Source organism: Salmo salar, chromosome 15, assembly GCF_965601325.2.
Source record: "Salmo salar chromosome 15, fSalSal1, whole genome shotgun sequence".
Classification (NCBI taxonomy): domain Eukaryota; kingdom Metazoa; phylum Chordata; class Actinopteri; order Salmoniformes; family Salmonidae; genus Salmo; species Salmo salar.
Window position 1 is genome coordinate 29,446,113 of NC_138305.1, and position 72,089 is coordinate 29,518,201.

General features: G+C 42.5%; 1 protein-coding gene across 1 annotated transcript; it reads left to right on the forward strand.

Annotated features, from left to right (window-relative positions):
- Nucleotides 1–20,451: 20,451 nt before the first annotated feature.
- LOC106571118 (protein LBH) lies at nt 20,452–30,540 on the forward strand. Its single transcript, XM_082961644.1, has 4 exons — nt 20,452–20,767; nt 27,640–27,739; nt 29,265–29,433; nt 29,745–30,540. Exons 2-4 carry the CDS (start codon nt 27,653–27,655, stop codon nt 29,798–29,800), a joined length of 312 nt encoding a protein of 103 aa, XP_082817770.1. The 5' UTR covers nt 20,452–20,767; nt 27,640–27,652; the 3' UTR covers nt 29,801–30,540.
- Nucleotides 30,541–72,089: the final 41,549 nt, after the last annotated feature.

Genomic DNA, 72,089 nt, shown 5'->3' on the forward strand with positions numbered 1-72,089 from the left:
TCAATGGACGCTGATGAAGAGTTCATCAAAAGTGCATTAAAGTGGCTTGGAATCACTAAGACATTTCAAAAGTAGTCAAATAATTACTAGGAAAACCTGTTGTCATCATTGTGATGTCACCAGATTGACTTTAGATGCAGTATAACTTTAGCTAGCGAGCTAAGATTGAGGGTACAAAACCACATTTTATCTAGCTAAAGTTTGCATTGCTAGCTATTTTTGATGAACTTTGCTAGTTAATGACAACATTGCCATGTCTTAAGTAAATTTGACGACATCATAATGCAGGCAAAGTTGTTTCCTACTAGTTACTAGCCTACTTTAGCAATGTCATCATATGTCCAGGCCACTATAGTGTAATTTAGAGGAAACAGTCATTAGCCCTGATTCACAATGGTTGTGCACCAATATGGCGGAGGTGTCTTAAGAACGTTCATAACAATGACATGACACGACCGAGTGACGGAGGTGCAACTGTTATGTAATAGGTAGTATAGTGGCGTAGTGTTTATTTTCTTCTCCATCTGAACCAACAATAATCCACCTGGACTGGCCAACCACGAGGTCACAAGAGACAGCACTGGCCCTGGACCAAGGTAAGGTTGCTGTCTCCCTGGACCAAGGTAAGGTTGTTGTCTCCCTGGACCAAGGTAAGGTTGCTGTCTCCCTGGACCAAGGTAAGGTTGCTGTCTCCCTGGACCAAGGTAAGGTTGTTGTCTCCCTGGACCAAGGTAAGGTTGCTGTCTCCCTGGACCAAGGTAAGGTTGTTGTCTCCCTGGACCAAGGTAAGGTTGCTGTCTCCCTGGACCAAGGTAAGGTTGCTGTCTCCCTGGACCAAGGTAAGGTTGCTGTCTCCCTGGACCAAGGTAAGGTTGTTGTCTCCCTGGACCAAGGTAAGGTTGTTGTCTCCTTGGACCAAGGTAAGGTTGCTTTCTCCCTGGGCACATGTGCGTCCAACACAGTCCTCAAATGCTGATTTTTCACATTAATAGACACCACAGGAGGTTGGTGGCACCTTAATTTGGGAGGACGGGCTCGTGGTAATCGCTGGACTTGGAGTCAGTGGAAGAGTATCAAATACATCAAGCACATGGTTTGATGCCATTCCATTTGCTCCGTTACAGCCACTGTTATGAGCCGTCCTCCCCTCAGCAGCACACGTCAAATCAGTTTCCAGACCAGGTAGCTAGGCCTTAGACCCCTAGACATAATGAGTCAGGTTACAGACCAGGTAGCTAGGCCTTAGACCCCTAGACATAAGGAGTCAGGTTACAGACCAGGTAGCTAGGCCTTAGACCCCTAGACATAATGAGTCAGGTTACAGACCAGGTAGCTAGGCCTTAGACCCCTAGACATAATGAGTCAGGTTACAGACCAGGTAGCTAGGCCTTAGACCCCTAGACATAATGAGTCAGGTTACAGACCAGGTAGCTAGGCCTTAGACCCCTAGACATAATGAGTCAGGTTACAGACCAGGTAGGTAGGCCTTAGACCCCTAGACATAATGAGTCAGGTTACAGACCAGGTAGCTAGGCCTTAGACCCCTAGACATAATGAGTCAGGTTACAGACCAGGTAGCTAGGCCTTAGACCCCTAGACATAATGAGTCAGGTTACAGACCAGGTAGCTAGGCCTTAGACCCCTAGACATAATGAGTCAGGTTACAGACCAGGTAGCAAAATCAGTAGGCTAGTTATTGGTTTCGCAACACCATAATGTAGGAAAAATAAACTCTAACAAAGAACATTGTTTTGATCAGGGTTGGCATGGGGGCCGGGGCGGTTCTGGGGGGGGGGGGGGGGGGGGCAGTTGTGGACCCCCTTGTGTCCCCCCTAAATGTGGAGTATGAAATCATATTTACGTAACAAATTTTTGCTATCGTTCTTTTTTTACATCCGTTATTAGACAGTGGCAACGTTGGAACACTAATGATTATGAACATGCCTGCTAATGCCTGCAATGCAGTGAAGAAAAACGATATGACAACAATAACGTCTAATGTAACTGGCCCCTCTAACAGTACAACTGGCCCCAGCTTGGCCCCCCCAGTTGAAATGGTCTAGAACCGCCACTGCATGGGGGGACAGAACTACTGTAGATACTTTTGTGAGAGCTGGGAAATGTGGAGCTTCAACGAAATGTCAAGGGGAGAGTCTTAATTGGATTTCCTCGATTCCTTGCGTACTCTCATCCATCCTCTCCTCCCCTCTTTTTGAAAAAGGTCAAAGGTAGTCAAGGAGAGGAGGCTAGGAGAGGAAACGTGGGAACAATTGCGGTTGTATGAAATGACTCTTCTGTCCTAGCGCATCATCGTGACGCTTAGAGAGGTGGCATCCCAAAATATATGTGTAAAGTGGTAAAAAGATATGTAGCTAGCTGTGCTTCACATGTTATTGCTAAAAGGATAAGTAGTGTATTGTTTTGTAATGTGTGCATGTTTTTCTACAGCGAGAAAACAACAGCTGTGTGGCGTACTTCAAAACTCTTCTGCTGTAGGATACACCTGAGCATCCTCCGCTAGAGGAAGCCATCGAGGCGAGAAGGAAACTCCTCCATTCACCTATTAATGAATTTACACTCTCCTACAGCGACCACATATCGGTTTCTGGGTCACGGAGGCGTGGAGGAGGGAGGAGTCGGAGAGGACAGACTTTTGCCCAATTGAGAATCTCCCAATGACTAATGACATGTATTTGACACCATGAGTTTGGTAGCTTTGAGCCGTCAGACATTATTATTTGAAACAACAATTGAACTGACATTGTCTGCATTTTACTGACTACAGTCAGGAACATTATAATTGGTGAAATAGTTTGTCAGAGGTCCGTGAAGTTGCCAATTATTATATCTTTCCATTTCTAAATCCTGAGAGATTGAGGGAGTTAAAAGTAACCTATATTTAGTATGTTCTTGGAGAATGTACAAAAGAGTGAAAACTTTGGATTGAATTTGAATAAACACCTTCAAAGAGCGAGAGAGAGAGAGAGAGAGAGAGAGAGAGAGAGAGCGAGCAATAGATAACAGATAACAAAGAAAGGAAAGTTGTGGATAAAGACATAACTTACTTTGCGCTGGAAGGATGTCAGTATTGCAACATAACCGTGCTTACCTATAATTGCTCTTGACATTTAAGACTACAAATATACTTATAACCATTACAGCAAGTAACTGTAAAAATATACCTAGAAGCATTACAGCAAGTAAATGTAAAATGTATTAATAGGTATATATAGAGGTAACTGCCAAAATAAAGGAAATAACAACATAAATCAAATCAAAGTTTATTGGTTGCGTACACAAATTCACAGATGTTATAGCAGGTGCAGCGAAAGGCTTAAGTTTCTAGCTCCAACAGTGCAGTAATATCTAGCAATACAGACACAATACAAAAGTTTAAAAATAAACAAATAAATTAAGATAAACAAGCAAAAATATCAGAACGAGCAATGAGAGACCGGAATGTAAATACAGTATATATGTATATCAAATCAAATCAAATGTATTTATAAAGCCCTTCTTACATCAGCTGATATCTCAAAGTGTTGTACAGAAACCCAGCCTAAAACCCCAAACAGCAAGCAATGCAGGTGTAGAAGCACGGTGGCTAGGAAAAACTCCCTAGAAAGGCCAGAACCTAGGAAGAAACCTAGATAGGAACCAGGCTATGAGGGGTGGCCAGTCCTCTTCTGTCTGTGCCGGGTGGAGATTATAACAGAACATGGCCAAGATGTTCATATACAGGTACATGGTTATTATACAGGTACATGGAGATTACATGGAGATTATAACAGAACATGGCCAAGATGTTCATATACAGGTACATGGTATACAGTATGGACAGGATGATTAGAAAATATGTGTACAGTAATAGTTATATAGGATGAGCCATGACTATAATACAGTACATACAGTACAGTATGAAGTGCCTTAACAGGGCCACGAGCCACCAGAACAGCTTCAATGCGCATTGGCATAGAGATTCTACAAGTGTCTGGAACTCTATTGGAGGGATGCGACATCATTTTTCCTCAAGAAATTCCATCATGTTTTGTTGTTGTGTTTTGTCGACGGTGTTTGAAAACGCTATCTCGGGCACCGCTCCAGAATGTCCCATAAGTGTACAACTGGGTTGAGATCTGGTGACTTTTGGCTTGCGCTACAGATGTCTATATTGGTCCGCTACTACAGGACTAGTCCATTTTTTCCGATTTTTCAGCTTCCTGTGGCTATGCATTTAGCATTAGAAAAAGAGAACAGTCAGGTTGCCTCGTTTCCAGGTAATTTCATTTGAAAAGTATAGAATTACGTGTTTGGACTAGTGCAAAGTGTCCACCAGTAAGGAAATAAAACATCAAGGATAGCCTATGAGTCCCTGTAACAAAGCATACGGTATGGCAAAGAGGCCATAATGATTAGAACAATGGGAAAAATCTGGCAAAGAGGTCATAATGATTAAAACAATGGGAAAAATCTGGCAAAGAGGTCATAATGATTAAAACAATGGGAAAATTCTGAAACAAAAAGCAGTAATGCTGTAGTTACGTTGTATTTGAGTTATTCCATGATGATATGTGTTTTGTTGTTACACAAATAACTATAAGGAACTATTTATGTAATTGCAAAAAAAAACCTCAACGCCATTACTATGCAATAATGCAATAACTGAAGTACTACGTAACAACACATCGTTAATACAATATAATTACAGCATTACTACGCAGACAAAATGAATTGAATGTTCTTTTTTAAATAAAAATGTTTGCTCAAAGTGACTCTTGTGCTCAGTGTTTAAACATTTACAGGGAGGTGGTGTGTATGTCTGGATACCGGTATCCTTTGAGTCACTGAGACGCTGGAAAAATCTGGAGCTGGAGGGTGCCTCATCATTTTTGCTGGAGCTCTGGAGGCAGATCGATCACCTAGGTTACCGTCCCAAATACCACCCTATTCCCTTTATAGTGCACTGCTTTTGACCTGGGCCCATACGGCTCCCTATTCCCTTTTTATAGTGCACTGCTTGACCAGGGCCCATAGGGCTCCCTATTCCCTTTATAGTGCACTGCTTTTGACCTGGGCCCATAGGGCTCCCTATTCCCTTTATAGTGCACTGCTTTTGACCAGGGCCCATAGAGAATAGGGTGCCATTTGAGACGTAACCTTAAAGTGGCCTTATGAAGAATGGAAATGTCTTTTCTCTCCGGTTTCACTTGGTGACATCACAGCCAGGCCTCAGCCAATGAGGCGTTGCGGTGACCTGGCGTGTGCGTCTGGGGACTGAACTTTGACCCCCTCGTCCTGGTTTCCATTGGGAGTGCTGCTGCTGTGAAAGATGAGCACTGGGGTTTTGTTGCATGTGCCAGTGTGCTTTCTGTGAGTGTGTCCACGCACGCACGCACTCATTCATGAGCATGAGTGTGTGTAAGTGTGTGTAAGTATAGTATTGAGTGAAAACCTGTCAAAGAATACATTTCATATTCCCTATTATTTGCCTTGTCTAGTGTTTGTCAGACATATTATGGTGATGGGAATATTGAAGCAGGGATGTCACCAGGGGGCAGTGTGGTCTACCTCAGTGTGTTTGTCAATTTAATTCCAATGCCACTGTAACATGATCAATAATCCCTTAAAGGCTCCATTGTTCAATAATGCACTGACATAGATAAATCAGCAACTTCCCTAGGCCTCCAAACCACATAAAGGATGCAGGTAGGTGATTAGGCAACAAGTTTCCACTTTGAAGATGATACGCTGGTATTCTATTGGGCGTAGTCTATTTGTAATCAAGGCTGCGGGATCTATCTACAGAACAAGACGTGTCATCAAGTCACCATGTCAGTGTGTTATTGTGATAGGGAAAATATATTCTAGAATCTAGGGCAGTTAGGTGGCTAAACGGTGTTCAAATTCTACTCAGAATGTTTTTTTTTTACACTAATCAATGTTTAAATGAATGTACCCATTGTGTGTCAATAAAGAATAACAATTCCCATTTGCTGAGGGAAAAATGTCATGGTACTTCAAATAAACTGGAGTCCTTCATTCCACCACTCAGAAATAAAAGATTAGATTTGTTCTTAAAGAGGTACAAATGTTTGTCGTTACAGGTACATAATTCTACCCTTGCAGTTCGTACCTTAAAGGAGCCAATAGGGGACAAGATAGTACAGGTACAAGAGCATACATTTGGAAAAAGGTACACATTTTCCTGTTTAGGGTACCACAACAGTGACAAAGCTGTTGGTTCCTTTTAAGTGTCAAACATTTTCCTCTAAAAAGGTTATTGGGTGTTATTTAACACTGTAGGGTTTAAAGCCTTATTTCATATTTCCCATGGTGCCTTTCAAGTTAATTTTAGAGTTACCAGTACTACCTGTGACTGTTTTCTAGTGACAGAGAGATGGTTGGTGCATTCAATGGTGAGTGAATAAGTTTGTATTTCATCATTAAAATTACTCTTTATGACAACATATTACATATAAGGCCATACTTTGACAGCCTAGTTTTACCCCCAATACAGTGGTCTGAAACTGCTGGTTTGCAGGCCACATAGGATAAGTCTCATTATGCTGGCTTGCAACGTGATTAGAATACAGCTAGAATTAGGCTATCCAAAAATGTGAACTTTCGATCACCTGCAACCGGCATTTAGAAATGACGACCAAAGAAAATGTATTAACCATGTAAACCAGAATAACACTTAGTAACAGGTGTATGTTAAGAATTAATTTTTGCGTAGCATAAGTTCAAACAATTAATGTGCAGGCAAAAAGGCAGAAAAGCTATTCTAAAAATCTACCTGCAATAAAGCATGCTGGGAAATATAATGGGTGTGATTTGAATGGGATGATTGTACCCGTTATATTCAAAATATTGGCTACCATTGTACTAGATTATCCACACATGTACCCTAAAAGGTAGCATGCAATACCATGTGAGATTATAAGTGTACCTCTGAAGGTAGACCTATTTTCTGTGTGTTTTTAATATTTTTGTAACCCCGGGAACAATACTGTTCAAACTAAAACATTAGTGTTCAAGGGTTCTTCAGGACGCATGATGGTTCTATATGGAACTATGACTCAAAGAACCCTTAGAGTTCACAAAAGGGTTCTTTGCTTTATTTGTGATAATTAAAATGTGAGGCAGTTCATAAAAATATTTTGGGGTGTGGTTTTTTGTGCAACCTTCAGTGCAAGAGTCTTTCCAGTTTATGTTTTGCCACTACATATATGACTATGGCCAGTGCCAGTGTCTTGTGAAAGACCCACGTATGGCCCAGTCAATTGTTCTCAATTCATGTGGGCTTCAGACGGTGTAACAGGTAACATGATTAAACTACGATGAACAGAAACAACGTTAAATGTAAAACAGAGGTACACAGCCAAAATAAATACTCCAAACACTACAGTGTTACACAATTAGCAAAAACAGCAAGTGCACTTCTTTGCACATCAAACAATAAATCTACATAACAATACAAATGAAATACATTGGCTGCCACACCACATTCATTTAATACTCAGTCAATAACGCATTTTGTGATCCGTGCTGTTCGGTTGAAAAATTACACATTTTTGTGGAGGGCATACATCCCACATCTTGGAATCTTCCTCCTACACACTGCTGCAACACAATCATAAACGTTGCACCCAAAACAGCAGTGGATTCGCCACAAAAGCTCAGAGTATAACTGATAGATCCTACCATGACTGTCGGGTAAAGACAAAACTCAAAGGACTGACAGTGGTGACTGTTTCACCACCGCACCAAACGGTGGGCATCACAAACACCAGCATTCTTCAACTTAAATTTCTCCACCTCCACATTAACCCAGAAATCACTCCTTTCAATGGTGCCCTACTCCTAAGAGCAAAGCAAGAAACAGATCTTGACCCAAGTTGCGTGACATGGAGCACCGACTCCCTCTGGTCAGAAGAAACAAATATCACAAGGCCACTACAGGTTACCTTCACTGATTCAACTGCACCCAACTCCTTTCCCCACCCACCGTGAAACCACAAACGATCCACCAAAAAGCAAGCATTCACTTTCTCCAAAAATGTCACACCTACTGGACCAAACATATTGTAATGAAACAGGCAAGGAGTAGGTCTCGAACCCTCAACCTTCTAGCCCGAAGTCCATCGCGCTAGCGACTGTGCCCCAAAAGCATGTTCAAGCGGCAGAGTCAATATCGGCGCTTATAAAACCAGGGTCATTAAAGTATCTTTCTCATAAGCATGTCCACCAACGCATGGCTTGAGCTCTTAACATCTCACAACACCTACCCCTTTCATTTCACTTCCAGGACTCAAACTGGTAGCCGTCTCACTGTTCTAACTTGACATCAACATTCCTTGACATACCCTCTACCTTATTGCAGGCTTCAACAGATTCAAACCTATCCTTTGCCTCCCTCAGTCTTCTCCACCTCCACTCTTTTCCCTCCAATCCTCCTCCCTTAACCAATTACCCAACTCCTTGTGAAAATATTTATTTCCCCAAGCCAAAATCTCTTTTTAGCCTCCTAGAGAAAAATGCTACTCCCTCCACTCCAAGCTCAAGCCCCAAAAAGCACTAATAATTGCAGGTGTGGCATTTAAAGGGGTAGCCTTACCTCCTTCAGCTGGACGTGATTGTTTTTAACGAGCTTTGATGGAGGTGTGTGGCGACCAATGAAGGGAAGGCTCCCCTCCAGGTAGGAGGGGAATGGGAGGGGTTTTGTACACCCTATCTGGTACTATTTACAACCATTTTTTCCATGTGTACCCTAAACGTACCCCCGGGAAAAATGCTGTACCCCTAACCGTATCCTTTTTTTCTGAGAGTGAAGTGTGAGGCCAGTAAAAGGGATATGAAAACAGTTTGATTGTCGTATTAGCTTATCAATAAAATGCACACATGCTTGTGCCGATTAAATCTGTATTCAGTCTGTTCAGGTGAATGACAGAAGTTCTGCATGCTTCATGCTTTTTTGCATAATTAAGCCATGAATTCTGTGGGAGTCCCTGCAACCTTCAATCCCAAGTCAAGCACGAACAACCACAATAATTGTCTGATCACGATTCTGTGATTGCTGGCAAATTACCAACATAACAGTTGCATCTTAGCCCGAGTCAGAACTACATAATAGTGTGGCTTCCAATATAGGCAGAAATAAATTACTTCTTTCTTCACGGAAGTTTCTCAATCTTACATATGAATGAACCGAAAGGTAATGTTTAAACCAATTAAATATAATCTTTCATTGCTTTTAAAAGTGGGACACACTTGTATAGGGAGCCTAGCAGATAATGCATTGTGCTTTGTAGAACATGGCGCTTGTAACGCCAGGATAGTGGGTTCGATTCCCTGGACCACTCGTATGTAAAATGTATGCACGCATGACTATGAGTCGCTTTGGATAAAAGCATCTGCTAAATGGTATATACAGTGCTTTCAGAAAATATTCATATACAATTGACTTAATCTACATTTTGTTATGTTAAAGCCTGAATTCACCCATCTACAGACAATACCCCATAAAAAATGAAAACATGTTTTTAGAAAATGTAATACAGAAATATATCATTTACACAAGTATTCACACCACTGAGTCAATACATGTTAGAATCACATCTGTCAGTGATTACAGCTGTGAGTCTTTCTGGGTAAGTCTCTAAGAGCTTTGCACACCTGGATTGTACAATATTTGTATATTAATATTTTTTTAATTCTTCAAGCTCTGTCAAAGTTGGTTGTTGATCCTTGCTAGACAGCCATTTTCAAGTCTTGCAATAGATTTTCAAGCAGATTTATGTCAAAACTGTAACTAGGCCACTCAGGAACATTCCATGTCATCTTGGTAAGTAAAAATGTCTAAAAAGATATTCCACTTTGACATTATTCAGAAAGTAGTCAGACCCCTTGACTTTTTCCACATTTTGTTACATTACAGCCTTATTCTAAAATTGATTATATATGAAAAAAAATCCTATTAAATCTACACAAAATACCCCATAATGACAAAGCGAAAACAGGTTTATAGAATGTTTTGCAAAATCTAAAATATATATTTAAAAAATATCCTATTTACGTAAGTATTTAGACCTTTTGCTATGAGACTTGAAATTGAGCTCAGGTGCCTCCTGTTTCCACTGATCATCCTTGAGGTGTTGATTGGAGTCCACCTGTGGCCAATTCAATTGATTGGACATGATTTGGAAAGGCACACACCTGTCTATATAAGGTCCCACAGTTGACAATGCATGTCAGAGCGAAAACCAAGCCATGAGGTCGAAGGAAGAGTTCCGAGATAGGCTTGTGTCGAGGCATGGATCTCAGGAAGGGTACCCAAAAAATTCTGCCGCATTGAAGGTCCCCAAGAACACAAGATGGCGTAGCAGTGCAGATGTGTTTGTCCTTGTCCCATGTAAATGTTGTCTTTTTTTGTATATATTTCAATCTCTTTTTCCATTTTTAAATGAAATATACCTTCCGGCATCCCGCCTCACCCGATGTGATACGGATCTGCGGTATTTTAGGCTAGACCCGCCATCAGAAGCTAGCCATCAGATGCTAACCAGCTAATTAACTACTAGCTATTTAGTCATTGTTAGCCACTGCTAGTGGCTTTTACCTCTATCTCAGACACCAGTCGCTTTTACCCTGGATAATACCTGCCAGTCTGCACAGCGCGATATCAACCCTGAGCATATCAGACTGCTTTTCTCCACCATTGCTCCAGATTAGTCCATTACTGGACCATTACTCCAGATTATCACAGCTAGCTGGCTGCTACCGAGTGGCCCAGCCCCGAAGCTAGCCTTTGAGTCAGGCCCATCTCCCGGCCTGCTCAGTGGAACCTATGATCACGCGGCTACACAGCTGATGCCTCGCGGACTCTTCACTAGCACGACTAGAAGCCACTACATTGCCGGATTCCTGCCGTGAGCTCTGGACCTTTGCAACTAGCTAGCTGCTACCGAGGGGCTATAGTGGCAAACACCCTTGTCCCAAAGCTTGCACCAGTTAGCCTCGAGCCAGGCGCATCTCCCGGCTAGCAAACAAAATTACTCCAGCTACAATACCTCTTTTGCCAATTGGCCTGGACCCGTTGTCAACATGGAGTCCCGCCGATCCATCACGACTAGTCTGCCAAAGTAATTCCGTACGATGTGACCTCAACCGGCCTTTGTCGGACTTCGGTGAAGACGCTTCTGCTAGCCCCGGCCTGCTAACTTTATGAACTGTTTGGATGAGTTGGTGTTTTTGTACTATGAAGTACCTGGAATGAGATTAGAACCTCGACAAGGGGACCAAACTGAACGATAATTTATAGCGAATCCTATCTGGCTGTGGATACTCCTCTCTCAAGTAAAAGTCTTTGTGAACAGTTCCTAAATATCTATGGTTTGTCATGTCAAAGGTGGGTGGATCTTTGCTATAAAAGATCTCAGTAGCCATTGTGTTGACACTCAACGGTTCATTAGAATCAAATCAAATCAAATGTATTTATATAGCCCTTCGTACATCAGCTGATATCTCAAAGTGCTGTACAGAAACCCAGCCTAAAACCCCAAACAGCAAGCAATGCATGTGAAAGAAGCACGGTGGCTAGGAAAAACTCCCTAGGAAAAACTCCCTAGAAAGGCCAAAAACCTAGGAAGAAACCTAGAGAGGAACCAGGCTATGAGGGGTGGCCAGTCCTCTTCTGGCTGTGCAGAGTGGATATTATAACAGAACATGGTCAAGATGTTAAAATGTTCATAAATGACCAGCATGGTCAAATAATAATAATCATAGTAGTTGTCGAGGGTGCAACAAGCACGTCCGGTGAACAGGTCAGGGTTCCATAGCCGCAGGCAGAACAGTTGAAACTGGAGCAGCAGCACGGCCAGGTGGACTGGGGACAGCAAGGAGTCATCATACCAGGTAGTCCTGAGGCATGGTCCTAGGGCTCAGGTCCTCTGAGAGAAAGACAGAAAGAGAGAAAGAGAGAATTAGAGAGAGCATATTTAAATTCACACAGGACACCGGATAAGACAAGAGAAATACTCCAGATGTAACAGACTGACCCTAGCCCCCCGACACATAAACTACTGCAGCATAAATACTGGAGGCTGAGACAGGAGAGATCAGAAGACACTGTGGCCCCATCCGATGATACCCCCGGACAGGGCCAAACAGGCAGGATATAACCCCACCCACTTTGCCAAAGCACAGCCCCCACACCACTAGAGGGATGTCTCCAATCACCAACTTACCGTCCTAAGACAAGGCCAAGTATAGCCCACAACGATCTCCGCCATGGCACAACCCAAGGGGGGCGCCAACCCAGACAGGAAGACCACGTCAGTGACTCAACCCACTCAAGTGACGCACCCCTCCCATGGACGGCATGGAAGAACACCAGTAAGCCAGTGACTCAGCCCCTGTAATAGGGTTAGAGGCAGAGAATCCCAGTGGAAAGAGGGGAACCGGCAAGGCAGAGACAGCAAGGGCGGTTCGTTGCTCCAGCCTTTCCGTTCACCTTCACACTCCTGGGCCAGACTATACTTAATCATAGGACCTACTGAAGAGATAAGTCTTCAGTAAAGACTTAAAGGTTGAGACTGAGTCTGCGTCTCTCACATTGGTAGGCAGACCATTCCATAAAAATGGAGCTCTATAGGAGAAAGCCCTACCTCCAGCCGTTTGCTTAGAAATTCTAGGGACAATTAGGAGGCCTGCTTCTTGTGAACGTAGCGTACGTGTAGGTATGTATGGCAGGACCAAATCGGAAAGATAGGTAGGAGCAAGCCCATGTAATGCTTTGTAGGTTAGCAGTAAATCCTTGAAATCAGCCCTTGACTTAACAGGAAGCCAGTGTAGGGAGGCTAGCACTGGAGTAATATGATCACATTTTTTGGTTCTAGTCAGGATTCTAGCAGCCGTATTTAGCACTAACTGAAGTTTGTTTAGTGCTTTATCCGGGTAGCCGGAAAGTAGAGCATTGCAGTAGTCCAGCCTAGAAGTAACAAAAGCATGGATTAATTTTTCTGCGTCATTTTTGGACAGAAATTTTGGACAGAAATGGTGAATCGTTGAAAGTCAAGTGCTAATGCAAAGCTCTTATAATTAAAGATGTAGTTTAAGTATAACTCTGACTTGTTCGTGAAGTTTGTCTCTCCTCATTTGGTAATACAGAAATTAGCAACCACACTAGCATCACTACTCTGGATGGTTCTGACTTAGAATATGTGGACAATTACAAATACCTAGGTGTCTGGCTAGACTGTAAACTCTCCTTCCAGACTCATATTAAGTATCTCCAATCCAAAATTATATCTAGAATCGGCTTCCTATATCGCAACAAAGCATCCTTCACTCATGCTGCCAAACATACGCTCGAACTGACTATCCTACAGATCCTCGACTTTGGCGATGTCATTTACAAATAGCCTCCAACACTCTACTTAGACTGCATCCAGTTTGCTATCACAGTGCCGTCCGTTTTGTCACCAAAGCCCCATATACCACCCACCACCGCAACCTATATGCTCTCGTCGGCTGGCCCTTGCTACATATTCGTCGCCAGACCCACTGGCTCCAGGTCATCCATAAGTCTTTGCTAGGTAAAGCTTCACCTTATCTCAGCTCACTGGTCACCATAACAACACCCACCAGTAGCACACGCTCCAGCAGGTATATCTCACTGGTCATCCCCAAAGCCAACACCTCCTTTGGCCGCCTTTCCTTCCAGTTCTCTGCTACCAATGACTGGAACGAATTGCAAAAATTGCTGAAGTTGGAGACTTATTTCTCCCTCATTAACTTTAAGCATCAGCTGAGCAGCTTACCGATCGCTGCAGCTGTACATAGCCCATCTGTAAATAGCCCATCCAACTACCTACCTCATCCCCATATTGTTTTTATTTACTTTTTTGCTCTTTTGCACACCAGTATTTCTACTTGCACATCATCATCTGCACATCTATCACTCCAGTGTTCATTTGCTAAATTGTAATTACTTCACTACTATGGCTTATTTATTGCCTTACCTGCTTACTACATCTGTACACACTGTATATAGATTTTTCTATTGTGTTATTGACTGTACTTTTGTTTATCCCATGTGTAACTCTGTGTTGTTTATTGTTGTTCTGCTTTGCTTTATCTTGGCCAGGTCACAGTTGTAAATGAGAACTTGTTCTCAACTGGCCTACCTGGTTAAATAAAGGTGAAATAAAAAAAAATAAAAAAAACAACATTCTTTTATATGTTTATTTAGCCTTGAATTAACTAGGCAAGTCAGTTAAGAACAAAATCTTATTTACAATGACGACTTACACCGGCCAAACCCGGACGACGCTGGGCCAATTGTGCGCCGCCCTATGGGACCCAATCATGGCCAGTTGTGATACAGCCTGAATTTGAACCAGGGTGTCTGTGGTGATGCCTCAAGCACTGAGATGCAGTGTCTTAGACCGTGGCGCTACTCAGGAAGTTTGGAACCACCAAGACTCTTCCGAGAGCTGGCAGCCCGGCCAAACTGAGCAATCGGGGGAGAAGGGCATTGGTAAGCGAGGAGACCAAGAACCAAATGATCAGCTCCAGAGCTCTGGGCAGATGGGAGAACCTTACAGAAGGACACAACCATCTCTGCAACACTCCACCAATCAGGCCTTTATGGTAGAGTGGCCAGAAAGAAGCCACTTCTCAGTAAAAGGCACACGACAGCCCGTTTGGAGTTTGCCAAAAGGCACCTAAAGACTCTCAGACCATGACAAACAAGATTCTTTGGTCTGATGAAACCGAGATTGAACAATTTTTTCCAAACGCCAAGCGTCACATCTGGAGGAAACCTGGCACCATCCCTACGGTGAAGCATGGTGGTGGCAGCATCATGCTGTGGGGATGTTTTTCAGCGACAGCTCAGGATCGAGACAAAGATGAATGGAGTAAAGTACAGAGAGATCCTTGATGAAAACCTGCTCCAGAGTGCTCAGGACCTCAGACTGGGGCGAAGGTTCACCTTCCAACAGGACCCTAAGCACACAGCCAAGACAATGCAGGAGAGGCTTCCGGACAAGTCTGAGTGGCCCAGCCAGAGCCCGGACTTGAATCCGATCGAACATCTCTGGAGAGACTTGAAAATAGCTGTGCAGCGACACTTCCCATCCAACCTGACAGAGCTTGAGAGGATCTGCAGAGAAGGATGGGAGAAACTCCCCAAATACAGGTGTGCCAAGCTTGTAGCATCATACCCAAGAAAACTCGAGGCTGTAATCACTGCCAAAGGTGCTTCAACAAAGTACTGAGTAAAGGGTCTGAATACTTATGTAAATGTGGTATTTCTTTTTTTTTCTAAAACCAGTTTTTGCTTTGTTCTTATGGGGTATTCTGTGTGGATTGATGAGGGGGAAAAACTGTTTAATACATTTTTGAATAAGACTGTAATGTGACAAAATGTGGAAAAAGTTAAGAGGTCTGAATACTTTCTGAATGCACAGCATATCAAATAACCTGACAATGATCCAAATTATATGGGTAGACAAATAATGTAAGTGTGTTATGCAGCAAAACACATCTATCCCTTTTATAGGATGAAAACCAGTAATATGATGCACTGTTGATCCATCCTGTTCTGATCTAATGAGATGGATGTAGGATTTTCTACAGCCTACAATCGAGGCCTTTCGCAGTCATGAAGGACGAAGCTAGGCCCCTCTTGGTTCTCATTGGCGAAGAATGAACTCAAGTGCCCAACATGTTATAACTCAGAGGTTGTAAATAAACCCTTTTTAAGGTGATGTAACTTATCATTATTATAGGGCTGTGAAACCCATAGCCTAATGGCTTCAGACTGAGCATTTCTCACTGGAAAATGCTGCTGACATTGAACATAGCTTAGGGTTAGGGTATTTCATTAATTTCAGACTCTCCTATACCGCTATTTCCAACATCTTATACCCCATAGGTTGTAAATGAAGATATAACTAGTATCATTATTATAGGGCTATGAAACCCATAGTCAAATGGCTTCAGACTGAGTATTTCTCACCATTTATTTACGGAGAGCAATTTCTGTTTTTTATAAAAGGTAGTGTTTATTTATTTACAGTAGTGTGTTGATTCATTCTTGCTTTCTTCAGTGGAAATACAGAATATGAATAAAAATGCTAAATATACCATAAGCGTAATCAAGTAGAGACTTACGACTATTTAACCATGTTCATCATTACTGAAACATGCATATTACAAACATTTAAACAGTTAAAGATAATGAATACATGACAATTAGATACAAATATTTTATTAAAAATAATTCATACAAAAGTCAAGAGTTGGCTATAACATGAGTACGAACAAAGTGAATGTGTGTGTGTGTGTGTGTGTGTGTATTATGGTGTGTTTTATAATTTCCCATCATAAAAATGTATCCACATTCCCCAATCAAATACCTTTGTCAATGCCACAAAAAAAGATACACAGTACCAGTCAAAAGTTTGACACCTACTCATTCAAGGGTTTTTCTTTATTTTTACTATTTTCTACATTGCAGAATAATAGTGAAGACATCAACACTATGAAATAACACATATGGAATCATTAATAACGAAAAAAGTGTAAAACAAATAAAAGTAGCCATCCTTTGCCTTGATGAGAGCTTTGCACACTCTTGGCATTCTCTCAACCAGCTTCACCTGGAATGCTTTTCCAACAATCTTGAAGTAGTTTCCACATATGCTGAGCACTTGTTGGCTGCTTTTCCTTCACTCTGCGGTCCAACTCACCCCAAACCATCTCAATTGGGTTGAGGTCGGGTGGTTGTGGAGACCAGGTCATCTGATGCAGCACTCCATCACCCTCCTTCTTGGTCAAATAGCCCTTACACAGCCTGGAGGTGTGTTTTGGGTCATTGTCCTATTAAGCGAAAACCAGATGGGATGGCGTATTGCTGCAGAATACTGTGGTAGACATGCTGGTGAAGTGTGCCTTGAATTTTAAATAAATCACAGACAGTGTCACCAACAATGCACCCCCACACCATCACACCTCCTCCTCCATGCTTCACGGTGGGAACCACACATGCGGAGATCATCCGTTCACCTACTCTGCGTCTCACAAAGACACGGCGGTTGAACCAAAATCTCAAATTTGGACTCGTCAGTCTAAAGGACAGATTTCCACTGGTCTAATGTACATTGCTTGTGTTTCTTGACCCCAAGCAAGTATGTTCATCTTATTGGCGTCCTTTAGTAGTGGTTTCTTTGCCGAAATTCGAGCATGAAAACCTGATTCACACAGTCTCCTCTGAACAGTTGATGTTGAGATGTGTCTGTTACTTGAACTGCGTGAAGCATTTATTTGGGCTACAATTTCTGAGGCTGGTAACTATAATGAACTTATCCTCTGCAGCAGAGGTACCTCTGGGTCTTCCTTTCCTGTGGCGGTCCTCATGAGAGCCAGTTTCATCATAGCACTTGATGGTTTTTGCGACTGCACTTGAAGAAACTTTCAAAGTTCTTGACATTTTCCGGATTGACTGACATTCATGTCTTAAAGTAATGATGGACTGTCGTTTCTCTTTGCTTATTTGAGCTGTTCTTGCCATAATATTGACTTAGTCTTTTACCAAATAGGGCTATCTTCTGTATACCACACCTACCTTGTCTCAACACAACTGATTGGCTCAAAAGCATTAAGAAGGAAAGAAATTCTCAAATGTACTTTTAACAAGGCACACGTGTTAATTGAAATGCATTCCAGGCGACTACCTCATGAAGCTGGTTGAGAGAATGCCAAGAGTGTGCAAAGCTGTCATCAAAGCAAAGGGTGGCTACTTTGAAGTATCTCAAATATAAAATATATTTTGATTTGTTTAACACTTTTTTGGTTACTACATGATTCCATATGGGTTATTTCATCGTTTTGATGTCTTCACTATTACTCTACAATGTAGAAAATTGTAAAAATAAAGAAAAACTCTTGAATGAGTAGGTGTTTCCAAACTTGACTGTATAACAGAGATAAGGGACTGTTGATATTGCAACCGCACAACTCAAACGCTGGTTCACCAGTATAAACGTTGTTCAAGCCCTCGAACTGTAGTCTGTTAAAGATGATCATCTGTTTATCCATAAGATCTGTCCCCAGAGCTTCCTATACAGTTAATCTCTTTCCGTAGCATGTTGCCTGGCAATTGAGGAGAATGATAGGCTCAATTTAAGATGTTACAGAACTGCTGTATTTTAAGCACAACTCCTTTCTTCCCAGTTTCCCTGGCGTTGCTACGGTAATCAAGCTGTTTTTACCATCCCTGTAACTATCGCTTCTGAGGATAAATTGTTTTCTAAACAATAAATAATATGATATCCGCTTCAGAACACCTGAGTAAGCTCCACCTATTGCATTGGCGCCGTTGTTCCGTGACCACTGCATTTGTTCACTGATATCCCCTCATAAATTCAATCAGTTCCTTGTTTCCTTTTCACTTCTTCAGTCACATTCCTAAAGCCCAAGAAACAAACAATTAGCTTCCTAGTACATATGGAAATGAAAAAGGTAAATTAATAACTTTTTGGAGGGTTACTGTCAAAATGACAGCTCCAAATGCAGGTGTAAAACGCAGATTATTTCTGTCGCCTATTTTGCGTTTCGAAAATGTATCACCGTTTATGGCTGTAATGACAGGCTACATTTGCTCAGCGATTGTGCGCGCATGTATGCAAGTGCACACATGCATGTGTGTGCGCATGGGTCTGAGGTTTGTAGGCTACCCCTCCTTTTTGGAGGTGGTGTGACAAAAAAAATGAAAAACACTGTCAGGAAGTACCAGTGACTCGCTCAATACGGAAGTGGTCAGATGACGCGGATGCTACACTACAGGACTGTTTTGCTAGCGCAGAATGGAATCTGTTCCGGGATTCATCCAATGGCATTGAGGAATACACCACCTCAGTCATTGGCTTCAACAAGTGTATCGATGACGTCGTCCTCACAGTGACTCTACGTACATATCCCAACCAGAAGCCATGGATTACAGGCAACATCCGCATTGAGCTAAAGGCTAGAGCTGCCGCTTTCAAGGAGCGGGAGACTAATCTGGAAGCTTATAAGAAATCCCGCTATGCCCTCAGACGAACCATCAAACAACCAAAGCGTCAATACAGGATTAAGATTGAATCCTACTACACTACTGCTCTGATGCTCGTCGGATGTGGCAGGGCTTGAAAACTATTACGGACTACAGAGGGAAACCCAGACACGAGCTGCCCAGTGACGCGAGCCTACCAGACGAGCTAAATGCCTTATGTTCGCTTCGAGGCAAGCAACACTGAAGCATGCATGAGAGCACCAGCTGTTCTGGATGACTGTGTGATAATGCTCTCGGTAGCCGATGTGAACAAAACCTTTAAACATGTCAACATTCACAAAGCCGCTGGGCCAGATACGTGTACTCAAAGCATGCGCAGACCAACTGTCAAGTGTCTTCACTGACATTTTTCTCTCCTTGACCAAGTCTGTAACGATGAGACGGCCTATAGGGAGGAGGTCAGAGAACTGGCAGTGTGGTGCTAAGACAACAACCTCTCCCTCAATGTGAGCAAGACAAAGGAACTGATCGTGGACCACAGGAAAAGAAGGGCCGAACAGGCCCCCATTAACATTGACGGGGCTGTAGTGGAGCGGGTCCTGAGTTTCAATTTCCTTGCTGTCCACATCACCAACAAACTATCATGGTCCAAACATACCAACACAGTCATGAAGAGGGCACGACAAAACCTTTTCCCACTCAGGAGACTGAAAAGATTTGGCATGGGCCCCCAGATCTTCAAAAGGTTCTACAGCTGCACCATCAAGAGCATCCTGACCGTTTGCATCACCGCCAGGTATGGCAACTGCTCGGCATCTGACCGTAAGGTTCTATTGAGGGTAGTGCGAACAGCCCAGTACATCACTGGGGCCAAGCTTCCTGCCATCCAGGACCTCTACCCTAGGCGGTGTCAGAGGAAGGCCCTAAAAATTGTCAGAGACTCCAGTCACCCAAGTTATAGACTGTTTTCTCTGCTACCGCACGGCAAGCTATTACTTTTTATTTTAGCCTACTTGGTAAATATTTTATTCTTCTTGAACTGCACTGTTGGTTAAGGACTTGTAAGTAACCATTTCACGGTAAAGTCTACACTTGTGGTATTCGGCAAATATGGCAAATACAGTTGGATTTAATACATGATAGTGGCAACAGATGGAGTTGAGTTGGATATAGTCATGGTAGGATACAGTATTTTTCACAATCTATTAAGACTGGAATTGTGTTGGTCAATGTTAATAAGTGCAGCCTTTATTACATTTCAAAATAGTTTCGGAAAATACGTTACTCATCAGATTGTGCCGCTTTCCCCTCTTCTTGTAATAATTGCTCAACAAGTCTGTGTTTTTTGTTTTTTTGGGGGTGTGCCCCTCCCCCCCCAAAAAAGGTCTGTGCACTACCCTTCTCATGACAGAGAGACACGCGCAAAGAGTGAGAAATACAAACCGTGTGCGCGCACACTCACACCGCTCATGGAGACGCTCCAGTCCTCCAGTGACCTGAAGCTGTTACCTCCGCTGGAAAGTGGAATCGGAATTTCGCGGTAAGCAAAGAGGCGAGCCGCAAGCTCACAGAGAAACACAATCAAGCTAACGTTATTGTTGTACCAACTCGGAGACAGGCGACCACAGCTCCACTCTTTATATCTGAGTAGCCTACATCATCCGCGGACAAATCAAGACCACAGAATAACATTAACATTCGATAAAGGTAAGTGAATGGTCGGTTTCATCTTAGAGCTATCTTCAAACCATACGTATTTTTAGCAACAATACTCATAAGCAGAATCACAAGTTTGTAGTGCGTGCCCTTTTAAGCTCTTCACTGCTTGGCTTGTGTCCAACTGTCCATTCCATAGCATTATCAGGAGAGCTTCCCTATACTCAAAAGCCATGTACGGAAGCTAAAATAGTTTTTTTTTAAAGAGATAAAAAGAAAATGCACGTAGAACACAGATGACAATAATCTAAGTATCATTAATTGATCGGTCTGTGATTTATAAATATAAAAAAATGGTGTAACTTTTGAAGCCATGTGCAGATTATCATAAATTACTAAAAAACATATAACACATCTATAACACATTACAACGTACTGACATTTTGTTTGGAACCGCGCTGGCAATGGAACCGACTCTTATGAACCTTTGGGCAATGGTTTTGCGTGATTATGTAATATACCGTGCCATGCCTTAAAACGTTCTGTCGGTAGAGACGCATATTGACAAGAGGGTTTTACAAGCTTGAGTGTTATTTCTAGTTTGACATTAGTTTCACATCTGACTGTGAAATGAAAAGACTTCACTCATTTGCATGGATTTGAATTGCGCCAGGCAATGAATTGGGCGCTTGCACGCACCCTTCAGGCCAGACTCGCAGGCTACACACAGCCAGATCTCAAGCTACACACAAGTATTGATGCATCTGTCTATCATATGGAAAGGATTTTTTTGTAAAAATGTATTCATATGAAACTAATTTCAGAAGTGCAAACTTTGCACCTGTGGTTTTGTGAATAGTACACTATTACCTTTAACCTTTATTTAAAATGTTCTACTTCCTCAAACTTTTTTATCCCCATAAGCAACAATAACATGTGCAGAATATGCATAATATGTGCATTTGATAAATCAGTTTAGTGTCAGTTTTGAATCTCTAATGTTGTGAGGCCCTAAGACCTGTTCAGCATTGGTTAATGATAACTCTAATTTGCAATGCGGTGGACTATGCTACGTGTATCATTTCCATAGATTTGAATAGATATGGTTTTCCATATTGCCGGGAGCAGGTGAAACTAGCATCACTAGCCTCAATCAATTATTCTGGAGAAAGTTACACATTTGATCCTAAATTCACCTTACTTGCCTTTGTATTGTTGGAGGAAAGGAGAAATGAACTGCGTCAAAGGCTCCCTCAATCTGGAGACGTTTAACCTGTCGCTCTCTGGCGACAAGGGTTGGAAAATCAATCAAGGATATTCAGAAAAATCATGTTCCAAGTGTGTGTGGCTGAGCCATGCACACACACACACACACACACACACACACACACACACACACACACACACAAAGCTAAAAAATACATGTGCACATACATGCCCACACAAACACAGACACGTGCACATAAACACACGCAAGCTAACTTGAACAGGAAACAAGCAAATTAGTCTTTGTAATATAATAACATTTGAGTTTATTCATGTTATCTATCTGCAAATAGTTTGATAAACGGAAACGTACAGCCTTTCTAATGATGACACCCCCACAGAGAGTTTTAGACAGGGTCTTTTGTTTCAATAGAAAATGGCACCAAACACGCATGTGGCCCTTTTGATTCGCCACTCCAGTTCTTTTTGTTTGTCCCACTCACACCTCACGGATGAGAAGGGTACAGCGCTAACAAGGGCTCTGATGTCGGCAGGGTGTGCTGCATTTGTAATTGGATTATACTCTAATCACAATAATAAGTGTGCAATATAAGCGCCATTGCCAGCCCACATTAGTTGGAGAAAAACAACGTAGTTTTTCTCCTTTTAATTCATTGTCTTCTATCATGGAGACACTGTATGACTTGTTCCACATTTTGTTACATTACAGCCTTGTTCTAAAATGTATTACATTGTTTTCCCCCCTGAATCTACATACAATACCCCATAATGACGAAGCAAAAATATATATATGTTTTGCAAATGTATATAAAAAAAGGAAATATCACATTTACTATTCAGACCCTTTACTCAGTACTTTGTTGAATCAACTTTGGCAGCGATTACAGCCTCAAGTCTTCTTGGGTGTGACGCTTGGCACACCTGTATTTGGGGAGTTTCTCCCATTATTTTCTGCAGATCCTCTCAAGCTCTGTCAGGTTGGATGGGGAGAGTCGCTGCACAACTATTTTCAGGTCTTTCCAGAGATGTTCGATTGGGTTCAAGTCCGGGCTCTGGCTGGGCCACTCAAGGACATTCGGAGACTTGTCCCAAAGCCACTCCTGCATTTTCTTGGCTGTGTGCTTAGGGTCGTCCTTCTGCCTCGAATGCTCAGTTTGGCCGGGCGGCCAGCTCTAAAAACAATCTTGGTGGTTCCAAAACTTCTTCCATTTAAGAATGATGGAGGCTACTGTGTTCTTGGGGACCTTCAATGCTGCATTTTTTTTAGTACCCTTCCCTAGATCTGTGCCTCGACACAATCCTGTCAGAGCTCCACGGACAATTCCTTTGACCTCATGGCTTGGTTTTTGCTCTGACATGCAATGTCAACTGTGGGACCTTACATAGACAGGTATGTGCCTTTCCAAATCATGTCCAATCAATTGAATTTACCACAGGTGGACTCCAATCAAGTTGTAGAAACAACTCAAGGATGATCAATGCAAACAGGATGCAGCTGAGCTCAATTTCGAGTCTCATAGCAAAGTGTCTGAATACTTAAGTAAATAAGGTATTTACGTTTTTATATATATACATTTGTAAAAATGTCTAAAAACCTGTTTTGCTTTGTCATTATGGGGTATTGTGTGTAGATTGATGAGGAAAACATGTAATTTAATCAATTTTCGAATAAGGCTGTAACTTAACAAAATGTGGAAAAAGTCAAAGGGTCTGAATACTTTCCAAATGCCCTGTATATCCGTAAACAAACCAATTAGAGTCCAGGGTGAGAATGGCTATGGGTCAATTAGAAGCCAGGATTAGTATGGCCATGGGCCAATTAAAGGCCTGGATTAGAATGGCTATGAGCCAATTAGAGGCCAGAATGAGAATGTCTATCGGCCAATTAGAAGCCAGGATTAGTATGACCTTGATAGCATGAAGGGGCAGGTTGGGCCATGTGGTGAACATTCTTTCTAGAAGTGCATTCGGCTCTTTAGTCACCACAGTCAGGGCATTTGTTTAACGCCCCTTCCTAATAAGAGCTTCGTTGACATGTGGTTGATATTTAGTCATCACTATTGACATAGATCTCTGCCAAGAATCAACACTATGTGCTGACTGAATTGGAATGTCAAGCCAGATTCTTACTGTAACCTTGAGTTATGCATCTTAATTCTGGGCCTGGTTTGATCCTAGGATAGGGGAGCATTAGCTGGGTGCTTGGGGCTGTGTAACAGGTACTGTACATGAACCTGTGGTGACTTTGATTATGTGGATCTCAGAATCTGTCACTGTTGTGGGCTCGGTTCCTGTCTCAAACACTTATGTCACAGCTGGCTCTCTTGGGCTATAGTACTGCACACACACACACACACACACACACACACACACACACACACACACACACACACACACACACACACCACACACACACACACACACACACACACACACACACACACACACACACACACACACACACACACAATTGCCCACTCACCATTCATACCCTCTTGAGTATGGCACTCATTTCCATAAAATATGTCCTGTTTTTGGCCCTTTCCCCCACATAGATGCCTTCCAGCCCCCTATAGACCCTCCAATCCAACCCAGTTTGGTCCCAACTGACTCCCTAAGGTTATTCTTTGTTATTAGGACTGGACCAAACAATAGACACATCCTTACGCTATCAACACCCACTGGCACTTTTTCATAAAGACATCTTGATTATTGACCGCCCACCATGTCTCCGTGGCAACAGCTGGGGGAGGGGGGGGGGGTGTGCAGTAGATTAGTCACCCCATAAAACACACACATGTGCATGCACGTTTACACACAGACACACACACACACACACACACTAGCATTAGGACTGGTGATGGCTCATGGAGAAAGGGACTGATTCTTTTCTGATGGTTACCAGACATCCAAACGAGCAGATACGATAACCCAGAGCATCAGGAAGCATGGAAAAGAGTGGCTCTGTGTAGTTTGATGGCTGTGAGGATCCCGTGGTGCAATGAGTTTGAACATGGCACTGGTAACAGTGTTAATAAATAGTCCTTTCTATTGCTGCATGAAATACAGTACACGTTCCGCGTTGAAGTGTTTACTGAAAGCTGCTTTGGACGAAAGCGTCTGATTATTAATGGGACTGTGGATCCATTTTTTTTAACCATCATTCAGGTCAAGTGTGGAGAACACTGCGTGCACACTTTTATTCCAGCTCAGCTTTAACACACGTGATTCAACTAATCATGTTGTAAAATGGAAGACAGCGCTTAGCTGATTATTTTATTTCAGGTGGGTTGGTGATGGGCTTGTGTGATGTTTATTCCTGCCCGTCTACCGGTTTTCTCTTTTCCCTGGCACCTAATTGATCGGTTACTGTCATCGATTCGCACATCACTCGCATTCCCATGTCGAAATTGTTAGTAATTGACTTAAAGAATAAGACTGTACTTGTTACCATGTTCACATGTATTTTAGTGAAAGTAAAAAATAAAAAATACTATATAAAAATGTATAAATAAACATAAAAATAAAACTTTCCTAGGCATGAGGTGGAAGATGGTGTTCTAAAAATGGTCAATTGTATTGTTTGTCATTGATTGTACCGATTGACTCAATGAAAACAATTGTTCACAAAAAAAACAACTCATCATTTTCCAACCAAAGTAAAAATGTGGAAGTGAATATGGAGAGACTTGTTGGATGTACTATTTTATGAAAGGTCTAAACAAAAATATTTTTTTCACCCAGCTGTTCTCAGTGCCGCTTAGTTTTATGAAATATCTTTATCTTGGATAAAATGCATTGTTTTTAAAGAAACACACACACACAAACACACACACTATGCTAGTGATTTTCCGTTCCTAACTGAAACTAGAAGTCAAAACAGAATAAGGATACAACTGTTCCCTTATTGTCACTGAAGCAGAACAACTTCATTCTAATGTTGAACATGTTAAACCTGAATTATTTACATTCTCATCAGCAGTTGCATCCTTGTTCCTGGTGTCAGACAGAGCAAGGTGAAGTTCCCCCTAGACACTGATCTTGGGTCAGTTTTGCATTTCTCCCACTAATGGTTAAGGTTATGATTTGGGGAGAGGAAGCTGATCCTAGATCTGTACTTAGGGGACACTTCACCCCGGAGCATGTCAGACATTATGCTCCAACTCACGCCCTCATCTTCTCTATAAAAAGAATGCTCGTTTGAATGAACATTTTTCTTGCCATGAGTAGAGCAGTGAAGACTGTAGCACAGACTCAGTGGAAAAAGATTAAGTAAAGTATACATCATTTAGACACACAAGGTTCATTTTAGGACACAGCAAAAATAAAAATGGTGTGGTTGGGCTTTGAACTGGCTGCCCCCCCATAGCGCCACCTGCTGTAATGGAGGATATTTCCAAAATGTTAGGTAAACGTTAGGTAACATTCTCATTACATGTATTTAACCTTTATTTAACCTTAATTTAACTATTCAAGTCAGTTAAGAACAATTCTTATTTACAATGACGGCTTACCAAGAGCACAATCTAATGATACTGTGATATCATGCAGCAGACATTACCTGAACTAAAGTTCTTTCCCATAACCTTTTGTAAACATTCTTGCAACACATTGACATTTTGCTGAGAGTATTTTGTAGGTGCATGAGCAGAATCAGGCCCTGTAGCATTCATTGGCAAATGAGAAATGAAAATACGCAAGTGTACATTGACTGTGTTTACACAGGCAGCCCAATTCTGATCTTTTGCCGCTAATTGGCCTTTTGACCAATCAGATCAGATATTTTTCCAACAGTGAGGCAAAAGATCAGAACTGGGCTGCCTGTGTAAACGCAGCCTTAATGACTGTCACAGAAAGACCCAATTCCAAACCAATCATTGAGCTCAGTTGGTAGAGCATGGTGTTTGTAACGCCAGGGTTGTGGGTTTGATTCCCACGGGGGCCAGCACAGAGAAAAATAAAAATAAAAAAATGTTTAGAAATTAAATGTATGCATTCACTACTGTAAGTCGCTCTGAATAAGAGTTTCTGCTAAATTACTAAAATGTAAATTACTTGCCCCGGGTTTGTGCTGTCTTGCCAACTCTTATGATGAGACTCACAGCTAAAAACAGAATTGGATAGAAATCAGGAGTATGGTACTAGATAGACTTTCCCAATTACAGTAATTTTTTGCCAGATCAAAAAGGGTCCTAGGTGGTGGGTGTGGCAATGAGCATACTCCCCCATGCTCCCCATGAGCATGATTGGCTGTCTGCACCTCTACATTTAGAAAAAAATGTAGAAACTCCATCTTGGCACTGTATTTTTTAGCATTTTTTAAAGCCATTTTCATGCAATTCTACACATTTCTCCATGGAGCTGAGATTTTTTTTCTTCAGCTTCAATGCTAATTTCTTGTAATTCTACACATTTTGCCATGAAGCTGAAATAAAATGTTACAGTTTCAAAGCTAATTTCCTGCAATTTCATGCATTTTTGCCATAGCTAATGGTGTGTTCTTTTGCTCAAACTGTCTAGCTTTTATTTAGGTGATTGTTAGTTCTCAAAGATCATATATAGGACCATTATCTTTTCTACATTATTATGCAACCCGAAAAAATGCTTGGAGCACCAGTTAAGCCCTCGGGACTTTATGGATTTGTTACTGTACTGAGAACATGGCCTCCTTTCTTTTTGTTTTGGCTTGGGTGAAGGCTTACTGACGGGATGACAGAAGTGATGAACACCTGTGATTCGACGGTGGGAGACTTCACCGTCGGAGGTGGGCCAGCAGACGAGGGTATATCCTTTCAGGTGGGACTAATTCAAACAGACACAAAAAACTAAAACAAACAACACACACTACAGCACAACATAAGAATCGTGTACACACACACACACACACACACACACACACACACACACACACACCACACACACACACACACACACACACACACACACACACACACACACACACACACACACACACACACACACACACACACACACACACACACACACACACACACACTCCATGTCACTCTCTCCTCCTCTCTCCTTCCCTGTAGACCCATGACAGGTGCAAATGTCCCTCCATTGCTCTAAACTGACAGCAAGGCTATTTCTGACTGCACCTCCATCACAGCCTCCTCTTTCATCCCCCTCTCATCCTCTGGAAAAAAGGCCATCTGATTTCTGCTAACTTTTTACAGTGAAGACCCAGTGACTTCAAAGACCCAGTGACTTCAAAGACCCAGTGACTTGTACGACCCAGTGACTTCAAAGAGCCAGTGACTTTAAAGACCCAGTGACTTCAAAGACCCAGTGACTTCAAAGACCCAGTGACTTCAGAAGTACCTCCAAAGAACTGTCTTGTGTCTTGTGACTCCAAAGTAAAGTGTGTTTTAGAAGACCATGTGCACATAGAGTCTTTATGGACTTGTAGTAGAGGCCTTGTCTAAAACCAGTGAAAAGCTCTCAAGTAAGAGATGGCAGCGAATCCAGTGGCAAACTGTTACTTTCTCAACCAACCGGCTTGCCCTCATGCAGATGCAGGTGTCCCTCGCTGACCCCCCTCTTCCTCCTTCAGTGCAGTGGTGTTATGGAAGTAATCACAGTGGTGTTAAGGAAGTAATCACAGTGGTGTTATGGAAGTAATGCCACCCCACACAGTGCTGTTATGGAATTAATCACAGTGGTGCTATGGAAGTAATCATAGTGGTGTTATGGAAGTAATCCCACCCCACACAGTGGTGTTGTGGAAGTAATCACAGTGGTGTTATGGAAGTAATCACAGTGGTGCTATGGAAGTAATCGCGCTCTTCAGAGGCCCGAGATTTTGCGATAGAAGTGACACTTGCGGGTTGCAGCTAATGCAAAGCGCCTCGTTACCCCGGCATCCATTTCAAAGCTTTAAATACCGTTTTTGACTAGAGGGAAATGTCAATCAGGGAGGGAGGAAGTGGAAAACATATTTTTCTGTCTTCAAATGTTTGTTTCCCATTCAAGTCACTAGCCAAATCTCCTTACCTCTCTCACTGAGCATCATCTTGTGGCATGATTAGTCATGCTGTCTTTTTTCTGGAATGTGTTTTGAGCCCTTGGATACTACTTGGTAAATTACACATTTGTTGGATGCCACAAAACACTAAACTGAGCATATAATCTAGGGTTAACCTGATCCTACTCCATCAATGTCTCAGATGTTACCAACAGGATTGGCGTTACCAGCAATTCAGTGTTCAATTCAGTTCTGTTCAGTTCACCCCAACCCTTACCCTGTTTGCCAGATTTTCCCCTGTTTGCCAGATTTACCCCGACGTGATTGTGTTTCCAGATCTTTCCGGACTCCCTCGAGCGGTTCCCCAAGCTGTCGAAGCGGCTTCCGTCCATCGTGGTGGAGCCCTCCGAGAGTGGGGATGTGGAGAGTGGCGAGCTTCGCTGGCCCCCAGATGACCTCAGTTCCCCTGACGACGACTCCGGAGAGGTTGAGGCCGAGGCAGTAGGTGAGAACCACTAAAATCCATTTACAGCCAAGAGATGTGAAAACCAGGAGGGCTCTCCAGGAGACAATAGAATAGAATCAGTTTATTTTTCTGAAGCAAACTTCAGACGAAAGAGAGGAACTGAGGAACTCTTACTTGCTATGCCTAATAAAGTTTAGAACATTTTTAAACTATTCAATAGTATTGAGGTATGTGATTTGGAATACTGGAAAAGACTAGGAGCTTGTAGGTTGTAGTCGGGGGGGGGGGGGGCTGTAAGCAAAATGTAGCTATCCAAATGGAATGTATTTAAATATGTGTGTTGGTGGCAGGCGGGGATCATCCCGAAGACGAAGAGCAAGTTGACAGAATGATGGGAGGAGTTTAAAACGGACTCTCGCAGGGCTGGCACCATTCCAGCCATTCACAGTGAGTTTCTCTATGATGGACAGCAGCAAGGAGGAGGGAGGGTCTTCAGGCTAAGCCCGTAATTAATAGAACCGCCAACATGTTGGTAGACCTCCACACCACTTGGTGGGGCCGAGTCCTGCACGATTGTCTTAAATAGCTCTTACGTGCCAAACCTTAGTGGGTAGCTTGCTACTGTAAATCAATTGTTGCTTATTTTACTTTATGTTTCACAATGCCATTTTTAAGTACACCCCTTTCAGAGCTTATCTGTGATCTTAAGATATTGGAAATAAAGACAGGAACACCTCTGTATATAAAATGTTAATGTATCTGGCTATCTTAGACCAAAGTCTAGAACACTGTACTCTTATGAAAACTGTATGTACACTGTAGATATACAGATTTACACAGTGAGTTTGGAAGAGGAGAATTCATCCTTGTATAGCTGTCAGCTTCTGCTCAAATGCATGTTATTATCTATTAGTCCTTATTACAGTTTTGTTTTCCTTTCAAACAACAGGATTTGAAGCATCATTTTATTACAAAGCACATGTATTTGAAAAAACATAATTTTCACATAACTTTTTTATTATTTAATATTTTGCCCAATTTCATAGCGTGTCTGGGATTGTTTTTGTTCATTAAACTTATAAACGCAACATGTAAAGTGTTGGTCCCATGTTTCATGAGCTGAAATAAAAGATCCCAGAAATTTTCCATACGCTCAAAAAGTTTATTTCTCTCAAATTTTCTGGACAAATTTGTTTACATCCCTGTTAGTGAGCATTTCTGTTTTGCCAAGATAATCCATTCACCTGACAGGTGTGGCATATCAAGAAGTTGATTAAACAGAATGATCATTACACAGGTGCACCTAGTGCTGGGGAAAATAAAAGGCCAATCTAAAATGTTCAGTTTTGTCACACAACACAATGCCACAGACGTCTTAATTTTTAAGGGAGTGTGCAATTGGCATGCTGACTGCAGGAATGTCCACCAGAGCTGTTGCCAGATAATTGAATGTTAATTTCTCTACCATAAGCTACACATGCACAACATCATTTAAAGAAATGTGGCAGTACGTCCAACTGGCCTGACAACCACAGACCACGTGTAACCACGCCAGCCCAGGACCTCCACAACCGGCTTCTTCTCCTGCGGGATCATCTGAGACCAGCCACCCAGACAGCTGATGAAACAGAGGAGTGTTTGCTCCCTAGTGGGTGGGCCTATGCCCTCCCAGGCCCCCCCATGGCTGCACCCCTGCCCAGTCATGTGAAATCCATAGATTAGGGCTTAATGAATTTATTTCAATTGACTGATTTCCTTATATGAACTGTAACTGAGTAAAATCGTTGAAATAGTTGCATGTTGCGTTTATATTTTTGTTCAGTATAGTTTGGAGTCTGATATTATGGTGACATTTCAAGAATTCACACAAAAACGTCTCGCTCACATCCTTGAAAATACATTGCTACACATGCACAAACGTAGATACTAAAGCACTTTAGATACCCAAGTGGTGTTTTTATTTTTCTCAACACATAAGAACTGTATAAATGTTCTATGGGAGTGCACATTTATTTAGTGTTGTTTTCAAATATTGAATTAATTTCCCTCTAATTACAATTGGATATTTTCAAACATTTTCAAACAGTTTATTATCCCACTTATTCACTGTATCACATGTAAATGTGTGGGATATTAACCTATTACAGCACCTTAGCCTGGGTATGTACTGAAGCTACTGTACACTAAACCAGAACTGACAATTCATGTCTAGGTAAAGTCTTTATGATTTGTCATAGCTGGTTTTTAACCAAGATTCCACTTATGACAACTGACATGTGAACCTTCCAGAATGCCCCAGCCTGTTATTACATGAGTTTTATCACCGTGTTATTATAAACATTTTATGTTGTGTTATCCATTTCGGCACAAATAAGACAACTACTATTATTCATTTTTTTATTTAACTAGGCAAGTAAGTTACGAACAAATTCTTATTTAGCATGACAGCCTGCCAGGGGACAGTGGGTTAACTGCCTTGTTCAGGAGCAGAACAACAGATTTTTACCTTGTCAGTTTGGGGATTTGATCCAGCAACCTTTTGATTACTGGCCCAACACTCTAACCACTAGGCCACCTGCTCTAACCACTAGGCTACCTGCCGCCTATAACTGTAGGTGCTGTAGGATCAGGAGAGTTATATTCCATGTTTACGTGTAGCTATGGCACATAGAAGGGAGACATTGATGTCTACAAAATCTACCATTCTTTCCCTCTGCGTAGAGAGTTTCTATCTCAAACATCTAAACTGACAACACATTGAAGCAGTAATAACACTTTCCATAAAATATAAAAGTTATAATAATAACTACATTGTAGAATGTATATGATTAAGTGTACAATACAATCATCTACGTGCTATTTGTATGGTTTACGGTAACAGTAATGACTGGTTTCTTATTGTCGAAAAAACAAACAACAATTCACTGCTATACTTCTGTTTATTAAAATACATGTTTGTTCATTATTTTGGATCTTTCTTGATTAAAATATTTATTTTTTAAGGATAACATATTGTGGTGGACCGTTGGGTATGGCCACATTCTTCACTGTAAGATACTAAGTAAGTAAGTAAGATACTGTACCTGGCTATTTGTAATAAACGCTTGTGAAGAAGATAGATTTTTTTATTCTGCATTTTGGTTGGTTGAGTGTTTCTGAGAATGGAATTGAAGCTTGCCAATTCATGTGAAATTTTAAGTGGCAGAATTGCACTGAGATGTTGATCGTAGTGGTTCAAACTGAACTTAGTTCTCTTTGTTGGAGTGTAGAGGGAGTGCTGTCTGAGTGTTATTTAGCTGAGGGAAGTGGCCACCTTGTGCGTGTTTGATCAAGTTTGGACTTACCATAGAGCTGCTGGCACTATACTAATTTCTTCATCCCGTGACTGCCAGTTCTGCCCATGTTGTGACACCTTTCCTGTACACCTGCTGCTGGGGATGTGAGAGGAAATCAGTTTTTCCCATAGAGATAGTAGAGAGCCAATCTCCAATCTATACAATGGACTCTTCTGTGACAGCATGAGGAGTGCCTATGTGGCACAAGAGCCCTCTATCCATCTTTATGGTTTTCCCCCAGCATCAGCTCTAATGTCCTGGGTCCTGGGTCAACCTTGTTCACAGTTGTCTTCTGCGTTCTCAGGGTGGCCTTCTTCATCCTGGAAAGTACTTTCAGTGCGCCTGTAGGGAGAACTCCTGTCCGGGTGATGTAACTCACGCTGGCAGACACAGTCCCTATCTGGGACAGACACTGCACTCTCCTTGGACCATTGTTACCCCACTTGTGGCACACACTGATTGAGCCGGTCTCTTGGAAAACAAGAGAGTCTCAGTGAAGGAAAATAGAGTCCTGGAGAAAGACAGACATGATGATAAAGCTGAAGTTCTGTATCTAAGAAAGTCTGTCTGAGATAAAAGAAGTGTATTGTAGACCAGGCCTGTAAGGAGATTTGCTCCTGGCTAAAACTAAGCTTGATAATGGAAAACAAGAAAAGGAAAACACTTTCTTGTCCAAAGATTGCGGAGAAGAAGCAACAAGAAGTAAGCAAGACGAATCCTTCTCTCTCTCTCGCTCTCTCTTCAGGATTGGTTGTTTCTGGTATGTCAATAATCTCTCTCGCTCTCTCTTCAGGATTGGTTGTTGCTGGTATGTCAGTTCTCTGTCTCTCTCTTCAGAATTGGTTGTTGCTGGTATGTCAGTTCTCTGTCTCTCTCTTCAGAAGTGGTTGTTGCTGGTATGTCAGTTCTCTGTCTCTCTCTTCAGGATTGGTTGTTGCTGCTATGTCAGTAATCTCTCTCAATTCAATTCAATTCAAGGGGCTTTATTGGCATGGGAAACATGTTAACATTGCCAAAGCAAGTGGAGTAGATAATATACAAAGTGAAATAAACAATAAAAACGAACAGTAAACATTACACACACAGAAGTTCCAAAATAATGAAGACATTACAAATGTCATATTTTGTATATATACAGTGTTGTAACGATGTGCAAATGGTTAAAGTACAAAATGGAAAATAAATAAACATAAATATGGGTTGTATCTCTCTCTTCGGGATTGGTTGTTGCTGCTATGTCAGTTCTCTGTCTCTTCAGGATTGGTTGTTTCTGCTATATCAATAATCTCTCTCGCTCTCTCTTCAGGATTGGTTGTTGCTGGTATGTCAGTTCTCTGTCTCTCTCTTCAGGATTGGTTGTTGCTGGTATGTCAGTTCTCTGTCTCTCTCTTCAGGATTGGTTGTTGCTGCTGTCAATACTCTCTCTCTTCAGGATTGGTTGTTGCTGCTGTCAGTACTCTCTCTTCAGGATTGGTTGTTGCTGCTGTCAGTACTCTCTCTCTCTTCAGGATTGGTTGTTGCTGCTATGTCAGTTCTCTCTCTCTCTCTTCAGGATTGGTTGCTGCTGCTATGTCAGTACTCTCTCTCTCTCTTCAGGATTGGTTTTTGCTGCTATGTCAGTTCTCTCTCTCTCTCTTCAGGATTGGTTGTTGCTGCTATGTCAGTACTCTCGCTCTCTCTCTTCAGGATTGGTTTTTGCTGCTATGTCAGTTCTCTCTCTCTCTCTTCAGGATTGGTTGCTGCTGCTATGTCAGTACTCTCGCTCTCTCTCTTCAGGATTGGTTGTTGCTGCTATGTCAGTTCTCTCTCTCTCTCTTCAGGATTGGTTGCTGCTGCTATGTCAGTACTCTCGCTCTCTCTCTTCAGGATTGGTTGCTGCTGCTATGTCAGTACTCTCGCTCTCTCTCTTCAGGATTGGTTGCTGCTGCTATGTCAGTACTCTCGCTCTCTCTCTTCAGGATTGGTTGTTGCTGCTATGTCAGTTCTCTCTCTCTCTCTTCAGGATTGGTTGCTGCTGCTATGTCAGTACTCTCGCTCTCTCTCTTCAGGATTGGTTGCTGCTGCTATGTCAGTACTCTCGCTCTCTCTCTTCAGGATTGGTTGTTGCTGCTATGTCAGTACTCTCTCTCTCTCTCTCTTCAGGATTGGTTGTTGCTGCTATGTCAGTACTCTCTCTCTCTCTCTCTTCAGGATTGGTTGTTGCTGCTATGTCAGTACTCTCTCTCTCTCTCTCTCTTCAGGATTGGTTGTTGCTGCTATGTCAGGACTCTCTCTTTTTCTATTTCTTGCTTCCTCTCTTTTGTCCACTGAAGAGCCCTTCTCGTTCTCTCGTCTCTTGCCGTGACGTCAATCGCCCACGTCACCAAGGCAACATTAACTTGCAACACAGGCACCACAGCCGAGTCTCGTCTCCTGCTCTCGCCACGGAGCACTTAACGCTGCAGTGCTTCCATCATTACACCCGTTTAGCAAAATGAACACGTCACATCTGTGCTGTAAGCATTATTAAGCATGAACAGAACCGCTCATGATTTTTCTATTCTTAAATCTACCCATTCCACTTTTTTCCACAAAAACAAAGGCTGTTGATGGTAGCTCTTGGTGGTGTATTTATCAAGTTGGTTACGTAAGAGTGGCTCTCGGTGGTGGCCCATTACAGCTTGGCTGAGTGCCTTAGAGCCAGAGAGAAAAAGCACTTTCCTCTCCTCCTCTTCCTTCACCTACACAAATCCAACAAGGCTTACCATGCTAGTTCACAGTGGGTCGATACAGGCCAATCCCGCCCTCAATGGAACACCATGACCTCACTCAGAAAAATCAGATAGAGATGACTATTCAGACCATAATATAAGGATTATTGAGCGCACTACCTACCATATCAGTGGTCAGTTGTCATCACATCAATGACATGGGTCTGATGATACTTGGCTTCAATTGACCCCCTTTTAAGAAGCAGATGAGTGGCTGGAATCTGACAATGTGATGACAACAGGTCCATTAGAATATGTTCAGGCTGGTTCTACATGGGAAATGTTAATAACAGCAGGGTCAGGGGTTAATTGGTGCTTGGAGAAAGAGGCATTGGCCAGAAGATACATGCACCATAGGGTTAGAAGGTGCCCAGAAATACTGTAATTACATGTTGAGAATCATTCATAAAGGCTGCCATCTTGTACAGGTCTCCCTTGTAAAAGTGTTTTATCTCAATGAGATTAACCTGTATAAATAAAGGTGAAATGAATGCATAAATTAAAGAAATCATCCCCTCAGTGGCTACTCTGACATGATAAGGAGGCTACTACGTGGTAGATCACTTCCCAACCTGGTGACCCTACTTTATCCGGACGAGGTGTGCATCCCAAATGGCACTCTATTCCCGATGCAGCGCAGGACCTTTCATCAGAGCCTGACTAAAAGTAGTGCACTATAAAGGGATTATGCCGCCATTTGGGACTCGTGATACACTGACAACATGATACACTGGCAACGTGATACACTGGCAACGGGATACACTGGCAAAAGAGACGAGAGACTGAACCCCGCTGTGAAGTGGGCAGAATATATCAACACAAAGCCCTTGTGATTGGTCTCAAGTGCACCGAGTAGAACATCTTCCTTCCACTTGTTTGAGTTCCTCCGGGTTGCCATAATGAAATCCCTTCCTCCATATTCGGCTGGGACTCCCCTATGCGCCGCTTTGAGGCAATTTCACAGATACATTTACAGGCTGGGTGATGAAAAAGTCCTCTTTGAAGACCTGAAAATCACAGAGGGGAGAAGTGAGGATGAGCGAGGGAGAGAGGGAGAGAGAGGAAGATAATGTAGAGGAAATAATGACAGATGGAAGGAGAGAGACAGGGAGAGAGAGAGAGAAATAGAGTCCTGCATTCACACGCTTTTTAGGAGAAAAGTTTGAAAATAAATTGCATCTCGGCACTCGAAAGGAGGTGTTGGGGTGTGAAATCACAATACGCCTCATTTAATTCCAATCAACTTTCTTGTCTCCTCTATCTCTCCTCTCAGACTAATCTGACTCCTCTAAGGGAAACTAAATATCCACTTGATGATTACCTGTACACAACCTGCCCTACATTGTTGGACAGCTTGATCACCTGTTGGGTTTTTTGATCAGCTCAGCTGTGCAATCACCTCCCAGTTAAGCACTCTCGCCACAGCCACCAATAGGTGTCACCATTACTGGTTTGAGAAATTGAGAGAGACATTTCAACCTATTCTCTTTCCATAGTCCCTAGAAGATCTTTACAATAAGTGTGTGCGTTTTAACTGAAGTCGACAACCAGATAACGTGCGGCGTTTAATAAATTACAAGCATCACAGTGCTTGACCATCATGCATGCCCTCCCATAAGGTACATCGTAAACGCACCATGCACTTACACACAATTGAAGTAAACAAATGAACACACGTGTGTCAGTGTCAAACATTTGCAGAAGTGTATTGTGTAATGTTTTTGTTTATGTGGGGCGGCAGCGTAGCCTAGTGGTTAGAGCATTGGACTTGTAACTGAAAGGTTGCAAGATCAAATCTCCGAGCTGACAAGGTTGAAAATTTTTTTGTATTTTTATAAATAAAATATGTTATTAAAAAATCTGTCATTCTGCCCCTGAACAAGGCAGTTAACCCACTGTTCCTAGGCCGTCATTGTAAATAAGAATATGTTCTTAACTGACTTGCCTAGTTAAATAAAGGTAAAAGAAAAAAAGAAAATGTGTCTGTATTAATGTAATCCCCGCCATCCACCCACCTAATGCTGTACAGACATTACAGACGTCACACAATCATTTTGTGTGTGTGAGTTCTCAAATCAAATAACATTTTATTTGTCACATGCTCCGAATACAACAGGTGTAGACCTTGCTGTGAAATGCTTACTTACAAGCCCTTAACCAACAATGCAGTTTTAAGAAAAATAAGTGTTTAGTAAAAAATAGATAAGTAAAAAATTAAAAAATTAAAAAGCATTATTCTGTGGTTCCCATAGTGGTGTGAGGTTGCCTAGGCAGAGAACTCCTGTACAGTTGTAAATATTTTATAGTTTTCAATGTTTTTAAATTGCATTTTATCAATTAAACTTTAATTATAATTTTTTACACTTTATTTTTATTAAAGAACACACAAAAAAACGGTCTGGCAGGTACAGCACACATCATACGTACATCCGATTAGTTACAGTAACATCATCTTCGAATTAGAACATTTTCAAGTACGAAACCTATTTTTCCCAGTATTCCTGGCCTCTCTCTTTAGAGATGTGTTAAAGTAAAGGTCATACGCTCCATATAGTTTATTTCCTTAACAATGTCTATCCATTGGGCCTCCAACAGGTACTTGTCTCTATTGTGGAATGTCGTGTCATTGACTATCAGTAAATGTGAAGACTGTATATTATCAAATCAATTCTCTATGTGTAATTTAATTACGTGATTAAACTAATCATGTAACTTTAATTAACTAGGAAGTCGAGGCACCACGGGAACATGTTGTTTATAGAGTGTCCATTTCCCAAATATATCAGATATTTTCATATCTTATCAAAACAGTCACTTATTAATTAATTTTATTACCTCATCAGTCTCATTACTGAATGTCGCAAACCCTTGGATATCTGCACGAACCCTAGCTTAGATCACAAATCAGCGATATACAAATTGGTTTAATTATTTATTTACTAACTAACAAATCACAGAATTACATAAACACACACAATTAGTTAAACATTGGGTACTAACATGACACAAGGAAAAGTTCCTAGTGGACAAAATCGATATGCTGGCTTGGTAGACAAAGGAAAGGGGTGGAGACCGCTCAAGAGCAGGAAACTCATAGAGGATTACTACACTCATAGAAATCGCTAATCCTTTGAAAATGAACAACCGGTCATTCGAAAAGAAATTGCAATTTACGGATGTATGTCTTGTTGTCTTTCTCTGTGGTCGCCGGTCCATCTGCTGAAGAGAGTTGACAGAAAAGTCTCTGGTTGCATTCCCCAGAAGTCACAGTCTGTCGTAGTTGTTATATTGGGTACTTCAGAGTACCATTCGGAAATCTTCTTAGATCGCCTGCGTTTACCAGACTAAAGTATTTAAACAGCTGCAGTCTAAATAATTGTTCTTTAGTTTATAGAGTTGTAACCATTTCAACGTGGGGACTCCGTCCCAATGTTCTCTAATTTGTCCTTTGGTAGAGTTGTCGTCCCAAAAGGGCCATGTCGTGACAGTAAGTTATCAGGTATTTCACCTAAATACCGATACTTTTATGTTTGTTCTATGTCAAAATCCATCATATTTCCAACGTAAGATATTATTTATCCCCAGTAGGATTCAATTGCAGGGCAGGACCAAAAGAGTGATCCGCCATTGATAGTCCACATTCTCCCCAACAAGGGTGTTGGGAGCCAGTCTGTCTTGATTTCAGTTTAGGTGTTATGAAGAAACGTGTAAAATTCTTCCAACAAAACCTTGAGTTAGTAGTGCTTGAGTCAGAAATATGTTCAACCATGTTTCATCAGTTATTTCAATGTTAAGTTCCTCCTCCCATTTCTGTTTAATATAGTTTGTATAGTGTTTCTTTGAAGATAGAATACCCAGGTAAAGATTTGAAGTGTTTTTATTTTGTTGATACTCCCCAAGCTGTAGTTCATTCTTGGATCAATTTCTGAGGTCCTCGAGGGTCAATCACTTTTATTTATTTTAAAAAGTAGTGTCAAACCTGCAGGTACCTGTAAAAATCTTGTTCATCCAAGCCATGATTTTTTTTTTTACTTACTTACTCTCTAGATCCCCATTCCTTATAATTGTACAAAATGATGTGATGCCTCTCTGCGTCCAGTTTACATCTGTTATACTGAGTTGCAGGGATGAAGCTGAGGACAAATGCGGGCCAACTCAGCAGTTTGACCTCTCTGTCTAAATGAAGTTGCTTAACTATCCTAAGCCATGTCTTGAGAGAGAAATTAATCCACTGTTTTATTATATTGTATATTTCTATTAGCATGTCCTTACTACCCAAAACTGATTGTATGGGGTATCTCTGTCAAAGTAGTCTCAATGGCTTTCCATTTGGATTTGAATTCTGAATTGCATCAACACAACAGAGGTCTCAATTGGGCTGACAAAAAAATAATATGTTAGGCTTGGTAAATCCATACCACCCCCCTTGTCCTTTTGTAATTGTAATGTTGTTTATCTAATTATTGGCCTCCTACTGTTCCAGATAAACCTTGATATCCGTTTGTCCCTAAACTGTTTAGGTGGGATTTCTATGGGCAGTGATTAGAACAAATACCATCACCTCAGCAGGATATTCATCTTGTTGATGTAATTCATGTCATAAAGTTGGGGTGTATCTTTGGAATCAATTTTTACGATAAGATATTTAATGGATGAAGAGGTCCATGGAAGCTATACCTACTCTTCAGCTCTTGATGTTGGATATGATTATATACTAGGGCTTGGGTCTTGCGTACGTTAAGCACCTACCCTGAATATCTTTCAAATGTTTGTAAAACATTCATCAAAACATCCTTGTCTTGCCCCTCGTTATAAACTTATTGTTTGTGACAAATGTCCATCCATCTTTATTCTGGCAGTCGGACGTGAATACAGTATTATGATGCACTCTATCACTTCTTTGTTGAAACCAAATCCATCCATAACTTGGAATGCATAATCCCATCCCACTGAATCAAATGCTTTTTCTGCATCTAGACTGATTAGTATAGAACTTGTCTTCTCCTGAGTGATGTGGTCCATGTAGTGTTCTCCTTATGTTGTCCTGTGTCTGTCTATTTCCTATGAAACCAGTTTGATCCCCGTCAATCAATTATGGGAATATGTCCTCCGTTCTTTTGGCCATTATTGATGCATACAGTTTATAATCCATGTTAAGAATTGCAATAGGTCTATAGGAACTACTCTCCTCCTACTTATCTTTACCCTCTTTTGGAATTACAGATATTATGGCTTCTCGCCATGATGGTGCTAGATCCCCCCTCCTGCAGAGTCCAGTTAAAACAGGCCTGTTCTCTGAAGGCGTTGAACATTTCTGAAAGGAAGACATCAGTTCCTGAAGGACAGGAGTTAGTTGTTCTCTGAAGGCGTTGAACATTTCTGAAAGGAAGACATCAGTTCCTGAAGGACAGGAGTTAGTTGTTCTCTGAAGGCGTTGAACATTTCTGAAAGGAAGACATCAGCTCCTGGAGATTTGTTTACTTTTAAATTACATATTGCATAAACTTTTTTAGTTTTTGATAACTTGTTGAGGGTTGACCTAAAATATCTGGTGGTAACCCACGGGGTCGCAAGACTGGTGAAGGCACGTCTATTTAGGCTAGTTTGAATGAGGCATTAACACAGTACCAGTGTTTTATTCCACCTACACGCTCGCCTCGTAGGGGACTGTTCCGGATACTACCAAGGTGTGGTAGCCTTTTCTGGAGCTTTTACAGACGCCGGAGCATCACCCAGGTGGGTGCTACACGTTTGGGAGTTGACGATCCAGCCTACCTACAGAGAGGAGCTGAACATTACAGACGTCAAAGTGCCTGATGAAGAGCTCGTGGCCCTATTGACATTTATGCCCGGCGGTACTATCTATGCCCCCCCCCACGGAAATCAGCTTTTTATGCCAAGTTGGACATGCGTAGAGCCCGAATATTCACATCTCAGTTTGAGATTTACAATATTATTACCACAGATGTAGTGAGTGTACAAAACATTAGGAACACCTTTACCTAATATTGAGTTGCACCCCTGTTCGACCTCAAAATAGCCTCAATTTGTCGGGGCATGGACTCCACAAGGTGTCAAAAGCGTTCCACAGAGATGCCGGCCCAATGCTTCCCGCTGTTGGTTGGATGTCCTTTGGGTGGTGGACAAATCTTGATACACATGGGAAACTGTTGAGTGTTTAAAACCCAGCAACGTTGCAGTGCTTGACACTCTCAAACCAGAGTGCTTGGCACCTACTATCATACCCGTTCAAAGGCACTTCAATCTTTTGTCTTGCCCATTCACCCTCTGAATGGCACACATACACAATCCATGTCTCAATTGTCTCAAGGCTTAAAAATCCTTCTTTAACCTGTCTTCTGCCCTTCATCTACACTGATTGAATTCAACAGGTGACATCAATAAGGGATCATAGACTTCACCTGGATTCACCTGGTCAGTCTATGTCAGAAAAAGTCCCAAGGCAACACCCTTGGACAGCTCTTCATCCAAAGCCATAGACTACAGCCATGTTAGCACCAACATCCCACATGAAAAAATACTATAGTATACTATGGTATACAGTGCCTTCAGAAAGTGTTCATACCCATTGACTTACTTCACATTTTGTTGCGTTACAATCTGAATTCAAAATGTATTCAATATATTTTTTTTATCATCCATATACACACAGTACTCATAACGACAAAGTGGAAAATATGTTTTTAGAAATGTTTGCACATTTATTGAAAATGAAAGTGAAAACATAAGTATTCACACCCCTGGGTCAATACTTTGTTGAAGCACCTTTGGCAGTGATTACAACTTTCTGGGTAAGTCTTTAAGAGCTTTATTCACCTGGATTGTGCAACATTTGCCCATTCTTCTTTTCAAAAGTCTTACTCCTGAACTTATAGGCTTGCCATAACAAAGGGGTTGAATAGTTATTCACTCAAGACATTTCAGCTTTTCATTTGAATGAATTTGTAAAAATGTTGAGAATCATAATTCCACTTTGACATTATGGGGTATTGTGTGTAGGCCAGTGACACAACATATCAATTTAATCCATTTTAAATTTAAGCTGTAACACAACAGCATGTAGAAAAAGTCAAGGGGTGTGAGTACTTTCTGAAGGCACTGTATACCATAGTATACTATAGGATTTTTTATGTGAGATGTTGGTGCTAACATGGCTGTAGTCTATGGCTCGGGATGAGGAGCTGTCCAAGGGTGTTCTACAACCCCCTTACAGCCATGAAGGCACTGTAAATACTATAGTATTCACTGTAGTGTTTTTGCAGACTTTACTGTTGTAATACTTTAGTATGTACTGTAGTTTTCTGTAGTATTTACAGTTAACTATAGTATAAATACTGTAGAAAAAAACTGTAGTATATACTATATTCATTAATGTAGTGTTTTTGCGCATTGTAGTATACTGTTATATATACTGTAGTGTTTTTGCAGACATTACTGTAGTATTTACTTTGATGTTTTTGTTTTATTATCTTTGACATAGAAATGGAGGCCTTTCAGGAGACCTACTGGAGAAATACTAAAATAGCTAATTTTCCATAATTGGGTAGGTGGGTCAGTCAGTCAGTAGGTCTTTCGCTATTTTCTATAACCTGTAAGGGAACACAATATATATATATATATATATACTTGGCATGTAGGTTTCTCATATGGGTGGCAAAAATGTCATTATGGGGGAGTGGAATGGGCAGGGTATATGCAAATTAAATACTGTAGTATTTACTATAGTTAAAAAAGTGTTGTGTTTTTGCAGACATTACTGTAGAATTTACTACAGTGATTTTTTTTCTGAATAATACTGTTGTATTCTACGGTATACTATGACATTCTATAGTAAGTACTACACATGATCCAGGTACAGATACAGTGTGTAGTATAGTATTCTACAGTATACTACATTTTACAATAGAATTCTATAGTAAGTACTGTAGTATTCTATAGTAAACTGGACTATTTTTCCATGTGGGACAGAGAATATGACACTACTACCACTCTTATTTGCATTATAACTTCTTAATTCTGCCTGGTTGATTCAACACCAAAGATCAAACAAACCAAACAAAAAGGCCAGAGGGCTAGATCTATTTCCAGCACAACATGGGTCTCCGGCCTCCACATCACTCCAAGGGAACCGCATGCCAGTGCCTTTCACAATCAAAGAGACCTTCCAGCAAAGACCAATGTGTGGGTTTGTCATAGAACGTCTAGATAGAAAATCAAAGGCTGTGTGAAGGCCAGGGCCGAGGGACCATTTTGGTGAGAATGTGGGGGGCGAGAGCATTGAAGCAGTCATAGAGTTTGGACAACAGAGTTGGATGCCATGTTGTTGTCACTCAGCATGGCAGGTAGCCTAGCGGTTTAGAGCGTTGTGCTAGCGACTGAAAGGTTGCTGGGTTAAATGCCCCAGCCGACTAGGTGAGGTATCTATTGATGTGCTGTTGAGCAAGGCACTTAACCCTAGTTGCTCTGGGTAAGAGCATCTGATAAATGACTTAAATGTTGTAGTCATTCATTCATAATGTGTCATAGATGAACCAAGGCAGTTTTTTTATTCTGACATTCCCTCCTAAAATACATACAAAGTGTAGTGCAGAAATAATTATACAGACACACATTCACAAACAACCTTACCCCCACAGGTGCTCCATTTCATCCCTCTCCACTCCTATCTCTCCTTTGGGTGTACATTTTTTGCACCAGTGCCGGAAGCCCCTCTGGCGCGATGTGTGTGTGTCTGTCTCACTGGGATGAGAACACACACACTGAGTCAAAGTTCACCAGGCTCCCCTGCCAGGCTGGCAGCTGTCACACGGGGGTAGCGGCTGATATTTGCAGTGGAAATGTCAGACTCAGTGGTTTTTGCCAGCTGAGCACAGACCAAGATGGGTCACTTTCTGTAGCTTATGGAGGGAGCTGGGGCCTATGTAAAGCTTCTGCAGCAAGTGTGTTCAGGTATTCTTCCATTGGAGCTGTGTGTGTGTGTGTGTGTGTGTGTGTGTGTGTGTGTGTGTGTGTGTGTGTGTGTGTGTGTGTGTGTGTGTGTGTGTGTGTGTGTGTGTGTGTGTGTGTGTGTGAGTATTTGTGTTTTGTGTGTGTGACTTCTCCATCATCTATAGCAGGAGATTGGGCCAAATATAGGTCAGTACTGGTGACCTTTTAAAGCAGGGGTCAGCAACAGGCAGCCCACGGTCAAAAACTGGCCCGCAAGTGATTTTTTTGGGCCCCTAAATGTTTTTTCTATTTCTAGGATTGTAGTTTTTGACTGTAAAATCACCAGGAATTCAGCCCCCCCCCCCCCCCCCCCCCCCAAATGTTTCTTTTGAAAATCTGGTCCCAAGTATTTCCACGACTAAAGAAAGAGATATACTGTATGTGGTCAAGGTATTACATGTTATTTTAAATTATAATCTCTTTATGGGCTTAGTTGTGGCCAATTTGCAGTGTACAAATGATTATAATTAGTTCCGGCCCCCCGATCATCGAGTCGACATGTCTCCCTGTGGCCCTCACAACATGAATGAGCCTCGAGAGGAATATTTACTTCTCGCATAGAACGCACAACGGCAAGCTAAAAGGGTAAATAACTAGGTAAACCATGGGGTTGTCGGATTTTGCTCTTCATCACTCTTCTTGTTGGCAGAGGAAAAGTAAATGTGGACAGTTCTAGCATCTTAAAAGTGCGCCTCAGTAAAAATATTTTTTCCTGTTGCATATTTTTTGGGTGTGGCAGAAACAATTTAGAAATGGTGGTGCGCCACAGCTGAATGAATACAGGGGAAACACTGAAAGTATATCCCTTCCCAGTCATAAGACAATATTTAACCTGGGCCACCACACAAAATCATAAATGAGTTTACAGTTTACTCAACACTGACTAGTTAGGTGCCCCTGTGTGTGTGGGGTGTTTTGAAATATAACTCTATCTCAATGTTACAGTAATTCCATTTAGATCCATTTCAAAGAAATGATTGGAATCAAGCTGCAAATCATTCCAGAAGAGAACGATAAGTCATCACATTATTGAATTATTGGAATCTTTCTGCTAACATTTTATTTGGATAGTCCATCTGTAGATTCTCTACATATTATCTACAGTAACATTTTAACTAACCCTAGCTCTAACCCTAACCTTAATCCTAACCATAAACTTAACCTAAACTTAGCCTAAACTTTACCCTAACCCTTATTCTAAACCGAACCTAAAGATGCCACCGATTGGATGGCCAATGTTTCTTTTGCCGTTCATATTTACTTCATTTTCAGAAAATGTATCCATTATAATTTCTTACAACCAACAAGGACTTCTGAACATCAGATCGGTAGTTACTTACAGTACCTCAATTCCGGCTTCGATCCCACCCGGCTCTTTCTGTGATTCCGACCAGGCAAGAGAGGGGGGATCCTGGCGAGATTAGGGAAAATTTGGGAAAACTGGCCACCTCTTCCCCCCATTTTACTCACCAATCACTTAAAAATAAGATGGATGACCTCCTATCCTGGATTTGCAACCAACGGGACACTCGAAATTGCAATATTCTCTGCTTTCTGAAACATTGCTCTCAGACAAGATACCCCCCATGGCTATTCAACTTGATGGATTCTCCATTCACCGTACAGACAGGACAGTGGAGTCAGGGAAATTGAGAGAGGGAGGGGTTTGCCTCTTCATCAACAACAACTGGTGTGCTGATTCTAGCGGTGGATGTGTTGACCCATTGCTAACCCGTTATGGAATACCTGATGGTCAAATGCTGACCCTTCTTCCTCCTGAGGGAGTTTTCAGCTGTTATTGTGACTGTTGTAAACATTCCACCTCAGGACAAGGAAAACTGTTACTTAATGAACTGTACGAGGCTATAAACAAGCAGGTCCTCAATGATGTCACCATTTCCCTTGATTCTAAGCAATGTTGTGTTACTATTTTCATTGACTTGGCCAAAGCTTTTGATACGGTGGACCGTTCCATTCTTGTGGGTCGGCTAAGGAGTATTGGTGTCTCTGAGGGGTCTTTGGCCTGGTTTGCTAAAGTCAGAAAATCTGCTGTCTCAGCCACTGCCTGTCACCAAGGGAACACACCAAGGCTCAATCCTAGGCCCCACACTCTTCTCAATTTACATCAACAACATAGCTCAGGCAGTAGGAAGCTCTCTCATCCATTTATATGCAAATTAAACAGTCTTATACTCAACTGGCCCCTGCCCGGATTTTGTGTTAAATGCTCTACAACAAACAACGTCCTTAGTGTCCAACAAGCTTTCTCTACCCCTAACCTTGTTCTGAACACCTCCAAAACAAAGGTCATGTGGTTTGGTAAGAAGAATGCCCCTCTCCCCACAGGTGTGATTACTACCTCTGAGGGTTTAGAGCTTGAGGTAGTCACCTCATACAAGTACTTGGGAGTATGGCTAGACGGTACACTGTCCTTCTCTCAGCACATATCAAAGCTGCAGGCTAAAGTTAAATCTAGACTTGGTTCCTCTATCGTAATCGCTCCACTTTCACCCCAGCTGCCAATGCACTCTATACTCCTCTGTAAACTGGTCATCTCTGTGTACCCATCGCAAGACCCACTGGTTGATGCTTATCTATAAAACCCCCTTAGGCCTCACTCCCCCCTATCTGAGATATCTACTGCTGCCCTCATCCTCCACATACAACACTGTTTCTGCCAGTCACATACTGTTAAAGGTCCCCAAAGCACACACATCCCTGGGTCACTCGTCTTTTCAGTTCGCTGCAGCTAGTGACTGGAACGAGCTGCAACAAATTCATTCATTCAAAGACTCAATCATGGACACTCTTACTGACAGGTGTGGCTGCTTTGCGTGATGTATTGTTGTCTCTACCTTCTTGCCCTTTGTGATGTTGTCTGTGCCCAATAATGTTTGTACCATGTTTTGTGCTGCTACCATGTTGTGTTGCTAGCATGTTGTTGTCTTATTGTGTTGTTACTATGCTGTGTTGTCATGTGTTGCTGCCTTGCTAGGTTGTTGTCTTAGGTCTCTCTTTATGTAATGTTGTGTTGTCTCTCTTGTCGTGATGTGTTTTGTCCTATATTTTTTATTAAAAAAATAATAATAATCCCAGCCCCCATCCCTGCAGTAGGCCTTTTGGTAGGCTGTCATTGTAAATAAGAATTTGTTCTTAACTGTTAAATAAAGATGAAATAAAAATCAATAAATAAATATTACACAGGCTCTGACGTCACATGTGGCAGGGGACTACAGTCCATTACGGATTACAAACGAAAAACCCAGCAGTGATCTGCCCAACGATGCCTCTCTACCAGATGAACTCGATACATTTTATGCACGCTTCAACAATAACAACATCGTGCCGGGGTGTGACGGCCTTCACCGACCCAGATGACCTGGGTTATATCTCTCTCCAAAGCCAACTTGAGTTAGGTCTTTAATCAGGTCAACACCCGCAAGGCCGCGTGGCCTGACGGTATTTCAGGGCCCGTTCACAAAGCATGAGCATAACAGCTAGCAGGCATATTCACGGTAATTTTCAATCTCTCCTTGTCCCAATCTGTAATCGCCACATGTTTTAAGATGACCATCATCATTCCTGTTCCCAATAACTCTAAGGCTTCATGACGCAATGTCTACCGCCCTGCAGCACTTACACCTGTAATCATGAAGTGCTTTGAGAGGCTGGTTACGGCACACATCAACTCCATCATCCCAGACACCCTAGACCCACACCAGTTTGCATCCATAGATGACACAATCTCAAATACACTTCACACAACCCTCACCCACGGTACAAGAGGAATACCTATGTGAGAATCCTGTTCATTGACTACAGCTCAGTGTTCAACACCATTGTCCCCTCCAAGCTCGTCACCAAGCTTAGGACCCTGGGACTAAACACCTCCCTTTGCAACTGGATCCTGGACTTTCTGACGGGCCGATGACAGGTGGTGAGGGCAGGCAACATCACCTCCACGACGCTGACCCTCAACACAGGGACCACACAGGGGTGTGTGCTTAGTCCCCTCTGGTACTCCCTGTTCACCCACGACTGCGTGGCCACGAATGACCCCAACACCGTAATCAAGTTTGCTGACGACACAACAGTGGCAGGCCTGATCACCGGTGTCGAGGAGACCGCCTACAGGGAGGATGTCAGTGACCTGGCAGTGTGGTGCCGGAACTACAACCTTTCCCTCAACGTCAGTAAGACCAAGTGGTACCGGTGCGTCAAGTCCGACACCAACAGGCTCCTGAACAGCTTCTATCCCCAAACCATATGACTGCTAAATAGCTAACTAAATAGCTAACAAATAGGCTACACGGACTATCTGAGTTGACCCTTGTGTATTACTTTATGCACACTCACAGGGCCTTACACACTAATGCACACTGACACTTCAACACACACACAAACAGTCACTTCTAGACTATGGTGGTCTGTTTGAAACATGTGACTATTACAGACTGGGTTGGGGAGAGGTTGAAAATGTCAGTAGGATTCCTGGTAATCCATCTGGTACTGTGGCCTTGTGAATGTGAACCTATTTTAAGATCTTACTCGGCTACGGAGAGCGGGATCACACAGTCGTCTGGAACAGCTGGTGCTCTCATGCATGGTTCAGTGTTGCTAGCCTCAAAGCGAGAATAGAAGGCATTTAGTTCCTCTGGAAGTCTTGCATCATTGGACAGCTCGTGGTTGGGTTTCTCTTTGTAACCCGTGATAGTTTGCAAGCCCTGCCATATCTGACGAGTGTCAGAGCTGGTGTAGTATTGCAGATTTGCCTGTATGTACGGTCACTTTTGGGACTACGTCGTCGATGCACTTATTAATAAAGACGGTGGCTGATGTGGTAAACTCTTCAATACCATCGAATGAATCCCGGAACATATTCCAATCTGTGCTAGCGAAACAGTCCTGTAGCTTAGCATCCGCTTCATCGGACCACATCTGTATTGAATGCATCACTGGTACTTCCTGTTTGAGTTTTCACTTGTAATCAGGAATTAAGAGGATGGAGTTATGGTCAGATTTGCCAAATGAAGGGTGAGGGAGAGCTTTGTATGTGTCTCTGCGTGTGGAGTAAAGGTAACCTAGAGTTTCTTCACCTGTAGATGCACAGGTGACATGCTGGTAGAAATGAGATAAAATAGATTTCAGTTTCCCTGCATTAAAATCCCTGATCACTAGGAGTGCCGCATCTGGGTAAGCATTTTCTCTTTTGCTTACGGCCTTATACAGCTCGTCGAGTGCGGTCTTAGTGCCAGCATCGGTTTGTGGTGGTAAGTAGACGGCTATGAAAAATATAAATGAATACTCTCTTGATAAATAGCATGGTCTGCAGTTTATCATGAGGTATTCTAACTCAGACAAGCATTATCTCGAGACTTGTTGACAAAGAGACACACCCCGGTCTCTTCAGCTTGCCGGACGCAGCTCTTGTGCCCTGCAGATGTATAGAAAGAAAACAGCTTGATTTATATTTTCCATGTCCTACTTCAGCTACGACTCGGTGAAACATAAGATATTACAGTTCTTCAGATCACTTTGATAGGATAGTCTAGAACAGAGCTCATTCATTTTATTTTCCAGTGATTGCACGTTTACACAATAGACTGGAGGGTAATGGCAACTTATCCATTCGCCGTCGCAGTCAAGTTAGATATTCCACACTTCGATCCCTATAGCGTCGCCGCTGCTTCCTCCGAGTGACGGGGTGGGATGAAGATTATGTCCTTCATATCAGATTAGTTGAAATAGAAGTCCTCATCCAAATCGAGGTTAGTAATCACTGTTTTGATGCCCAGAAGCTCATTTCGGTCATATGAAATGGTGGCCGAAAACATTATGTACAAAAAAAGTTAGGATCAGCTAAAAACAAAAAAAACACAAACTATACTGAATCTACACACACACACACACACACACACACACACACACACACACACACACACACACACACACACACACTCACATACTATCATATATGCTGCTGCTACTCCATATTTGCTGCTGCTACTCCTTAACCCTATACATACTGTATCTACCTCTGTAACTCCAGTATCCATTGTAAATATGGTGAACTGACTGGCCGAACATATAGTATGTTTACTTACTTTCTCGTGTTCTTCTGATTTCTTATTTTTATATCTCGTGTGTTTTTCTTCTACCTTATGTAATTGTTTTTTGTATTACATTATTATTGATTACTGTATTGTTGGGTTTAGAGCTGGCAAGAAAGGCATTTCACTTTACTTGTGCATGTGACATTAAAACTTCAAATTTAACCCTAACCTTAGCAAGCAGTTGCTCATCAACACATAGTATGCCCAAAGTGTCCAAATAAAAGTGTGATCGCCTTTCCTGATGTCACAGTTAAAATGTCTGATTAACGTCACAACAAGACCCCATATTGGCATGAAACTTGAACGTAAACTTCTCATTCTCTCATCTTCAGTCTTTTCGACCATTCGCCACACGTTGTCCAGATAGCTCATCCCTTAATAATACAAAACCAGAGCTCCGTCTCGTCCCCTCGGCACCATGAATATTTCAGCACCCATCTGTCTTATTCACGCAATCGTCATCTCTCTCTTGATCCCCAGGTGCAGGAAGGAAGATGAGCCGGGGAGCTATTTATGACCCACTAACGGCCCATCAAAGGCCCCTGTTGCCATAGATGCCAGCCAGACTTTATTGTGTGGCTGCGTGTCCCGTATAGTACCCTTACCCCTATATAGTGCACTATCATTGGGTGCCATTTAGGATGCACACCGTTTGCATGAGTGACAGGCGAGGTAAAGTGTCGGCACTTTTCCCTTTCCGTAATCCCATAAGCCTCAGCTCCCCACCACCCCAGGGGCTAATTGGGGTTGGTGGCGGGCGCTGCTGCGTGGCAAACAGCAGGAAGCGCCCTCCTAAAAAAAAATGCCTCACCCATCCTGATGCCAGGGGAGAGAGAAAGACACAATGGGGGACAGGAACGGGGGGGGGGGGGGGGGGGGGTGGGTGTGTGCACACGCACCTGTACACAAATGGGTGTGTGTTCTTGTAGGTGCCTATGGTGTAATGTAGGGTACATACTGCTGATGTAAATTTGCCACTTTTAGCAAATCACACTTCAGGATGTTTTAGAGGCAGTCAGTTTAATCGTAAGTGACAGGCAGGTTCAGGCAGAGATATTTATTCGTTTGGCTTCTCCTTTCAAACTGACTCTATCCTCCCGTTTGTGTTGGCAGTAGGCTACTTTGCAACACACCAACAGAGACTTGTTCCATCCAAATGTAATTGGATTCTGGATCATAGTGTTTGTGTGTGTGTTCAAGGTGTCGTATTTCCTAAGTGGGCAAACCCACACACTCTACAGATAGTGTAGTGTTTGGAAAAGATGGTTCACTTCATTATAATGTAGAGTTGAATGCTGAATCTACCGCTGGCTGATGTAGTCCATTTCCATTAGCTTCATGCTCTACATTGTACAATAATAGTAAAGACGTCAAGCCTATGAAATAACACATATGGAATCATGTAGTAACCAAGAAAGTGTTAAACAAATCAAAATTTACACTGCTCAAAAAAATAAAGGGAACATTAAACAACACAATGTAACTCCAAGTCAATCACACTTCTGTGAAATCAAACTGTCCACTTAGGAAGCAACACTGATTGACAATAAATGTTACATGCTGTTGTGCAAATGGAATAGACAACAGGTGGAAATTATAGGCAATTAGCAAGACACGCCCAATAAAGGAGTGGTTCTGCAGGTGGTGACCTCAGACCACTTCTCAGTTCCTATGCTTCCTGGCTGATATTTTGGTCACTTTTGAATGCTGGAAGTGCTTTCACTCTAGTGGTAGCATGAGACGGAGTCTACAACCCACACAAGTGGCTCAGGTAGTGCAGCTCATCCAGGATGGCACATCAATGCGAGCTGTGGCAAGAAGGTTTGCTGTGTCTGTCAGAGTAGTGTCCAGAGCATGGAGGCGCTACCAGGAGACAGGCCAGTACATCAGGAGACGTGGAGGAGGCCGTAGGAGGGCAACAACCCAGCAGCAGGACCGCTACCTCGGCCTTTGTGCAAGGAGGAGCAGGAGAAGCACTGCCAGACATAAGACATGGCATTTGCCAGAGAACACCAAGATTGGCAAATTCGCCACTGGCGCCCTGTGCTCGTCACAGATGAAAGCAGGTTCACACTGAGCACGTGACAAACGTGACAGAGTCTGGAGATGCCGTGGAGAACGTTCTGCTGCCTGCAACATCCTCCAACATGACCGGTTTGGCGGTGGGTCAGTCATGGTGTTGGGTGGCATTTCTTTGGGGTGCCGCACAGCCCTCCATGTGCTCGCCAGAGGTAGCCTGACTGCCATTAGGTACCGAGATGAGATCCTCAGACCCCTTGTGAGACCATATGCTGGTGCGGTTGGCCCTGGGTTCCTCCTAATGCAAGACAATGCTAGACATCATGTGGCTGGAGTGTGCCAGCAGTTCCTGCAAGAGGAAGGCATTGATGCTATGGACTGGCCCGCCCGTTCCCCAGACCTGAATCCAATTGAGCACATCTGGGACATCATGTCTCGCTCCATCCACCAATGCCACGTTGCACCACAGACTGTCCAGGAGTTGGCGGATGCTTTAGTCCAGGTCTGGGAGGAGATCCCTCAGGAGACCATCCGCCACCTCATCAGGAGCATGCCCAGGCGTTGTAGGGAGGTCATACAGGCACGTGGAGGCCACACACACTACTGAGCCTCATTTTGACTTGTTTTAAGGACATTACATCAAAGTTGGATCAGCCTGTAGTGTGGTTTTCCACTTTAATTTTGAGTGTGACTCCAAATCCAGACCTCCATGGGTTGATAAATTGGATTTCCATTGATTTCTTTTGTGTGATTTTGTTGTCAGCACATTCAACTATGTAAAGAAAAAAGTATTTAATAAGATTATTTCATTCATTCAGATCTAGGATGTGTTATTTTAGTGTTCCCTTTATTTTTTTGAGCAGTGTATTTTAGATTTTAGATATTTCAAAGTAGCTTGCTCACTCTTGGCATTCTCTCAACCAGCTTCACCTGGAATGCTTTTCCAACAGTCTTGAAGGAGTTCCCACATATGCTGAGCACTTGTTGGCTGCTTTTCCTTCACTCTGTGGTCCAACTCATCCCAAACCATCTCAATTGGTTTGAGGTCGGGTGATTGTGGAGGTCAGGTCATCTGATGCAACATTCCATCATTTTCCTTCTTGGTCAAATAGCCCTTACACAGCCTGGAGGTGTGTTGGGTCTTTGTCCTGTTGAAAAACAAATGATAGTCCCACAAAGTGCAAACCAGATGGGATGGCGTATCGCTGCAGAATGCTGTGGTAGGCATGCTGGTTAAGTGTGCCTTGAATTCTAAATAAATCACTGACAGTGTCACTAGCAAAGCACCCCACACCATCACATCTCCTCCTCCGTGCTTCACGGTGGGAAGCACACATGCAGAGATCATCCATTCACCTACTCTGCGTTTTCACAAACACACGACGGATGGAACCAAAAACCTCAAATTTGGACTCATCAGACCAAAGGACAGATTTCCACTGGTCTAATGTTCCTTTGCTTGTGTTTTTTGGCCCAAGCAAGTCTCTTATTTCTCATTGGTGTCCTTTAGTAGTGGTTTCTTTGTAGCAATTTGACCATGAAGGCGTGATTCACGCAGTCTCCTCTGAACAGTTGATGTTGAGATGTCACTTGAACACTGTGAATTATTTATTTGAGGCTAGTAACTATAATGAACTTATCCTCTGCAGCAGAGGTACCTCTGGGTCTTCCTTTCCTGTGGCGGTCCTCATGAGAGCCAGTTTCATCATAGCGCTTGATGGTTTTTGTGACTGCACATGAAGAAACTTTCAAGTTCTTGAATTCTTTCAGATTGACTGACCTTCATGTCTTAAAGTAATGATGGACTGTTGTTTCTCTTTGCCTATTTGTTCTTGCCATAATATGGACTTGGTATTTTACCAAATAGCGCTATCTTCTGTATTCCACACCTATCTTGTCACAACACAACGGATTGGCTCAAGCGCATTAAGAAGGAAAGAAATTCCACAAATGAACTTTTAACAAGGCACACCTGTTAATTGAAATGCATTCCAGGTGACTACCTCAAGAAGCTGGTTGAGAGAATGCCAAGAGTGTGCAATGCTGTCGTCAAGGCAAAGGGTGTCTACCTTGAAGAATCTCACATTTGTTTAACACTTTTTTGCTTACTACATGATTCCATATGTGTTATTTCATAGTTTTGATGTCTTCACTATTATTCTACAATGTAGAAAATCGTAAAAATAAAGAAACCCTGGAATGAGTAGGTATGTCCAAACTTTTGACTGGTACTGTATATATTGCACCAGTAATATGAGTCATATCTTTTGAACTGCTAGAAACAAGCCATTTTCTCTGTAGTAATGGTGAAAACATAATGGTCACGAATCTGCGCTCAGTTTATTCTCTATGGCACTCGGAGGCTGCAGTACAGCGAAGTCTATTATCACAACAATTATTATCTGGGTGATTTTTTTTCTCAGCCACACAGCAAGATATTTACAAGCAATTTAGAGCAGACCGAAATGGCTTGTGTCAACTTGAGCTAGCTAACTAGCTATGTTAGTTAAGAAAACATACAGTAATTCAACATTGGCTAACAATAAAGTTACTTATAAACAAGTCAAGGTACCTACCCAGCAGCTGCTGAAAATATTATTCCACTTCACAACACTTTCAAGAAGATATTTACTAAAATAGTCTCACCCGACAGCATGAGGTTCGCGCCTGAAACTGATCATTTGAATTTAGTAAGCATGAGATATTTCTGTAAAGAAATACAATGTTAGGGTAATTTTTGCCCATAATGCAGTGCAATCTACAGCATTAATGCTGTAAAACAGATTTACGGTATTTTACTGAGCATTCTACAGTGTTTAACTGTTGAAATTACAGAAAAGTCTTACAGTGTAACAGAAAACTTTCATTAGCACCATCGCTAAGGGCTACAAAAAGTGGTAGACACGCGCACTGCACACACACAGACAGGTGGAATTCTCATTGCCTCTTCAGAAAGTTGCAGGAAATATAAATCACTGAGGCATTTTGTTCATGTCTTTTGGTAAACTTGGGAAAATGTATTATTTTTCAATACATTTAGTTGATTCCATACTAAGTGCAATACATTTTGTTATGTTTTTGAATTCTGTTTTAATCTGTGGATTCCGTGGTTCCGTCTGTGTTCTCTGCATCACAGATTTTATAGGGCCCTATACTACCAACGAATCAACACCATTTATGTACAGAGCGCATAGGAGGAGACTACCGTGACTCAACTGTCACATGGAATTTCACTGCGGTCATGGCTGCCGGTTTGGTGGTAACAAGGCCACCTCAACAGCCCTAGTCTTATTCTGAAAGAAGTGATGCAGCACTGGCAAACCCAAGAGGGAATCAGGGACCTTGCTTCACATGTAGAACGTGACTTAAGGAGACAGAGGGCACTTTCATTGATATAGGCACCCTATAAATATAATTGTATACATTATTGTATTGAAACTACACATTACAATTGTGCGTCTTAGGGTGTCAATTGGATCAATCGGAATCTGAAAGCAAAGGATTTCTCATAATGCTTCAGAGGTGACTCAGCAGCCTTAGAAGTCACCAGCACTCAATCAAAGTTAAATAATGCAGAGTTAAGGACCAAGAAACGTCCATCCTTGAAGATGACTTGGAAGAATTTGTAAGTCGCTCTGGATAAGAGCGTCTGCTAAATGACAAAAATGTAAATGTAAATGTAAGAATACATCTAAGACAGCAGCCACTATAGCTTCATCAGCTGTCCGGGGAGCTGGTCTCAAACGAAGAAGACGGATGTGGATGTTCTGGGCTGGCGTGGTTACACATGGTCTGTGGTTGTCAGGCCGGTTGGACGTACTCACAAATTCCCTAAAATGATGTTGGAGGTGGCTTATGGTAGAGAAATGAACATTCAATTCTCTGTCAACAGCTCTGGTGGACATTCCTGCAGTCAGCCTGCCAAATGCATGCTCCCTCAAAACTTGAGCCATCTGTGGCATTGTGTTGTGTGACAAAACTCACGTTTTAGAGTGGCATTTTATTGTCCCCAGCACAAGGTGCACCTGTGTAATGATCATGCTGTTTAATAAGCTTCTTGATATGCCACACCTGTCAAGGGGATGGAGTATCTTAGCAAAGGAGAAAATCTCATTTTAGAGAAATACATTTCGGCAATCTTTAATTTCAGGTCATGAAACATGGGACCAACACTTTACATGTTGCACAACAAGATCATACAAACAACCACGGACATGTCAATCCTTAGGTTAGATGTTGGCATGATAGCAAGTTCTGTACATGAAAGACTGCTTTATTGTCTGTCTGTCACAATGAAAAACACTGGAGTAAAAATGGAATGGAATTAAAAAGAGCTGGATTTTAAGTTACTTACTTGAGAGGTAAGTGGACCAATCAGATATGTTCTTGTGTATTAGGCATTCTTTTTTAGGTTGAGTTCAACGTATGAACAGAACAGGTAAAAGTCAAAAGACCAAACTACAGGGCAAGGCAGCCTTACAGATGCAGAAAACAAATGTTCACTTTTATTATAAGATAGCCTTATTGTATAGTATAAGTATGGTGTTATAGTCCAGAGTGTTTAAAGATGCCTGTCTGCGCCACCTGTTACTGAGGAAACGGCAACCAGGTCGACTTCACCCCGGGGTGAGACATGAGAGCGGCATCCGTCAGTCGATGAATATGCATGACCAATCATCTCCATTACAACCTCATCAGGGAACAGAGAAATAGAGGGATCGAGAGCAGGCCCAAGAGATAGACGAGTCCACCCAATCTGAATCCCGCTCAAATAAACTCTCTCTCTCTCGACCGTTCTTATCATTATTATCCTCAAGCACTTTTAATATACAGATAAGCAGAGAAAGAGAGAGCAAGGAAGAGATGGAGCAAAAGACAGGGGAGAAAGAGGTTGAGAGAAGCACAGTGGAGAAAGAGATGGAATGTGTGAGAAAGACAAAGAGGAGGAGAGAAATAGAAAGAGAGAAGGCACAAGGAGATGGTGAGGTTTCATCCGAAGAGCCGGATTAAAATTAATACATTCTAATCAGCCGCTTGCCTATATTTAACCTGCTGGACACCAGCCCACACACACACTCATCTGCCTATGAACAATGGACAAATGGGGTGGGATAGGGTAAATGTACCTATTAAGCCAATGTACCCATTAAGCCCACTCCCGTTTTTTGGATTAAAATAAAACATACTTTTTTTTGTGCTGTTTAATGTCACAAACCTGTCAACTCTGGTGAATACATTTGGAGTGGACAGAAGTCACTGAGGTGGAGAGTGCAGGACAAGGTCAGGGTGGAGAGGGAGCTCAAGTGTCTTCAGGTAGGCTGTAGTAATACAAGTTGAACTAACAGCGTAGGTATGAATAAGAGATGTGAGACAGCATAAAAGTGTACTAAGAGGAATTCATTGAGCATCTTTAATACAATCCCACTCTTTCTCCCTTTAGATCCTTTCCCAGTGGGGTTGAGGGCTCCCAAGTGGCGCAGTGGTCTAAGGCACTGCATATCAGTGCAAGAGGTGTCACTACAGTCTCTGGTTCAAATCCAGATGGTATCACATCTGGCTGTGATTGGGAGTACTGTAGGGTGGTGTGCAATTGGCCAGGGTAGGTGGTTGTTGTTTATAAGAATGTGTTCTTCACTAACTTGCCTAGTTTAAAAAAAACATACAATATCTGCCCTCATACAGGACAAATGGGTTAGAGACTCCTTTCATTATCTGTGGCCCTGGACATCTGACCTCTATCAAATGAAGGCAGATTTAGATTTGGGGAGAAAGCATGACAGGCAGACAATTTGGGTTAACACCATATTCAGTAATTATATTTTAACACTACATGCAATTTTACATAACACCTCTTGTAATGACACCATCTGTAATCTGATATCTCATGCATAAGGCAATAGTCATTTTATTTCCGGTTATTTTAATTCAGGGTCACTAAGACACGTGACGCCCAACTTCCATCAACACGCCTCCAACGCCACTAGGGGTGATAAAGTCCTAGACCACAGCTATTCTACCCACAAGCAAGTATCCAAGGTCCTCCTTCGTCTCCCATTTGACCAATCAGATCATGACTGTGCTCCTGCTTCCTGTTTACAAGCAGAAACTCAAACAGGAGGTACCAGTGACTTGCTCCGTTGAGAAATGGTCATCAGAATTAGAGATGATGCTGCAGGACTGCTTTGCTAGCGCTGATTGGAATATGTTCCGAGACTCCGCCGATAACGTCGGCGAGCTAAATCAGTGATGTTGTCCCCACAGTGAGGGTTGAACTCAATGCATTTTACCAGATGAACTCAATGCATTTTATTCATGCTTCAACAATAACAACAACGTGCCGGGCATGAGGGCTCCCATTGACTCAGAGGACTGGGTGATCTCGCTCTCTGATGCCGACCTGAGTAAGGTCTTTAATCAGGTCAACAATCGCAATGCCAGACAGTATTCCAGGGCGTTCTCAGAGCATGCGCAGAACAGTTTGCATATTCACTGTCATTTTCTTATTTTTTTCTCCCCAATTTCGTGATATCCAATTGGTAGTCAAAGTTTTGTCCCATCGCTGCTATGCGTCCTCTGAAACACAAACCTGCCAAGCTGCACTGCTTCTTGACACACTGCCCACTTAACCCAGAAGCCAGCCGCACCAATGTGTCAGAGGATACAACGAACAGCTGGCGACTGAAGTCAGCGTGCATGCGCCTGGCCCGCCACAAGGAGTTGCTAGAGCGCGATGGGTCAAGGAGAATCCCTCCCCTAACCCGGACGACGCTGGGCCAATTGTGTGCCGCATCATGGGTCTACCGGTCGTGGCCAGCTGCAACACAGCCTGGGATCGAACCCAGGTCAGTAGTGACATCTTTAGCGCAGCGATGCAGTGCCACAGATCGCTGCGCCACTCGGGATGCCTAGTCACAATCATTTTCAATCTCTCCTTGTCCCAGTCTGTAATTCCCAAAGTCGACCACCATCATTCCTGTTCCCAAGAACTCTATGGCTTCATGTCACAATGACTACCACCCTATAGAACTCACTTCTGTAATAATGAAGTGCTTTGAGAGGCTGGTTATGGCACACATCAACTCCATTATCCCAGAAACCCTAGACCCACCCCAATTTGCATACCGCCCCAATAGATCCGTAGACGGCGCAATCTCAATTACACCCCCCTCTTCCCTCACCCCCCTAGATAAGAGGAAGACCTATGTGAGATTGCTGTTCATTGCCTACAGCTCAGCGTTCAACACCATAGTGCCCTCAAAGCTCATCACTAAGCTTAGGACCCTGGGACTGAACTCCTCCCTCTGCAACTGGATCCTGGACTTCCTGACTGGCCGCCCCCAGGTAGTGAGGGTAGGCAAAATCGCCTCCACCACACTGACTCTCAACACGGGGGCCCCACGCTGGTGTATGGTTAGTCCCCTCCTGTACTTCCTGTTCACCCATGACTGCATGGCAACGCAAGACTCCAACCAAATCAAGTTTGCTGACGACATGACGGTGGTAGGCCTGATCACCGGCGACGATGAGACAGCCTACAGAGAGGCTTAAATTGGTCCACACACGAGCACAGTCGTGAAGAAGGCTCAACAGTGCCTCTTCCCCCTCAAGAGGCTGAAAAGGTTTGGCATGGGCCCTCAGATCCTCAAAAGGTTCTACAGCTGCACCATTGAGAGAATCTTGACTGGCTGCATCAACGCTTGGTATGGCAACAGCACTGCCCTTGATCACATGGTGCTCAGTTCCCTGCCATCCAGAACCTCTATATCAGGCGGTGTGAAAGGAAGGCCCGGGCAATCTTTAGTCTGACACCAACAGGCTTCTAAACAGCTTCTATCCACAAGCCATAAGACTGCTAAATAGCTAACAAAATGGCTACACAGACTGAGTTGACCCTTGTATTTTAACCATGTGTTTGATGTGTTGGATACCATTCCATTGATTCTGTTCCTGCCATTACTATGAGCCCGTCCTCCCCAATCGAGGTGCCACTGGCTGCCTGTGATGCACACACATTTATACTGACTCTACACACACACACACATTTATACTGACTCTACACACACACACACACACACACACACACACACACACACACACACACACACACACACACACAACCACACACACGTACACACACTCACATACAATCATCATATTCACTGCTGCTACTCTGTTTATCAGATATCCTGATGCCTAGTCACCTTACAGTACCTCTATACATATCTACCTCTATCACTGCAGTATCCCTGCACATTGTTGATATGGTATTGGAACTGACTTACCCAGTATACTCTATGTACCTTTTTAACTTACTTTCTTGTGTTCTTATTTATTCTACCTTCTGTTATTTTTAGTATTACATTGATATTGATTACTCCATTGTTGGGTTTAAGAGCTTGCAAAAGAAAGGCATTTCACTGTACTTGTTGCACGTGATACTAAAACTTGAAGTAAGCAAGCTATACCAAAGGCTTCAAGAACTGCTGCGAACTTCACAAAACTCAATATCTTGTTTGAACTAGAAGTAATCAGATGATTATGATGATTTGTTTGCAACTCTTTTGGAAGCACGTACCACGGTTTTTTGTTCCATTTACCAAAACATCCATATGGTTTTTCATTGAGACTGGTACAAACAAACCAAAGCTCAGTAGAAAACCTGCTGTAATGCTCTTGTCGAACATTACCATTGTACTTTATGTTCAATAGGGATTTCATAGCTTGGTGATTTATCTCTCTGTTGGTTTCCAGAGCTTCACAGAAAGTAAAGGTGTTATGAAATCAAATCTTGTAAGCTAGAAAGGTTAGTCTTTGGTATGAAATGAAGCGTATGAGACGATGATAGGGCAAAACCTTTGATCATAATCTGAGTGCATTTTCACAAATTGGATTATGCAGATGTGTGTCTTTTGCCATTTAATCAGGGCACAAAAATATGAAGATAGTAAACCATGTAGCTTACATGCAAATGCAAATCTTGAACATCCTGGCCTTTATCATAAAGGGCACTTCCTGCCACAGGAAGTCTTGCTTACGGAGCAACAGAAAAATCCACTATTCCTCTCAAGGCTCCTCCCAAAGAAAGACTTACATATGATTATCTCTGAACATTTGACACTATGGACCTTTCTCCCCAACGAAATAAATACAAAACTGAATGGTGAATTGTTTACTAGGAAAGGGATTTACCTGTTAAAACCCCAACATTCTGTCCTATAGCCAAAAACACACAGACACTTTACACACAACACACGCAGAGAGAGAGAGAGAACTCGCAGTCACACATCAGCTAAAGCTGCTATAAGCTGCGATGCCATTTTAACCAATGGAGAAGAGTGGATGAGGCCCTTCAGATGAGAGAGATAATAATTAGTACATTTACATTTGGACAAGGCAGGCTTTCAAATGAGGGTGCACACACACACACACACACACACACACACACACACACACACACACACACACACACACACACACGGGGGGCTAATTAGGGGACTGCCCTCTGGTTACCAGGGCGATTATCATCCTGTGTCCCTGCTCACTGAGCGAGCGACGGGGGACAGAGAGGGGCATCTGAATCCACCCCCTAGCATTCACATCCCTCTCCCCCCAGCTGACTGCCACATCTGGACAATGACAGTGCCCCCAGCAGACATCAGGAATTTGATCTAAATTCAGATTTACTTTCTACAGCATCCAAATGATTAAAACTAATCTATGGGCCTAAAACTTCAACTACTAAGGGGCCGTCAACACCAAGGCTGACAACTATAAAGATAACGATAACAAAAATAAATATTGTTCTAATTCAAGTAAACATTAAATCCTTGTTAAGTTAGTTTTATATTGGATATTCAGTTTTGATATTGGCTACATACGGTTTTCTATAGCTATTGAACCAAGCACGCCATGTCTATGAAAATTGTATATTCTGAATCAGGGAAGCATGTAAGACAATCCATATTCATTTTCATTAATATTTTGATGTGTTATCTTTGAATTAGATTAAATTGCTTCCCAACCTTATGACATAGAGGTTTAAAACCTACAGTATTCTGATCACCGACATCTCATCTCAATTTTTGGAGCAAGTAAGACAAAATGTTATTCCCATCATGCAATAGGTATTGAAAAGTACTGATCAGCACTGATCAACAACTGCTCAAAACGAATGCTCTCAAATGAGCCCAGTGACTGGCGGCAAAAGAGGCCAATAGCAGGCTTACTCACACTGACGCGCTTTTGAAACGTTTGACAAATCCTGCATATTACCAGCATTTGTATTATGACTAGCATGTAAACAATCTTGTGCTGCTATCATGGCAATGGCCTCGATGTCTATGTCAGAACGCTGGGAAGCTATTGAATTGAATTGGATAATAGAAAATTGAAATATAAATGGGAAAAAAAATTAATATTCAAATTGGCTAAACTAATTGACAGAGATTAGTTTTATCTTTTAATTGCACTTAACAAAAATATAACCACAACAATTTCAAAGATTTTACATAGAAGGAAATCAGGGGTGTGGATCAGTATCTGTTGTGTCCACCATTTTCCTCATGCAGCGCGACAAATCTCCTTCGTATAGAGTAGATCAGGCTGTTGATTGTTGCCTGTGGAATGTTGTCCCACTCCTCTTCAATGGCTGTGCAAAGTTTCTGGATATTGGCAGGAAGTGGAACACGCTGTCATACACTTCAATTGGTCCGGACAATTGACCTTATTTTTGCGCCCAAAAAACGTAATACTTCCAGATCAACTGTAACATCAATACCAATGTAAAGCACAATTTCTCCCCTTTCCAGCAAAATCAATGACGAGACCTTCATGATGCCCACCTCTGCATAATTCAAGAAGGCAATGAGCTCCGTCGGGTCTTTTTAAAAATGGCGGGTGGGGAGCGAAGGCTACAAAGTGATCGTGAAAGGGGGAAATATGTTGTGTGAGGAAACAGGTTTTTTCACCCGATTTGTCCAACTAATCAACTTTAAAATGTAAATAAAACATAAAGAGTTTATGTCTCATCACATACCTGTTTGACGGTTTGTGTCGAATTTGAAGAGGGGTTTAGGGCTGCGCTAACGTTAGCCTCACAAGTGAACTGCAGCTGTTCCGGCTTTTGAGTGTCATGATGGCTCGCAGTAATGACGCGCAAAAAAATGCAATTGGCACCCTAGTCATGAAATATTAATTTAATATTAACAATAATTATATTAATTTAGACAAAAATCATGATAATGAAGTTTTCTTACAAGTGTGTATGGTTAAGCAAGATTTTAATCTGCGAGAGAAGGGCTACCCCTGGTGGAAAGAGGCTATACGGGCCAAAATTAGTTGCAAATGCGCACTGTACGTTACGTAGTGACACGTCACGATGTAACATACAGCGTCAGAGGGGTCAGTTTTTTAATCTTTTCTCCAATACTGTTAGTCCATTACCATGTCAATCAACGCTGAATCGAAACGTAATTCACACCCCAGATTTTGATGCCAACACAGTCACTACAGTCCCATTCGTTTTCATTGCAGCCTCATTTGAATGTCGCGGTTACGCACATTTGTACGGAATGTGGTGAGTTTACATTAGCTAATTATGCTGACAGATTTGTTTTGGCCTGCAGCAGCTAATGTTATGTAGGAATGTTAGCTGTGAAGAAGTTTTGCTACCTAGCTAGCAATCTGGCTTTGTTAGCGCCACCTTAAATAGCTAGGCTGAAGTTGACATAGTCATGTTTGCTGAAAGAGAAATGTCACTCTGTATTTTGTGTGTGTGTGTGTGTGTGTGTGTGTGTGTGTGTGTGTGTGTAGATTAGATAGTTTGACATATTATGTGTGTGTTTGTGTGTGTGTGTGTGTGTGTGTGTGTGTGTGTGTAGATTAGATAGTTTGACATATTATGTGTGTGTTTGTGTGCATGTGTAACACATTTACAACCAACTGATATATTTGGGTTATGTAGATGTTTGTTTTTTCAAGATGACATCATTATTCCTGAAAACGTTTTTCACCATGGAGACTGTGCAGGAGTCAGAAGACGTACATGTAAACACATGTTATTTCTAAGCTATTTTTCATTTCAAGCCACAATAATCATTCCTGAAGTCATTTTGGATATAAAATTGAGAATATAGTGATAATTGAAGAATATACTGTAACTATAGCTTAATAGCTTTAGTACAACTGCCTTCATATTCTTTCTACCAACAGGAACGAATGGTAGGTACTGTTTGCCAAACTGACCCTCGGGTCCCGGTGTCCTTGTGCTGCGGTGGATAATGAAGGAGCTGATCCATGTGTGCCATGAGCCAGGATGTGGAGCAGGTGTCATCAGTTCATCTCAAAACAGAAGTGATTTTTTTTCTCCATCAAATCAAATCAAAGCCCTTAACCAACAATGCAGTTTTATGAAAATACCTAAAAAAAAGTGAGAGATAAGAATAACAAATAATTAAAGAGCAGCAGTAAATAACAATTGTGGGGCTGAATACAGGGGGTACCGGTACAGAGTCAATGTGCGGGTGCACCGGATAGTCGAGGTAATTGAGGTAATATGTACATGCATGTAGGTAGAGTTATTAAAGTGACTATGCATAGATAATAACAGAGAGTAGCAGCAGCGTAGAAGTCTGTGTGTGGGGGGGGGGGGGGGGGGGGGGATAGAAATAGTCTGGGTAGCCATTTGATTAGCTGTTCAGGAGTCTTATGGCTTGGGGGTAGAAGCTGTTTAGAAGCCTTCACCATGGAAACAGTGTGTTGTGAGCCAATGGGGGAAGTGGGAGTCCCAGACCAGAGTGGGAAAGTTGTTCGCAGGGAATATTTTGGTGCCATCAGCAGTTTTCCTTATTGGCTGCTCCCACGCCACATTTGTGGAAACTTGTCACCTCCTCAGCCTGGTGTCCATGTCGTGGTGACAGTTCACCAACATACAGCACCTCTACTTTGTGCCAGAGGTTAACCACATGTGGACCCTGCAGACAGAGGCTATTCTGGCTTCAATTGGTGACAGTCCACTGATTGTATCCGGAGACGCATGCTGTGATGCGCAAGGCCACTGTGCCTCCTTTGGCTCTTACACCATCCTGGACTGCTTCTCACCTGATCCTCGCCCAGGAGACAGTGCATGGGACCGATGTGAAGAACAGCTACTGGTTGGAGACGGAGGGTTTAGAGAGATGCCTGCAACATATTGAGGTAAGCTATAAGCATTTTGTAATTTTTTTTAAAATTAATATCGTTATGCAATGTGTAGGCCTACATTAGGTACATTTAGTAACAATGCTTTTCATTATCATCCTAACAGGCCCATGGATGCGTAGTCAAAACTCTGGCCACCAACAGGCATCCAAGTGTGAGAGTGTTCTTGAGGGACTCCTATCCTCATATCTGGCAGGAGTATGACCTGTGGCACAATGCCAAAGGTGTGAGGAAACAGCTGTTGGCCATCGCGAAGCCAGAGGTACTGTCAAATATTTTATTGTAAGCTCAGAACCCCTTAACTTGTCACAATATACTGTAGGAATTCATTTGGTTCTATTTGTTTTTTACAAATGAATTTTCAGACAGAGGCAATAATTCAAGTCAATGACTCAGGTGTCTCATTTGTTCCTGGTCTGTCTCAGGTACTGCCATGGGTGAGGGCAATCACACACCACTTGGGATACTGTGCCACCACTGCTGGTGGAAGAGTCCAGCTTGCGAAGGAAAAAGGGATCACTGCAGTTCACCACATCACAAATGAGCACCCGCAACAGACCTCTCCCCCTACCCACCTGAAGAGGAAGAAACACGACCCTGGCTGAACACAGCATCAACAGCTTTTGAGAAAGTGAGAAACATCATCTCCAACTTGAGATTGCTAAAGGATCTCTGTAAATACACTACATGTCCAAAGTATGTGGACACCTGCTTGTCAAACATCTCATTCCAAAGTCATGGGCATTAATATAGAGTTGGTCCCCCTTTTGCTGCTATAACAGCCTCCACTCTTCTGGGAAGGCTTTCCATTAGATGTTGGAACATTGCTGCGGGGACTTGCTTCCATTCAGCCACAAGAACATTAGTGAGGTCGGGCAATGATGTTGGGCGATTAGGTCTGGCTCGCAGTCGGTGTTCCATTTCATACCAAAGGTGTTCAATGGGGTTGAGGTCAGGGCTCTGTACAGGCCAGTCAAGTTCTTACACACCAATCTCGGCAAACTATTTCTGTATTGACCTCACTTTGTGCACGGGGACATTGTCATGCTGAATCAGGAAAGGGCCTTCCCAAAACTGCTGCCACAAAGTTGGAAGCACAGAATCATCTAGAATGTCATTGTATGCTGTAGCGATTAAGATTTCCCTTCACTGGAATGAACCATGAAAAACAACCCCAGACCATTATACCTCCTCCAACAAACTTTACAGTTGACACTACGCATTCGGGCAGGTAGCATTCTCCTGGCATCAGCTAAACCCAGATTCATCAGATGGTGAAGCGTGATTCATCATTCCAAAGAACGTGTTTCCAATGCTCCAGAGTCCAATGGCGTTGAGCTTTACACCACTCAGCATTATGCATGGTGATCTTAGGCTGGTGTGCCATTTAAACCCATTTCATGAAGCTCCCGACAAACAGTTCTTGTGCTGACGTTGCTTCCAGAGGCAGTTTGGAACTCGGTAGTGAGTGTTGCAACTGAGGACAGATGATTTTTATGCGCTTCAGCACCTGGTGGTCCCGTTCTTTGAGCTTGTGTGGCCGACCACTTCATGGCTGAGCCATTGTTGCTCCTAGAAGTTTCCACTTCACAATAACAACACCTACAGTTGACCGGGGCAGCTCTAGCAGGGCAGAAATTTGACAAACCTATGACGGTGCCACATTGAAAGTCACTGAGCTGTTCAGTAAGACCATTCTACTGCCAATGTTTGTCTATGGAGATTGCATGGCTGTGTGCTCAATTTTATACACCTGTCAGCAACGGGTGTGGCTGAAATAGCTAAAGCGGTGTCCACATACTTTTGTATATTTTTATTTCACCTTTATTTAACTAGGCAAGTCAGTTAATAACAAATTCTTATTTACAATGCCAGCCTAGGAACAGTGGGTTAACTGCCTTGTTCAGGGGCAGAACGACAGATTTGTACCTTGTCATAGTAGACTATTTATTAATCTCTAGTTATATTTAATATATATTTTCATTCATAGGTGAACACGAGTGTTCATGCCCTGTACACTAAATAAGTGCCCAAGAGGAACAAGTTCGACCAGCAAGGGGATGGTTGTAAGACTCCAAGGGGCTGCCTTGGACCACAATCATTCGGGGAAAAGACATCAGGCTACAACAAAGGAGGGAGTGCTCAGATTCAAACAAGAATTCTCCAAGGCTGCAAAGGCATTCGCGGTGAAATCCATCAAGGAGGAAAAGACGTGAGCTGTTTTTGTCACAACGTCCACAGAAGGTGGCGCCTCTCCTCGGTCGGGCGGTGCTCGGCGTTCGTCGTCGCCGGCCTACTAGCTGCCACCGATCTGTGTTTCAGTGTCTGTTAGTTATGTCTGTTTTTTGATTGCACCTGTTTCGTGTTTGTCATTAGTGGAGGGGGTATTTGGTCTGTCTGTGTTTAGTTAGGATTCGTGCGGGATTGTTCTTTGTTACGTGTGGTGTTATATTGTTTGGGACTTATTGTATAGGCAGTAGGGTTGCCGGGCTGCGCCCCGTCTGCCCTTTTGAGCGGAACTTCTTTTAGTCTTTTTGACTGTTGTGCTCCCAGCCGTATATGGATTTTGCCTTTGGATTTATTAAATCAAGTTTGTTCCAACGGACCTCAGTCTCCTGCGCTTGACTCACCCTAAAAACAGTTCTACCCGCTCGTGACAGTTTTCAAATACCCATACTAACATACTGTATACCACATACTTAATGAGTTATATACTACATTTAATTAACTGTGGCAAAGAAGGGGGTCAAGTGATAAATGGCAGATATGTGAGGGCAGAACTAATAAACGGGCTCTGCCCGATCACTAAAATGGCCACCCCGATCAGAACTACAGATCACAAAATGGCCGACTGCCAAAACTACAATTCCCAGAAGCAAGGGGAACCCTCAGAAGGTGGAGCCGACCCACAGATAAAAGGTCAAGAAAAACCTGGAAGAGAGAGAGAGGGCAGGAAGGATCTATGAACCATAGAGAAAGAGACAATCTACATTGGCTGGATTTACCGTGTACGAGCTGGACTGTTTTGGACTTACCTGTTGGCGTTTAGACCTGGACCTACCGAGAACCAGATTTGTGTACCGAACCCTGCTATCCTTGACCTTACCTGCGGCCTGGGTGGACCAGGACATCGAAACAAACACACAGGTACTGTCATGTTCAAAAGAACTTTCATTCTGGGCTGACTTTGGTGACAGTTTCCCACTTAATTTGTGACAAACGCTCCTAACTTTGAAGAGGTTTGCCACATAACCTTTATTTAACTAGGCAAAATGTAACTACATACTATAAACATTTCCTTTATTTTAGTATACTATAAATGAACGATATAATTTCAGTTGAGCATACTAGCGCTTTGCCTGTCCACCGGAAGTTGATGCTGTTGCTATGCAACCTCTTGCTAGCTTGTTAGCATAACAAATGACTAGCTAGACATTTAACAATTTTGAGCGTGTAAATACAATCTGGAGTTGTTTCATGATTAACCACTCATGGTGTGATTGTGATAATGTACAGAAACTCACCCAACCGAGAATACCGCACTATCAAACACAGACAGTATTACCTCCCAAGAAAATGTTATTCTTGTCACACCAGCCTTCGCTTTAGCTCCACCTCCTGTCCAGCTCAGGCGTTCGGCATCGCCGTCCTTCTAGCTGCTGCCGAACCTACTGCTGGCAAAAGCCCTTCACTCTTCACTACACACACCTGGTTCCAATCCCCACTCTATCGCTGTATATATACTCCCTCTGCCATTTGTCTTTATCGGTCATTGCAAATGTTACTTGTTTTCCTGAGGAATTTCTCCTACTATTTCCTGAGTACTTTATATTTTGCACTTTGGGTTCGCCCTGGGCCTTTTTGTTTATGAAGATATATTTTGAGCGAAACAGCATTTGGGTTTTGTCCCGCTTTGATCAATGGTGCTTTAATAAACTCAGTAGTTGTAAACCTGCGACTGCCTCCTCCTCTCCAAACCAGTGACACTTCGGTTATAGTCACGGCCATGTATATTCCCCCTCAAGCCGATACCAAGGCAGCCCTCACGGAACTACACTGGACTTTATGCAAATTGGAAACCACATACCCTGAGGCTGCATTTATTGTAGCCGGGGATTTTAACAAAACAAATTTGAGGAAAACCCTACCGAAGTTCTACCTACACATTGACTGTAGTACTTGCGCAAGGGAAAACACTCGACCACTGCTATTCTCTCTTCCGGGATGCCTATAAGGCCCTACCCCGCCCTCCCTTTGGCAAATCAGATCACGACTCTATTTTGCTCCTTCCTTCCTATAGACAGAAACTCAAACAGGAAGTACCCGTGCTAAGGTCTTTTCAACGCTGGTCTGACCAATCGGAATCCATGCTTCCAGATCGTTTTGATCACGTGGACTGGGATATGTTCCGGGTAACCTAAGATAATAACATTAATGTATACACAGACACGGTGAATGAGTTCATCAGGAAGTGTATAGAGGATGTTTTTCCCAGTGTTTTTCCCATATGTTCCGGGTAACCTAAAAAACCTTAAAACCTACCCAAACCAAAAACTGTGGATTGATGGCAGCATTCGCGTTAAACTGAAAGTTTGAACCACCGCATTTAACCACGGCAAGGTGACTGGGAATATGCCTTCCCTCTGTAAGGCAATCAAACAGGCAAAACGTCAGTACAGAGACAAAGTGAAGTCGCAATTCAACTGCTCAGATATGAGACATATGTGGCAGGGTCTACAGACAATCACATGTTACAAAGGGAAAACCAGCCACGTCGCAGACAACGACATCTTGCTCCCAGACAAGCTAAACACCTTCTTCGCCCACTTTGAGGAAAACAAAATGCCATCGACGCGACCCGCTCCCGAGGACTGTGGTCTCTCGTTCTTTGTGGCCGACGTAAGATATTTAAGCGTGTTAACCTTCACAAGGCTGCTGGCCCAGCCGTCATCCCTAGCCGCGACCTCGACCTATCGCAGTCTGCTGTCCGCACTTGCTTCAAGATATTCACCATTGTTCCTGTACCCATGAAGGAAAGGCAACTGAACTAAATGACTATCGCCCCGTAGCACTCACTTCAGTCATCATGAAGTGCTTTGAGAGGCTAGTTATTAAGGACCATTTCACTTCTACCTTACCTGACACCCTAGACCCACTTCAATTTGCTTACCGCTCCAATAGCTCCATAGACGACGCAATCGACATTGCACTGCACACTGCTCTATCCCACTTGGACAAGAGGAATACCTACTGTATGTAAGAATGCTGTTCATTGACTACAGCTCAGCCTTCAACACCATAGTACCCTCCAAGCTCATCATCAATCAACCATAGTAGGCCTGATTACCAACAATGACGAGACAGTCTACAGGGAGGAAGTGAAGGCCCTCTCCCTCAATGTCAACAAAACGAAGGAGCTGATCGTGGATTTCAGGAAAAAGCAGATGGAGCACGTCCCTATCCACATTGACGGGATGGCAGTGGAGAAGGTGGAAAGGTTCAAGTTCCTCGGCATACACATCACTGACGATATGAAATGGTCCACCCATACAGACAGTGTGGAGCTTCTATCTGAAGGCCATCAGACTGTTAAATGGCCATTACTAGCTGGCTACCACCCGGTTACTCAACCCCGTACCTTTGAGGCTGCTGCCCTATAATGGAACACTAGTCACTTTTAATAATGTTTACATACTGCTTCACTCATTTCATATGTATATACTGTATTCTATTCTACTGTATTTTAGTCAATGCCACTCCGACATTGCTCGTCCTATAATTTATATATTAATTCCGTTATTTTACTTTTAGATTTGTGTGTATTGTTGTGAATTGTTTATTACTGCACTGTTGGAGCTAGGAACACAAGCATTTCGCTACACCTGCAATAACATCTGCTAAATATGTGTATGTGACCAATAAAATATGATTTGATTTGATCCGAGCATTCAATGGCAGTCAAGCACCCAAGCTAACTGGCTAAAGTTGACTAGTTACTTCCAGACACAAATGACAGAACACCCCACTCTGACCATTTTATTCACCCAAGCAGAGCTGGTTAGGCTGTTTTCATGTTATCCAGAGAATTGGAGACTGTAATTGTGCTGCTGGCAACAATTTAATTACGCACTTTTTTGTCCGAGCTTTGGCACACAGATGAGAGTGCTCTGAAATGGGAGTAGGTAGCCAGAATTAACAATTTCCATTTAAATGCACAATGACTATACCACTTAGCTAAGAATGATGTGAATAATCAAGTCAATGTGACGGTC

Coding starts and splice junctions, on each gene's coding strand:
- LOC106571118 (XM_082961644.1), top strand. CDS start 27,653: ATGACAGAAGTGATGAACACCTGTGATTCGACGGTGGGAGACTTCACC. Junction 27,740..29,264: donor ACGAGGGTATATCCTTTCAG/GTGGGACTAATT, acceptor TTGTGTTTCCAG/ATCTTTCCGGACTCCCTCGA. Junction 29,434..29,744: donor GGTTGAGGCCGAGGCAGTAG/GTGAGAACCACT, acceptor TGTTGGTGGCAG/GCGGGGATCATCCCGAAGAC.